Source organism: Primulina eburnea, chromosome 17 (assembly GCF_022965805.1).
Source record: "Primulina eburnea isolate SZY01 chromosome 17, ASM2296580v1, whole genome shotgun sequence".
NCBI classification, from domain to species: Eukaryota; Viridiplantae; Streptophyta; class Magnoliopsida; order Lamiales; family Gesneriaceae; genus Primulina; species Primulina eburnea.
Window position 1 is genome coordinate 22,712,026 of NC_133117.1, and position 72,089 is coordinate 22,784,114.

General features: G+C 37.4%; 1 pseudogene; it reads left to right on the forward strand.

Annotated features, from left to right (window-relative positions):
- Positions 1–6,256: 6,256 nt before the first annotated feature.
- Positions 6,257–48,647, forward strand: LOC140817952 (uncharacterized; annotated as a pseudogene).
- Positions 48,648–72,089: the final 23,442 nt, after the last annotated feature.

Genomic DNA, 72,089 nt, shown 5'->3' on the forward strand with positions numbered 1-72,089 from the left:
GTATACAAGCCTATATGAAATGCACATGCTATGATATGATACCAGGGTAGTCAAGAAACAGGAGTAACAAAGGATCTAAAAATGCTCAGTCTAGAGGCGCCAAGTGGATAGTGCCGCGCGGTACTCCTCTGGGTCACTGCATCCACTACAAGAACAGACGTGGACCTAAAATGTCCCGGATCACCGAAGCCCTCCGGACCCGTCGGCCACTGTGTACTCTCGGTGTCCATGCGTCCACAAGACAAGACAGGGCTGAGCGGCCCCACAAGATATAGCTTATCTCGAAAGAGATACAGCTCAACAGTAAAGGCTATCTCGAAGGAGATACGGCTCAACATGAAATGCAACATGCATCATAAAACGTGACATAATAGCATGCATCATATGACATATATCAATGCACCACATAATCATGCAACACATATAAGAATGTATACTCGACCAGGATATCTCGGATAGTACTTTCGTACCTCTATCACAGCAAGCCTAGCCTTATGCAACACCGCTAATCAGGTCTAGAACAAGCCTACGCATCAAAAGCATACTCAATGAACAATACTACCATGCTCGACTAGCAAAACCAGTACTACCAAAGGTTTAGGGTTTACCTTCGTCCGTCGACAGCCCTTGATGTCGATTGCCTCGTAACTCAGGCGTCGCTACACTACCAATCCTGGCAGCTCTTGGCTATCGCTCGACCGACAACTAACCCTAGAAACCTTCCAAACCTCTCAAATATGAGACACAACTCAAGAATTTGCAATGCAAAATGAGGAAATCCGAGCACTATTTATAGGCTATGTTCGGATCCACCGAACCCACTTCGGAACGTCCGAACTCCTACGTGTCCATCGGCTCTTGACACCTCATGATCGGATCCACCGAACCTACACTTCGGATCATCCGAACGTGCATGTAAACTGACGTGTCGATCAACTCTTGACACCTCATGATCGGATCCACCGAACCCACTTCGGATCGTCCGAACTCTTCGGTGCTACCGAACCATCTTCGGTCCGTCCGATCATGACCACGGTCAAAATTACACATTAAACCTTCTTAATCACCATTAATCCGTTAATTATCCAATTTGGAATTCGGGCTACTACATTCTCCCCCCCTTAAAAGATTTCGTCCTCGAAATCAGGCTTAGAGGATGAACAAAACGAAATAACAACATCGTTATTACATCTCAATTGTTGTTGAACACAACTGATCTAGAAAATCCCGAAAGACTCGATTCATCAGATCCATGAACACTGCTGGCGCATTCGTCAATCCAAATGGCATAACTAGAAACTCGTAATGCCCATATCGTGTACGAAATGCAGTCTTGGAAATATCATCATCTCTAACTCTCATCTGATGATAACCCGATCGCAAGTCAATCTTGGAGTAAACAGAGGTACCCTGAAGCTGATCGAACAAATCATCGATACGAGGTAATGGATACTTGTTTTTGATCGTCACACGATTCAGCTGGCGATAATCAATGCACAATCGCATAGAGCCATCTTTCTTCTTGACAAACAAGACTGGAGCTCCCCAAGGTGAAACACTCGGGCGAATATAACCTTTATCAAGAAGATCCTGCAATTGCTGCTTCAATTCTCTCATCTCTGACGGAGCAAGACGATAGGGGGCACGAGAAATCGGTGCAGTCCCTGGCATTAACTCAATGCCAAATTCCACCTCTCTAACCGGAGGAAAACCAGGAATCTCATCTGGAAAAACATCAGGAAATTCACAAACCACTGAAAAATCATCTAGACCAACACTATCTGTGGATGAATCAATCGCATAGATGAGGTAGCCTTCCCCGCCCGCCTCTAAAGCACGACAGGCTTTCAGAGCAGATACCACTGGCATCGGAGGTCGCGCTCCCTCACCATAGAAAAACCAACTAGAGCTCTCAGTCGTACGAAACTGAACAAGCTTCTGGTAACAATCCACAGTAGCTCGGTAGGTAGTCAATAGGTCTATACCTAGAATACAATCAAAATCTTCCATCTCCAGGATCATAAGATTCGCAATCAATTCGTTACCCTCAAAATCTAAGGGACAACCCATCACTAGACGCTTCGCTAACACCGAATGACCCATCGGGGTAGAAACAGAAAGAATGACGTCTAGAGAAACATACGGTAACTTATGACGCTTACGATCGTCCTGGTCACCCCAACGACCTACACTTCCCTGACTACTCTCATCACCAACGTGGTCAGCCATCGCTACAAGATAGAATGGGGAAAATGGTAAAATGGTCAACGAAAATCCCAAAACAGAATCTATATCCCAAAATCGTAAGCATGCTCTGATACCATAAATGTAGTGACCCGTTCCAGAATCACCTACTAATCAAGAACTAAGCATGCAGTTAACTTAATTAATAATAATCAGAGATAACAGCGGAAATATGGCCAACGACAATAGTTATACAACCCAATCGAAAACAGAACAACTCAAAATATATTCGGTACAACCATATCGAAATAGAATAGCACTGAAAACCAACCAGCTACTCACTGTCCTCCTCCTGCTCTTCCTGAGCCATCCAACCTGAGGCCTGCCCCGTGGGAATGGGGTGTCCAAGATAAACAAAAACCGAGGACGTGAGCGATAAGAACGCCCAGTACAAAAGCATGAGTATACAAGCCTATATGAAATGCACATGCTATGATATGATACCAGGGTAGTCAAGAAACAGGAGTAACAAAGGATCTCAAAATGCTCAGTCTAGAGGCGCCAAGTGGATAGTGCCGCGCGGTACTCCTCTGGGTCACTGCATCCACTACAAGAACAGACGTGGACCTAAAATGTCCCGGATCACCGAAGCCCTCCGGACCCGTCGGCCACTGTGTACTCTCGGTGTCCATGCGTCCACAAGACAAGACAGGGCTGAGCGGCCCCACAAGATATAGCTTATCTCGAAAGAGATACAGCTCAACAGTAAAGGCTATCTCGAAGGAGATACGGCTCAACATGAAATGCAACATGCATCATAAAACGTGACATAATAGCATGCATCATATGACATATATCAATGCACCACATAATCATGCAACACATATAAGAATGTATACTCGACCAGGATATCTCGGATAGTACTTTCGTACCTCTATCACAGCAAGCCTAGCCTTACGCAACACCGCTAATCAGGTCTAGAACAAGCCTACGCATCAAAAGCATACTCAATGAACAATACTACCATGCTCGACTAGCAAAACCAGTACTACCAAAGGTTTAGGGTTTACCTTCGTCCGTCGACAGCCCTTTGATGTCGATTGCCTCGTAACTCAGGCGTCGCTACACTATCAATCCTGGCAGCTCTTGGCTATCGCTCGACCGACAACTAACCCTAGAAACCTTCCAAACCTCTCAAATATGAGACACAACTCAAGAATTTGCAATGCAAAATGAGGAAATCCGAGCACTATTTATAGGCTATGTTCGGATCCACCGAACCCACTTCGGAACGTCCGAACTCCTACGTGTCCATCGGCTCTTGACACCTCATGATCGGATCCACCGAACCTACACTTCGGATCATCCGAACGTGCATGTAAACTGACGTGTCGATCAACTCTTGACACCTCATGATCGGATCCACCGAACCCACTTCGGATCGTCCGAACTCTTCGGTGCTACCGAACCATCTTCGGTCCGTCCGATCATGACCACGGTCAAAATTACACATTAAACCTTCTTAATCACCATTAATCCGTTAATTACCCAATTTGGAATTCGGGCTACTACAGTAGGTGACAGACAGTGACGTCTTATTCACACCGGGATCCCTAGAGTTATAGATCGAGTCAAGTCTAGACATGATTTGATTAGAACTGCATACTTATATGGATGTGGCTCCTAGATCATGGGACCCATCATTACTGCTTTCAGTTGGGTTAGCATGTTTTATGATTAAGATTGTTTATATGCATGTTTATCTGAATTGAGTTGCATGCTTATTTGATTAATTTCATAGACTATGAAATAGATTGTTTCTATACATGATAGCATGTTTTATGATTTAGTTGGTTTATATAAATGCTTACCATGTTTTATACTGGGATTTATTCTCACCGGAGTTATCCGGCTGTTGTCTTGTTTTGTATGTGTGCATGACAACAGGTGGGGCTGGATCAGGGTCGAGATGACGATGAGAGAAGAAGAGTTAGCGTGGTGATTCCGGACTGGTAGCAGACTTAGTTTATTACTTGAATTTAGTAATTGAACCTTAGATTTGGGTTGTACAGTATTGTACTTTTCTACTGAACTGTAGTTTTTATACAGAGATGTATATTGTTTAGATTCCATTACCTTCCGCAGTTACATTTTAAAAAGAAAAATTTTTAGACCCTGTTTTATCTTAACTGATAATTAAATCCCAAAGATGATTAATAAGACAGATCAGCGTCCGGGTCCCCACAGAATCAGAGGCGCTTTGGTCCTAACTAATTCCTTTTTGGCACCAACTGAAGCTTCTGGTGGAATGACTTTCAAAGGAACTGCTTCTATTGGTTGCTGAGCATCTGAAGAAATAATTGAATCAGAAGGAATGGATATCTTGGCAGTTGTTGATTTAACCCTTTGGGTTCTCGGTTTCTTGGCAATCTGTGGAGATGGAGTTTTCTCTGAGTCAGAAGTGCTCAAGATTAATTTCCTTTTAGCCATCTGCAGTTGAGCCAAAGTTTTGGCTTTTTTCACTGATTTCGGGGCTGCTTTCTCAGTCCCAATCTCCTGTTTGATTTTGACAAACTGAGCAGGAGAAATGTCCAGTTTGGTTCTCAGTGGCTGAGTGTTCTTCGCATTAAAGACTTTGAACTTTGATGATCTTTCTGAGTCATCAGCCACTAACCCTTTCAATTTCAGCAGATAACTAAGTTGCACAGCAAATCCCTTGGATTGTTTAGAAGACAAAAACATATTCTTCAGAACAGTAAATATAAGGTGCTTCCAGTTGAATTGACGATCAGCCATAATAACAGAAATGACTTGAAATTTTTCCAAAGTGAGGGCAGCAAACGATCCAGCTTTTGCCAAAAGCCCTTTGGCTACAACATCAGCAAGTAACTGAACTTCACACTTCAGTTCTTTCTTTGAATCGAAGACTTTGATCTTCCGTCCATCAACAGAGAGTGTGGTTTGCATCTCTTCAATATCAGATACCTTAACATCCGAGAGTTGTTCTAAACCAGCAGAAGGTAGAGAGTAAATTTCTCCAAAGGAGTCTTCAGAAATGGTCAGAGACTGATTATTGACCGTAGAAATTATGTTGCCATCAGAGTCGACCTTACCGGTAGAATAGAAATCTTGAAGTTCTTTTGGGTAGATTTCTTGAGATGATGTACCCAAAAATGTCCGTAAACCAGCAGCTTCCAGTTATTGAAAGACCTTCTTGACATCCGCATCACCGAAGGATAAGATGGACCCAAAATTGATAGCCATAGCATTGAGCATATAAGCGAGAATTTTAGTTGCCATTATGAACTGATTGAATGCCTGAAGGAAAAATTGAAGGATGAAACTAGGTTTTGCTCTCAAGAATCTGTGGATAATAAGCAAAGTAAAACTGAAATGAAGCGGGGAATGGTACATATGTACGTGACTATTCAAATTCTGGACACGTGTCAGTCCATAGAAATTCTGAATTACAACGTGTGTACGTGTGCCAAATGCGTGTGTATTTGAACGGTTTTAAAGGCACCACGTTGACACTAATCATTTTACTGAAAAACAACATTTAATGCTTGAAAGACAGTCACGTCGCTTGATTTTGAATATAATAGGTTTAATTAGTTAACGTATACGAGAAGATTAGTGAGACGCTCAACTGAACGATCAGTTGTCAGACTGGGTCATTTCAGTTGAGAGCTGACTAATCATTTGTCTTCTCAGTTAACCTTTTAAAAACCAATTTTCCCCCTTAATAAATGCATTAAAGAAATTGATGATAATATAAGCAAGATTAATTAAGGAAATCCTGATGCTTGGTAGAGTAATCGTCATTAAATATGTCCTTTCATCTTCCTCGACCTGGTCTATAAATAAGAGTTAAATAGTTAAAGAGTTAGTCACAAGTATATCAGCAAAAAAAATGGAGGGTGCAAGTAGCTCAAACGTTTCTCTATTCTCTCTGCAGGCCAGAAAGTCTGCTATTGAAGACGAGGTCTTCTATGATAGTCTTCCCTACTGGGAAGAGTTACAGGAGCTTGAGCTCCTGTACAACTCTGGAAGGGCTACCACCTACAAACAGATGGCACAACTGAGAGAAGTGCGGGAGCACTTAGACATTTCTGCGGGGGTGGACGTCTTCAAAGATGGTCATCTCTACCAGCTGATGCTTCGAAAGGAGCTGGAGACTCTCAATCGCATAGCTTCTTCGCACAGCTTCTGCAAGACATCTTCCTCAGCTCTAGTTGTTTGGTTGAGGATGTGGATAGCTGATGTAGAAGAAAAATATGAAAATGTAGTCCTGGCCAATATATATGGTTAAATGAAATGTTTATTTTGTTTTATCATCGTTTTTCTTGTTCCTGCACGTAATGAGCTTTGTGAGATACTATGCAAACAAATGAGCTGATAAAACGTTAATTAATAGAAGACTAACTGACATCAGTTGAGAATTATAGAATTAAACAATTAACTGAGGAGTCAGTAAGTGACAACAAAACTGAAAAATGGATTAAGAACCAAGACAAAAATAACGACTGATTAAGATAAATCAGTTAATCCAAGTATATTGCGAAAATAAGAAAACTTATTCTCAGCCAATGGTTTGGTGAAGATATCAGCTGCTTGCTGCTCAGTTGATACGTATTCCAGTCTGATGTTCTTTTTCAAGGCATGATCTCTGATGAAGTGATGTCTGACATCTATGTGCTTAGTCTTGGAGTGAAGAACTAGATTATAAGTAATAGCAATTGTGCTTGTGTTGTCACAGAATATAGGAGATTCCTTTGCATCAACACCATAATCTTTCAGTTGCTGCTGAATCCAGAGCAGTTGAGCACAGCAGCTTCCAGCAGCGAGATATTCTGCTTCAGTTGTGGAAGTTGCTATAAATGTTTGCTTCTTACTGAACCAAGAGATCAGTCTGTCTCCAAGAAACTGACATGATCCACTTGTACTTTTTCGATCAAGCTTGCATCCTGCATAATTTGCATCTGAATATCCAACTAAATTGAAAGATGAATCTTTAGAATACCATAATCCCACATTTTGTGTGCCCTTAAGATATTTCAAAATACGCTTGGCAGCAGTAAAATGTGATTGCATAGAATTTGCTTGAAATCTAGCACACATGCATACAGCAAATATAATATCAGGACGACTAGCAGTTAGGTACAATAATGAACCTATTAAGCCTCTATAAAGTGTCGTCTCAACTGATATTCCCCCTTGATCAGTGTCTAATTTAACTGATGAGCTCATGGGAGTGCTTGCAGCTGAACATGATTCCATACCAAATTTTTTCAGTAATTCCTTAGTGTATTTGGTTTGACTGATAAAGGTTCCTGAATCCAGTTGCTTCACTTGTAAACCAAGGAATAATGTCAGTTCACCCATCATGCTCATTTCGAATTTATCCTGCATTAACTTAGCAAACTTCTCGCATAATTTGGGGTTAGTTGACCCAAAAATAATGTCATCAACATAAATTTGAACGAGTAGAATATGGTCATTCTTGGAAAATTTGAACAAGGTCTTATCAACTGATCCAACAGAAAAATCGTGATCAGTTAGAAATTTGGAAAGAGTTTCGTACCAAGCTCTTGGAGCTTGTTTAAGACCATATAAGGCTTTGTTCAAATGATATACATGATCAGGAAAGTGACGATTGATAAAACATGGAGGTTGTTCAACGTAGAATTCTTCCTGCAACTGGCCATTCAGAAATGCACTCTTCACATCCATTTGATAGACTTTGAAGTTTTTGAATGAAGCATAGGCGAGGAATATCCTTATTGCCTCCAGTCTTGCAACTGGTGCATATGTCTCATCATAATCAATTCCTTCTTCCTGCCTATAGCCTTGTGCCACTAGCCTTGCTTTGTTACGCACAACTGAATCATCTTCGTTCAGTTTGTTCTTGTACACCCACTTTGTACCTATAACAGTTTTCGAAATTGGTCTTGGAACTAAGTACCAGACATTGTTATGGACAAACTGATTTAGCTCTTCTTGCATTGCATTTATCCAGTTTGGATCAGCAAGAGCTTCATCAGTCTTCTTGGGTTCTAGTTGTGATACGAAATCTGAATGAATAAATAGATTGAGCATCTGATTTCTTGTTCTTACTGGATCAAATGGTTTACCTATTACCAACTCTGGAGGATGTGATTTCTTCCATCTGAGTTCAGCATTTATTGCTTCTGAATCAGCAACTGCTTCTGTGGGTAACTGAACATTTCCAGTTTCAGTTGGGGCAGTTTCAGTTGGTAACTGAATGTCATTCGGTGGCTCTAATAACTGATCATTTGGAACAGCTTCTGGTTCTTCTGGTTGATCCAATACTTCCGGTTCCGGTGTTTGAAGATTGCTTTGAGTGATATGGATATCTTCTTCATCATCATTATCCAAGCTTATATCTGTAAATCTATCAGCTAGCTCAACTTGATCAGTTGGCTTATCAGTTAGTATAGTTTCATCAAAAACAACATGAATAGATTCCTCAACATTTAAAGTATTTTTGTTGAAGACTCTATATGCTTTACTCACTGAAGAATAACCAAGAAATATTCCCTCTACAGATTTAGCATCAAAGGCTTTTACATGAGTTTTACCATTGACAAGTATAAAACATCTGCACCCGAATATTTTGAAGGAGGAAACCACACTTTTTCTTCCATGCCAGATCTCATAGGGTGTTTTCATATGATTCTTATTAATCATTGATCTGTTTTGAGTGTAACACGCAGTGTTCACTGCTTCTGCCCAAAACCTTTGAGAGATACCAGAATCAGCAAGCATTGTTCTAGCAGCCTCTTTAAGGGTCCGATTTCTCCTTTCAGCTACACCATTTTGCTGAGGAGTTCTAGCTGCTGAGAGCTCATGCTTAATTCCGGCATTCTCTAAATAATTTGAAAAAATTTGATTGATAAACTCAGTTCCTCGATCAGATCTGATTCTATCAATTTCAACTGATTTTTCATTTAATAGTCTTTTGAAAAGCTTAATCAGTTGAGCAGCAGTTTGGTCTTTGGACTTGAGAAATATAACCCAAGTGAATCTTGAAAAATCATCTACAACCACCAAGGTGTATTTCATTCCCCCTAAGCTCATGACTGGTATTGGACCAAATAGATCCATATGTAACAGCTCTAAGCATCGGGAAGAAGATTTACGACCCTTGTTCTTAAAAGAAGATTTGATTTGTTTACCAAACTGACATGCTGAGCAAATTTTGTCTTTGATAAAATCCATTTTGGGCAGCCCAGTAACAAGATCGTGGTTACTCAAATATGCAATTGACTTGAAATTCAGGTGGTTTAATCTCTTATACCACAACCAGTTTTTAGAAGATTTTGAGGCAATAAAACATACTGGTGCATAAGGTTGATCATTCCAACTGATTTTGTAAGTGTTTCCACACCTTTTGCCAGTTAGGATGATCTCTTCAGTTGAGTTTTTGACTGAACAAGAATGTTTGTCAAACTGAACTGAGAATCCATTATCGCATAATTGACTGATACTGATCAGATTATACTTAAGATTCTCAACTAATAATACATCATTAATGGTGAAGTTACCATGGATAAGCTTACCCTTACCCACAGTTTTACCTTTAGAATTATCTCCAAAACTGATGTTTGGTCCAGTATATTTGACCAGTTGAGATAATAAATTTGAATCTCCTGTCATGTGGCGTGAACATCCACTATCCAAGTACCATATAGATTCAAAGCTTGTACCTGTTACCTGCAATCACACACAAGATAAGATTCTGGTACCTTTTTTTTTATTTGGGTCCAAAGTTGATTAGTCCTTTAGGAATCCAGACTTGGATCAATCTAACTGACCGTCCAGTTGCTGTATTCCAGATGGTCTTTCCCTGTTTGTGTGTGCTTGATGTACGGTGTGCAGGAGATACAACATGTGATTTGCCATTTTTCAACTGATTGTTCAGCCAGTATCTTTTCTGAACTGGCTTGCTGTTGTAGTAATTTGATTAGCCATTAGAGTAATTTTTGCTGAAAATTTTCGGTTGCTGACTTCGAGAGTCAGTCACAACTTTTGGGCTATAACCAATTCAACATCTTTTGCCCTTGTTCATACTTTGAGTTGGCTGTTCAATCAGTTTACTCGGCTCAGCTTGTTCTTGTACCATAACTGATTTTACAAAGTGAATGTATTTCCCTTTGTTTATATTCAGTTTTGGCTGAGTATCTTTGGAAGACGAATCATCTTTACTACAGAATCCTAAACCAGTTTTATCAGTAACTGATTTCTAAGAATTTTGTATATCAGTCAAAGCATCAGACGATTTGTTCCAAGCCTGAATAAGCTCAGTGTGCTTTGAATTTTCAAGAAACAACTTTTGAATCATTAATTGATCCCTGCTTCTTTCATTTCTGAGCTCAACAATTTCCCTTTTTAGACTCAACATATCAACTGATTCATCAGTTTTTGTTTTATCGTCTTTGGGATCATTTTGCTTCGCTCTGGCTTTTTCAAACGATAAAGAAAGCTTTTGATACTCATTAACTATGTCATGCAATGTCGAAATAAGTTCTTCTCTGGTAAAATCAGTTGAACTAAAATCAAATACCTGTTGACTGCTGGACTCTATTTCTGTATCAACAGCCATCAGACATTTTACTTCTTCTTCATCGTCACTAGAACTGCATGAAGTTTCTGGTTCTGATTCCTCACTGTCAGTGTCTGCCCATTTGGCTTTGCTATCTTCAGCTAGGAGTACTTAATGTTTCTTTCTGTAAGGCTTCTTGTCGTCCTTAGATCTCCTCTTGTGTTCATATACTTTCTTCTTTCTTTCAGTTGAAACTTGACTGTCCTTATTGGGTTTGGGACAGTCAGCAATATAATGACCTGGTTTGCCACAGTTGTAGCATGCATTTGACTCTTCTCTGGAGTTGTTTCTTTGATAGTTCTTTTGAAAATTCCCTTGATTCTTCCTCATGAATCTTCCAAACTTCTTAATGAACAATGACATGGCATCATTGCTTAGTTGATCAGCAGCTTTCTCAACTGAACCAGTTGGCACTGTTCTTACAGCAGTTAAGGCGGTAGTAGCTGCTGGGGTAGATGGTTCTCCCTCTCGAGTTTGCATTTCAAACTCATATGCTTTCAAGTCAGCGAATAGGTCATGGAGCTCAACTTTGTTTAGATCTTTAGACTCCCTCATTGCCATGGTTTTCACATCCCATTCCTTGGGAAGACCTCTGATTATTTTCAATGCAACTTCTTTGTTTGAATACACCTTTCCAATTGCATTAAGTTCGTTGATTATGCAGCTGGTTCTTTCATCATATTCATGCATTGTTTCTCCAACTTTCATTCTGATGTTGTCGAACTTCTGCACGGCAACAGAAAGTTTGTTTTCTTTGGTTTGTTCGTTGCCTTCGCAAAGCTGAATTAACTTCTCCCAAATTTCTTTGGCTGTCTTGCACATCTTGATTTTACTGAACGTTACTTTGTCCAGTGTTTTGTACAATATGTCCTTTGCTACATTATCTAGATTTGCTTTCCTCTTGTCCTCATTAGTCCACTCATCTCTAGGCTTTTCAATTCTGTGCGGTGCCCTTCTGTGATTGCAACTGCTGTATTGGCTTTCAAAATCTTCATGGGTCCGTCAGTTATAACGTACCACATGTCATCATCCTGTGCAGCTAGATGAGCCTGCATCCTGATCTTCCAATCGTCAAAGTCTTCTCTGAGAACATAGGAATCTTGTTGAATGAAGACATAGTGGACAATTTAAGTAAGATAATCTTTGATAGGATATAACTATGCTCTGATACCACTTGATAGGATCGGTTAATCGAATAAATATTGTTTAGAAGGGAAGGTTGAATAAACACTGCTCGAATTTAAAATATTCTTCGACAATATGAGTTCAGTTCTGTTACAAACTGAAACTAAATATCCCGTCGGTCAACAACAATCAGTTAAACTGAATAAAACAGTTGCAGAAAACTAACTGACTGAAACATAGAGTATCTAACTGAAAATGATAACTGAAGTAATGACACAATAAGTTTCTGGATGTTCGGAGAATTGAATCTCCTACGTCACCCCTTCTATCACGAAGATAGGATATCCACTAAAAGATTTTGATCAAATACACGACACTGTACTGACCCACTTCAGTTTGGACTTATCACTTTGCCAAAACTGAAACCCTTAGCATACAACACTTTTATAGATCGTAACTGATCTTAGCACAACTTAGAAAATCTATTAAAGATTACAAAGTGCTATATAAGCTCGAGAATGTAGTCTTGAATACTACTGATATGACTAATAAGCGTGAGCTTTGATTTTTGATTGCGAATAGATATTTTTGCAGCGTAACAGCAAGTAGAATAGGATAACTGAAAGTCGTGGGGTTCTTCAGTTGTTGTTCTTCGACTATTTATAGGCTCTTCTCTCAACGGTTACATTAAAGAATGTTTGAATATTCTAACCGTTGATTGCCACGTCGATATATTCTGACAATCGTACACTGTTCATTCTGCAATGCGGCGTTCCACTACTAGTTGCAGGTATATGTAATATTTTGTCTGTTGTCGCTTTCAACTGATGACGTGTACAACTGAGAGGTCAGCTGGTAATGAATCAGTTGTCGAGAATTAACTTCAGTTGTATAGAACAGTTGACTGAGTTCGGCAGATGACGTGTTCAGTTGATGAGCAGTTCAGTTGGTAAGTCTTTTTGTCAAAGCACCGGAATTAAGTTTCCAACAGGCCAATAAACAAATATATACACAAAGAAGTATTATCAATGTACTATATAAATCTACACACATAAAAATATAGGAGCATATAGGCAATTAATTAAGTTTCGTGTAACTCTCTTGAGACCATAATCTTATGGAAGAATTTCTAGCTATACTTCAATACTTTGAGCAATTTCCCAGTTTCTTGCTCTGATACCACTAAGTGTGGGTCCCTCGATTCTCAACAGTAATTATCATGCATTATTTTGTTTAATTACCGTTTTAGCTCTGCAGCGGAGAATGAAATTTTAAAATTTAATGTCAATGCTGGCCCAGACAGTTCGTTTCAAAAGATATTCAGTATTATATAGTATAAAATTATAATACGTATAATTATTAGTTGAGACACTGCAATTAACATGTTTACTGAATTCACATAATATTTATATTGTTAATATTTGTCTTTAACCAAAACACATATCATCCCGGATTAGTTCAACATCATACCAATTTACATATTAGTGCTCGAATAAATATTACATAACAAAATATACCGAGCCTAATTATATATATATTTATGCATCTTTATTTTAGCTCCTCCCTCACAGGATCTGAATCAGTATGTATAGTGACCAAGTTGCCCTTACTAAGAAGTATGATAAACTGGGGTTTGTCCCCATCACCAACATTCCCAGGGCAATCATAAAAGATCTCCTCTACTAGTGTTAATGTTCCATCTATGAACATGATAGTATAAGTGCTTTCCTCATACTGCTCCTCACTCAGAAGTACGATGGATGCTATGTTGCCCTGATTATCAACCACACATGCAAGTTAATCGCCCCCGAGGGGTAAGCAATAGCCCAGTATGAAAATACAAAACTAAAAACAACATGAATTGTAACGAATGATACATGGATGCAATGCATGATCAGGGTATGTACACATGCACGGGAAATCAGTATATCGGAAGCTGCACAATCAGTAAATGCAGTGCATAACAGCTCGAGCTACAGGCAAGGCTCGGCTACACTGCCGTAGCGACCACTCCTCCCCCAGTCTACTACCGTGTGTGTTAGAGTAGGTGCCCGTCGAGCCAAGTGTTGGCCGAGTGTTCACAATGAAACTCTATGTATAAGCAGTCTTTATTTTAATAATATTTGAAATTATTATTTTGGCAAATCTTTATCTGTATACCCATGCTAGCTGCATAGATAAAGCCCTTGAATATACAAATAGTAGAAAGAATATGAGATGCTCATATGATGAGTATCATGAAACTCATATTTGTAATACTGTATATTCTAAACGGTTCCTAGTCGATTCAGCCGCCACTAAGAAGGATATAGGCCGCTCGAGTTAGAGACTAGTATCTGCGATGTGAGTACCATGTTTCATTGGTAGGGGACATTGTGATGTCCGAACATGCAGATAGGTGCTCCTTGTAGAGTGCACTGAACAACCCTCCATAAAAGGACTTTCCAAGTGGTTCTCACTTATCGAGTGGAAAAGTCCTGGTTTATGGTTGTACAGAATTAGTCCTTATGACCCGGGACAACATTGAGACTCTATGTGCTAGAATTACACTTTGACTTGTTTACCGACTCTCATGGGGTCATTAGGTGGCAAGGTTGGGTGTTCTGTCGAAACACATAGGAGTCGATGCATTGTAGTCGGGGATTCACCGCTTACCTTCGGGTATGGATATCCTATGTGTTATCATGTGTATGTAGGTTGAAATTTCTGGCCAGAGTATGGTGGTAATTATGAAAGGGTTTCATAGATTACACCATCGATGCAACTACGACATGACACATAGTATCGATTCATTGACAACTCTCGATAAACCAATGGTTGTCGAATCGATCGGGATATATGAGTTGAAGGGACCGTACTGTACGCTAACCATAATTGAATGGTTCTTGCAGGCACTATCATTTGATACCTAGGGAATCATGTAAGCGATGCTGCTAGGCGTTTAACATGATTGGTTGGGTACTATCAGACTTGAGTTCTGACGTTCTTGTTGTCAAGGTGTTGATAAGTAAGAATGGAGCAATTGGGGTATGCTCGAATAAGGATATGTTTAGTCCGAATCACATGGAGATGTGAACCCACGGCTAGTCGTATCAATGAACCATTGAGGGCCACACAAGTACTAGCTTTCTAGATCCCGTTGAGAAGTAAAAATAGTTCAATGTGTTGAACGGCTTATAAAGGAGTTTATAAGCGTAAGGAAAATTAGAAGTGTGACTTCTATAAAGGAGAAAATAGTTCAATGTGTTGAACGACTTATAAATGAGTTTATAAGTGTAAAGAAAAATAGAAGTATGACTTCTATGAGAGAAATGTAAATTTTAATTTATGGAAGTGTTCCTAAATTAAAATTTGGCCAAGTGAATAATGTATTTGAAAAATTGTGATTTTCATAAACATTATTATGGACTAAATTAAATTAATTCAAGTGTTGAATTAATTAAACACTAGTGGGCCTAGTAGAGTCCAAATAATTAAATTAATTCAAGTGTTGAATTAATTAAATTATATTGAGTCTTGTAGAGCTCAATTAAAATAATTATTTATCTGGTGGGACTTGAGTAAATTCAAATAATATTTAATTAGTCTCAAATATGTTTGAGATAATTAAAATTTAGTCCAAAGTTTTTAATTTGATTAAAAACCATATAATATGCATGCATGGGAGGTGAAAGGTTGGGAGACTACTTTTTGAGTTTTCAAGGCATGGCATGCACCTTTTTGACTCAACTTTTTCACAAACCAAGACAAGTCTCCCTTCCCCTCTTTCATTCCACTATGGCCGAAATATTGCATGTATTTCTCTCAAGTTTTCTCTCCTTTTAGTGTTCTTCAATTGTTGAAGAATATACACACTTCTCTTTGAAAAATCCTCATATTTTTCTAGTGCAAAATATGAGGGGATCTACCTAGTTGGTGGTGGGCCTAATTTGAAGGAAAGATTCAAGAAAAATGGAGGAGAGCTTGTAGATTTATCTTCCATTCAAGAGCCAAGTTGTTTACAACTTGGTTGGTGCCATCATCAACCTCAAGAGGTTGATAGGTAACGATTTTCTTACACCCTATGTATGTCATTATGTGTGTTTTTGTATTCGTTGCACAAAGAAATGGGGTGGCCGAAATTTTCACTTAAAAATTCGATTTTTGAACTTCCGTTGCGCTTCCGGTCACCGTAACCGATCCCCTTTAGTGTGCCGGTCAGCTCGCCAAGGACTACGGACGTACTGCGCCTTATCGGCCTACAACATCTCTCGGGCTAGTCGCAGCTCCGTACCATCCCGATAATCCCCTCGAATCCAAACACAATACCGAAAGAAATAAACACTTAAATCGAGGCATAATATGCAATGCAATGTTATGCATCGATGCTACATATATAGAAAATACATGTGTGTAAAATACGTTTTTTTTAATGCATCGATGTTAAGTAATGTCACAAATAATCCATGTAACAATTTAATGTCATGTAATTCACATTCAACAAATATCAAACTTTACAAATACCTGTTCTATGTTACCCGATAATAACATACGTTTTATTTTCAGAACGACAACAAGATGAAAAATACAGGAGGTCAAGCTGGGATATAACATAACATTTATCAATTATTTGTTTATTCAGCAAACCATGTGTATTTTTATTTTTGTACTATAAAATTTGAAGTTCTATATTATCTCACTTTCTCCTTAATTTAATATTTTCAGCAAATAACATGGGTTATGTAGAAGCTTTATTTCATCATTTCATTCATTTTTAGGGTCCTCTAAAAATATGAAACATCTTATACAGATTATTAAATTGTAATATTGCATCATAAAATCCTTACTAATTTAAGGTCTGGAAAAGTTAACTCAAGAACTCTAATAACCATAATTAATTTAACATACCTACTCAAAACATATATACTAAAATTATGAAAATGTTAATTTATACAATACAACTTCTTGATTTTGTCCAGAATTTCACAATTTAAAACTTAAAATGATTTTAAATTATAACTTTCTTTAAACAATGAACTATTAAGTAGAGGTGTTGACGTCCATGAAAATTGAGTCCAAAATAGGTTCTTAAATTTTATTGTCTATTCATTTAATATGGTGTACAATTTACTAAAATTAACAAATTTTAAGTTCATTCTCGTAAACTACTTGTACCTATGTCATCTTCTTACCAAAACATTTTAAGGTTGGGTCATAAATTTATAGCATTCAAGAGTAGCCAATAATTTCATTCATATTATTTTTCTAGATGCTCCATCAAGGTGTATATATATTTGACCGTAGTGCACTAATATAGTATATATTATAGGAAACATCTTAACTTCAAGAATTCCAAACTAAAACATTTTCATTGTACTATTAGTTGACTTATTTATAACAGTACTGTACAACAAAAAAATCTATTTAAAATTTAGACATTTAGAAAAATTTGCAGGAGTTGGTTTTCAAGATACACCCACTGAAGCTAAAAATTATATGTTCATATATTTCACATAAAATATTATCAACCAAAGAAGAATATTAACGAGAGACAAGAATATTTACCTTACAAGAAGGCACCTGAAGAGATGGATAGGAAAAGTTGATTTATTAAGTTTAAATTTTATTATTATTTAAGATGGTTTTGGTTTGCTTCTTTATTTTTTTCCTTCCCCTCCCTTTTATACTCAACCGATGACAACTTGTTGAAGGATGCAATCATGAATTGGTATGGGTAAAATTCTTAATAATTCTAGTAAAAAATTTGAGATAATATTTCCATCAGATTTATCTTCTAGATCTATTGTATTATATTTATATATTTTGCCTCTTCCTTATTTGTAGGATTATTATATGTGTGTGTGTGTGTGTCTATATATATATATATACATACACACACAACTAAATTTTTTTTTATTTTTTTATTTTTTTAGAATAATTCATTTGATTATTTTTGGGATCTTACAAAAACTTTACCTTAAAATTTAATGGTTTCTTCCCTTTTTGAGTGTATATCAGTGATCGACTTAGACTGATTATTTGGATCCTATTTTTAAGGTAAGAAGAATTAATCCAATATCACACAAGATGGAACATATGATTTTTCATGTGAGATGAATACTGAGATTGCACCTATGTATCGAATAAATAGATTTAGACCAGTTTTTTGTCACTTTTATTACTCCATTATAAATATCTATTATCTATTATGATATATTATTTATCTGTTATCTAATATTATTATTCTATTATAAATATATGGCTTTCATTTGTGAACTTATTATTTTACTATTTTGTTTGTTATACGATTTGTCATGTTTATGAGGTTTTTAAGTCATTTTTAATGTTAGTTTAATAGGATAATTAATAGTGTATTTAACTCAATCAATTTAATTATTGTTTTAATTTTAATTACTGTCAAATTTATGAAAAATCCCTACCATTATATTATACATTAAAAAATTGTTAATATTAATAACAATAAGGTAATAACGAGAAGACGAAAAGAGATAAATCGGATTGAATAAAAATAAATTATTAATAAATATTAAGGTCATATAAAACATATTTCTCCCATTTAGAATATAGATATTTTCAGACTCTTTATGTTTTAATAGTGATACGTGATTGATGAAAAATGTTTGTATGTAAGTGATTTTAATACAAACATTGTTTTTTAGCTATTTATTCAAATTTTTATATGTATGCTATATAAATATTTTCTATTATCTATTTCTATTACTATTATAAATATATGACTTTCATTTGTGAGAATATTATTTTATCATTTTGTTTATTTTATTATATGTCATGTAAGTGAGGTCCTTTAAGCATTTTTCTAAGTTAGTTTAATTTGATAAATAATATTGTATTCAACTTAATAAAGCTAATTATTATTTAATTTTATTTTTAAACTTTATTTTAATTACTTAAATTTATAAATTGCCGTCAAATTCATGAAAAATCCCTACCATAATGTTATACATAAAAAATATTAACATTAAGGTAATGATAGGAAGACGAATGGACATGAATCAGATTGAATAAAATAAATTATTAATAAATATTAAAGTCATATAAAACATATTTCTCTCATTTTATTATAGAGACATTTTCAGATTTTTTATGTTTTAATAGAGATACGTGATTGATTGAAAATGCATGTATGCAAGTGATTTCAAAACAAACATTGTTTTCAAGCTATTTATTCAAATTTTGATATGGCTGCCCGATAAATATTAGATCTCATGCCTACGTAGATCTAAATAAATTAGTCAATGTATCGATTTTTATAACAAAAAAAATCTGTTGTAGGGAATATTTTATCAGAAAAGTTGATAGTAGATCTAAATAAATTACTCACTGTATCGATCTTTTCTGAGGTATAAAAATAAAAACATGAAGATTTGGTGGAACATGACCAGGTCTAAATAAATCTTATGCCCCATAAACAGATCTATAGATTATTTTCGAAAAAAATAAATAATGCTTTAAAACATGTTTTATAATACTCCTATTTCTGATTTAAAGCTTTCTTTAACAGATCCGAAAATTCTTATTCCGAAATTAATAGAATCCGAAGCAAAGATGTCAAAATAATTTAGAAAAAAACCCAAAAATGACATTAAATCTTTACTCAGAAAAATCGGCGGTAAATCTAACTATTAGACCCATAAATATTTTTCTGAGGTCAAAAATTCGAGTGCATCTGTACACGCCATGAGTTTCGGCGTGAAGATAAAACACTCGAAAAAGATGAAAAAAATTAGATGTAAAATTACATGACCACAAATAGATCTATTAACTCGAAATCAAGAAAAGAAAATTAAATCAAGGAAAAAAAATCAAAATATAAATATTCTTCAAAAAAATCCGAAAAACAACAAAACGAAACCATGATCTAACTATATTAGACCCCATAAAGATTTTTTCTGAGGTAAAAAATTCGAGTATGCATCTGTATACGCCATGAGTTTCGACGTGAAGATAAAACACTCGAAAAGATGAAAAAATTAGATCTAAAATTACATGACCATCAACATATCTACTAAGGTAAAAAAATTCGAGTATGCATCTGTATACGCCATGAGTTTCGGCGTGAAGATAAAACACTCAAAAAGATGAAATAAAATTAGATCTAAAATTACATGACCATCAACAGATCTATTGACTAGAAATCCTGAAAATAAAATTAAATCGAAGACAAAAAATCAAAATATGAATATTCTTCTTGAATCAAAAAATCCGAAAAACAACAAAACAAAGCCATGATTTTCAATGCACAATAAAACTAAGAAGAACGAAGAAATCATGACATATTTTGGTTTGAGAGAAAATGTAAAAAGAAATAATGGGATACCAAAATTCACTCTTTGCTGTTTATTTTTTGTGTTTTGTCGGTGGATTAAATGTGTATAAGTCTAGAAACATACACATATATATTCACTCACTTTAGGGTTTAGATTTTTGGGTTGGGATACTTCAATGTTTATTTACTTGGGTTGGGCTACTTCAGTATTTATTTTGTTGGGTTGTTTATTTTTTGTCTTCAAAATTGTGAGAAAAAAAATTGGACAATTTGAATACAACGACACTTATATATAGATGTAAGAATATTATAATTAAAAAATTTCATCCATATTTCGATTAACTAATTTTTAATTTGATTTTATTTTTGAGATCTAATATATTTATTTCAATGATTGTATAAAATCATTTTTATATTCAATATGTCAACTTTAATCTTAGACCTAAAATTCACGAATTAATATAGATGATAACAAAATAATCTTATGTTAATTTAATATAAACTACCATTTTTATTATTTTTTTTCATGAAAAATTATATAAACAAAGAAAAATTGTTAATCAACATATTTAGAAATAAAATATACATATGGAATTTGACATATTCAAAAGGAAAATTTTGTTAGTTAAATTACATCAAGACCAAAATTAATTATGGAGCTGTATTGTAGCCTATTGTTAATAATCCATATTAAATAAATTCATATTAAATAGCAATCACTATTTTTGTTATACTTGAATACATTTATCTTGTGAATTATAATTATAAATGTTTCTTTTATAATTAGTTCCATTTATTTTAATTATTTTTGTTGTAAATATTTAAACAGAAAATATGGATTTTAGAGCCAGAGTATCTCAGCAATTTAGCTTTCATGGTTCAATCAAGATGCTGATTCCAATATCAATATCTCCGTTGAGTGATATTACAAATGATATTGTGGGGACCTGGACGCTAATCAAGTTCTTAATCATCATTGGGACTAATTAATCAATTATAAAACAGGGTCTAAAAATTTTTCTTTTTAAATTGCGGAACGTAGTGAAATAAAACATATATATCTACATCTCGGTATACAAAATACAAATCCTGTATTACAAAACATTTATTCAAACTAGAGTTTAACAACTAATGTCAAGTGTTCAAACCCTATCTCAGATCAAAGTCCGAAGTCTCCACTCTAACTCGATCTCTCCTCATCTCCTCGACCCTGAACCTGTCCCACCTGTTGTCAAGTACACATACAGACAAGACAACAGCCGGATAAACCGGTGAGAATAACTCCCAGTATAAATCAATGAAACATGCAATCATATAACAAATATAAAGCATGTAATCAGGTAACAATCATATGTAACAAATCTGAACATAATCAATAGCATACTCCCAACAACACTCGTAGCTACATAATTCAGACTAGACTCAATCCTAGTCTAGGGATCCCGGTTCCAGACGTCGGTCTGCATATATCGACTAACAGTAATAGAAAAGACTCCAGTTCTATGCACGCCGATATAGTATCGATTAACAGTAATAGAAAAGACTCCAGTTCTATCCACACTGATACAGTATCGATTAACAGTAATAGACGAAACCCTTATTCTATTCACATTGATATATTATCGATTACCAGTAATAGAGCAAGCCCTGATTCTTTTCACATTGATATGATATCGATTACCAGTAATAGAACCAAGTCCTATTCTATCCACATCGATATAACATCGATTAACAGTAATAGAAGGAACGATGAATCTATCCACATCGATATAATATCAATCAACAGTAATAGAATAAGCTATACATCTATCCACATCGATATAATATCAACTAACAGTAATAGAAGAAGTTATCAGTCTACCCACATCGATAATCCATCGTCTAATGACAGACTTTGGCACTACCACCAATACACCATCTTATGACATCGTGCAATGTGCCCGTGGTGATCCCACCACTAACGGCACTTCTGTCATAAGATTACTCTTCTAATACCTGTAATCTATAACTCAAGAACACAAGTATATCAATCAATCAATGCAAATATCAATGCAATAAAGTAAAGTATGTGATTTAGAGAAACTCAAGTCTCAGCTGACTCAAGTCCATCTCCCAATACCACATTGACTTATACCTTTGTCTTCATAATCTGACGAAGACGAAGACTCCATTTCATGTTTGTCCATGTCAATCTGAATTCACAATATCAAATAGACTGTGTCAATATACAGCTCAGTTCAAAGCTTGTTCTGATTAATATCGAATCAAGACACAATCCAATTCATATCGACAATATCACGATATAATCACAATCAATACTGAGTCTGATCAATATCAATTCGCTGATGTTTCGACGGTATAATAATACAATCTCAGTAACCCCGTCAATCCCAACAGCACAGATATAATATAGAAACTCATAATCAATATCAATACCAAATTCTATATCAATTCTGTACAATCCCGCAATCCCGGTAATACAATATCAGTATAACAATTCAACAACTCATCTGATCCCAATCTGACTAATATCAACATATCCAGTGATACAGTACAAATCAGATATCAATCTCAGTATCACAAAATCAATAATACCATGATTCTGATATCAATTCAGTATATTACAATCGAATAAACTCTGAAAATTCATAACAATTCCATACACAGTCCGTTCTTCAATCTGACTTCAGATATATGATGTCTACTGTGTCAAGAACATCATATCTAACTCCTATTCAATTTAGACAACATCATAAATTCAAAACATGTCTAAACGTAGCAAAACTTACGTCCAGTTGTAGTCTACGTTGATAGGAACTCGGTACTGAAGTCAGATTTAAAATCTGACGGACGGATTTCTCGTAAATCGATTTCAGAATTTAAGAACAAAACTTTCCCCAACCTTTTCGATTTCCTGTTGCCAAAATCTGAAGATTTGCATGTGTATATATATATATACATTCGCAACATGCAAGAAGGCAAATGGCATACCCTTAGTGCAACACGTCTCGCGCATATGCGCGACAATCATCGGCGCATATGCGCGAGACACCATTCCTGGCGCGTGTGTCTCGGCACTCCACTCTACCGCGCATGTGCGCCGAGGGCTCTGGAGTTTCCGCGCATATGCGCGCTACTCGTCCGCGCATGTGCGCCGAGGGCTCTGGACGCTCCGCGCATGTGCGCGCTGTGAAGTCGCGCATGTGCGCGCAGGCTTCTGCCCTGCTCGCGCATGTGCGCTCCATTCCATCGCGCATGTGCGCCAACTCATTTCTTTGCACACACGATCTACACCTTTCTCATGTGTTTTGGTCCGATCCGTTCCGTCTATATTTACCGTAATTAATTAATAAATCATTTCCAGATTAATTCCAAATTACGGTAATCATACCCAAATCATTTCAGATTACGGTAATTAAATTCTTAGGCATTACATTTCTCCCCCTCTTAGATCTGAGTTCGTCCTCGAACTCTCACTAAATTACTTACGATCTATCAGAAGAAATGTATAACAGAGTTTAACATCCAAACTCATTTCCTTAACATCATTCTGAGGTATTTTCCTTTCCCGGATCTTGACTCCAAACGGAAAACACTCATTCAAGAAGTCTAATGTCATAATACTACTTGAAATGATTCGTGACGGAATTAATCGTAAAATATTGGCTATACAGCATCTGTATATGCCAATCAATAGTTCTCTAACGAACAGTATCATCATTTATCAATCCTAGTCAAGGATATATTCAATTCCTAGCTCCAATTACCAATCGTCATCATCCGACATTGGCCTATGTCAACGTAAATTCCGAGCTGTTTTCATTTTTTCTTCTGACTCATACTCCTAATTCTATCAAATCACATTTCAGAGATCCCTCATACAACGGAAATTAACAGTTCTCACTGTACCAAAATCTCTAAGAATGCTATCTCAATACGCATTTGATAGCTATTGTCGTATGCAAATTCATAAATGACACTCAGTCATTTCAACTAGTGCTAAAATCACACACTACAACTACTGGATATCCTCCAGTATCAGGATAGTTCGCTCCGACTATCCTTCAATTATGCACAATAAAGGAAAGAGTTAACTATATATACTGCCAAAAATATAAAAGCAACCAAACTTCTGGTATGATATATTCTACTTTGGCATTCAATATAATCTGACCTCTTTTCTAGCATAATTTCAGTCATCTGATCACATCTGTACGCCGTCCTGTACACCATAATAGAGGCAGATTCGAACAATCTGTCATTCGTAATCACATCACAGCACAATTTAAATAAGAATGCAGTAATGTTATCACACAGTTTATAGAAATGTACTCCCATTTCTATTCAAGAATCGACAATCAAGATAACTAATTTCCTTGTTTCTATCTTTCTGTCTTCAACTGTTGGCAATTCAGATATTTCAATACATATTCTGCCACAACTGATCGCATTTGTTTATATCAAAACCATACTTTCAAATTTCATACTTGTTCTGTTACCGAAAAGAATACTGAATCGATCACTGTGTACTTCTGACCCTGTCTGTCATTCCAGATTCGGAATATTCGGCACAAACAAGATATATATATAACAGTAATACCTACCTGATGCTCTGATCGACGCTCAGATTTGGTGGCACTGTATATAATCACAATAATATATCACAATCGGTATCATATACGGATTCCTAATAATATCAATATCGGCTCCGATTCGAGTATAAATCAATATCTGATAATGCTGACTAACTGATCACATCTTCAAATCGTTTAGATCAACTGCTATATCTTCTTCGAATGTAATGTCCCCCAAACAATATAATCTGTCTCAATACTGTTTTAGAACCATAACAATTCGCAAGCAATTTCAAAACAACAATCGGATATAAGAATCTACCAAACTCCAGCAAATATAACTATCTGATATTGCTGTTGTTTCAGTCAGTAATCACTGTCTTCAACTATCTTTATATCCAAACCATTTTGTATACAATAATCTGAACTCCCAGATTATTCCATACAAGATATTCAATTCAATCAATCTTATATCACGAGTATATCAACGCATCATAGTTACCCGGTATAAAATCATCAGAATACCTCTGAATACAGGATTCATCAGCCCATAACAGAACTGAGATATCTCATAGAGAAATACATATTCAGATATAACTCTAACTCTCAAGCCATAAATCATCAAACTGCTATCTCAATTCTTTTAATTCATTCAGTATTATTCTATACATAATTCTAAAATAACACCAGTACCTGGGATAGAATCAAGGCTGTAATCCATTTCCCTGATACAAAGCAAATCTAAAATCTAAATCTGCGAGACTATAGCAAATCTCCTGCTATCGACAAATCAGCTCCTGATGTGCTCAATTTCAGTAATCAACTGAATATCTAAGGAATTACTCCATTCCTTTCGATAATCATCAAGTCATATAGTACGGATATCAAGGAATTCAAAATCGAGAATTCTTACCGTACATTATTTATTCTTTGGCCATTTCAGGTCAAAATCTTACCATCTCCTGGCAAGAATCTATACTCACTCTGTACTTGTTATTATATATCAATAATATAGTTAAAATCAAACAACACAAGTACAACATCATCTAATTCCATCTCATTCTCATTTTACTGCAGTATATGATATTTACAGAATTCACTGATAACAATCTTTTCCTCCAAAAGATTAAAACAAAACTCAATACTACAGTATACACAGACCCAACAGATACAACATATATCAATGTTGTTCATACAAAATCATGTATATAATGTATGAATACTTCACAATACATTTTCAACATAATCATAAAAGAACAGTTACCTGTTACAATCTCATCAAGTCTGTCCTGGGTCTGTCTCCTGGTCTTTACAACCAGATGATTCTGCTCCATAAGATCTCCGGAAGCTTTTCTGTGGACACACTCTAGCAAAATGTCCTTGCTGTTTACAAATGCGGCAGTTGCCAAACACTCCTCGGCACTGTTATGTGGAATGTCTTCCCCCGCAATTTCTGCAATAGATGCCAGTATAACTCGGACTAGAACCGCTAGAGCTAGATGAACCGCTCCCAAACTTCTTGAATTGCTTCTTTTGAACTTTCAACATCTCTTTCTTTCCCCCATTACTGCTGCCAATCTCGATTCTGGAAGGCAGTTGTTGTGGTATCGGTGTTGGAAGAACATATGAAGCTTCTTTTTGTCTTATTAGAACGGTTTCTGCTCTTCTGGCTCGATTCAGAGTATCAGCAAAATTACTCGGTTGTTTTACAGTCACCAAGGTGCGTATTTCCGGATTCAAGCCCTTGATAAACTGATCAGCTACAGCTGTATCATTTCTAGCCACTTGCGGACCAAACTTTAACAAGGTGAAGAAATGGGCCAAATATTCATCAATCTTCAATGGACCCTGCCTCAAATTTGCAAATTCTGCACTTTTGTCCTCTCGATATGATAAAGGTACAAACCTTTGATAAAATTCAACCTTGAAAAGTTTCCACGTAATCGTGAAACCACGCTGTAGTATGGCTTCCCGGTTTACCAGCCACCAACTCCTAGCGACTTCCCATAGTTGATTCCCAACTAGTTTAATTCTGCACTCGTCTGTGAATCCCAGAAATTCAAACAGCATTTCGATCTCCTCCAGCCAAGTCTCACAATCAGCTGGTGTCTCAACACCTCTCAAAATCGGTGGTTGAAACGACTGAAACCTTATCATCTGGGTTTCCATCAGAGTTTCAGACACATCCATCTGATCATACGATGTACTACCCCGTTCTGGAATTCGTCTAGGAGGAATATATGATAATCACAGGTATTAGTAATAACAGGAGACAAATCTGTCTCAATCCCAATCCTGATCAGCTTACCTCTGATCAAGAATTGGTTCTGATCCCGTTTCATATAATACATATTACCAAATCATCTCCGATATCCAGGTAACATGTAGTTTAATACACAGTAACAACATACTGAAATCTTAGCAGATACAATGTTACTTCAACATTATATGCATTTCTATGCCATATAAATCCAGGCAATAAAACATAATATCATGCTAGCATACATATAAATCATCAGTATATAAAATCACATGCTAGCAATCACATGCAGGGAAAGAAAACTCAATCTACCCCGCTCACTAACTTCTATCTCAGTGCTAAGGAACCTACAATTCAAGGACCTACAGCTCTGATACCACCTGTTGTGGGGACCCGGACGCTAATCAAGTTCTTAATCATCATTGGGACTAATTAATCAATTATAAAACAGGGTCTAAAAATTTTTCTTTTTAAATTGCGGAACGTAGTGAAATAAAACATATATATCTACATCTCGGTATACAAAATACAAATCCTGTATTACAAAACATTTATTCAAACTAGAGTTTAACAACTAATGTCAAGTGTTCAAACCCTATCTCAGATCAAAGTCCGAAGTCTCCACTCTAACTCGATATCTCCTCATCTCCTCGACCCTGAACCTGTCCCACCTGTTGTCAAGTACACATACAGACAAGACAACAGCCGGATAAACCGGTGAGAATAACTCCCAGTATAAATCAATGAAACATGCAATCATATAACAAATATAAAGCATGTAATCAGGTAACAATCATATGTAACAAATCTGAAACATAATCAATAGCATACTCCCAACAACACTCGTAGCTACATAATTCAGACTAGACTCAATCCTAGTCTACGGATCCCGGTTCCAGACGTCGGTCTGCATATATCGACTAACAGTAATAGAAAAGACTCCAGTTCTATCCATGCCGATATAGTATCGATTAACAGTAATAGAAATGACTCCAGTTCTATCCACACCGATACAGTATCGATTAACAGTAATAGACGAAACCCTTATTCTATTCACATTGATATATTATCGATTACCAGTAATAGAGCAAGCCCTGATTCTATTCACATTGATATGATATCGATTACCAGTAATAGAACAAAGTCCTATTCTATCCACATCGATATAACATCGATTAACAGTAATAGAAGGAACGATGAATCTATCCACATCGATATAATATCAATCAACAGTAATAGAATAAGCTATACATCTATCCACATCGATATAATATCAACTAACAGTAATAGAAGAAGTTATCAGTCTACCCACATCGATAATCCATCGTCTAATGACAGACTTTGGCACTACCGCCAATACACCATCTTATGACATCGTGCAATGTGCCCGTGGTGATCCCACCACTAACGGCACTTCTGTCATAAGATTACTCTTCTAATACCTGTAATCTATAACTCAAGAACACAAGTATATCAATCAATCAATGCAAATATCAATGCAATAAAGTAAAGTATGTGATTTAGGGAAACTCAAGTCTCAGCTGACTCAAGTCCATCTCCCAATACCACATTGACTTATACCTTTGTCTTCATAATCTGACGAAGACGAAGACTCCATTTCATGTCTGTCCATGTCAATCTGAATTCACAATATCAAATAGAATGTGTCAATATACAGCTCAGTTCAAAGCTTGTTCTGATTAATATCGAATCAAGACACAATCCAATTCATATCGACAATATCACGATATAATCATAATCAATACTGAGTCTGATCAATATCAATTCGCTGATGTTTCGACGGTATAATAAAACAATCTCAGTAACCCCGTCAATCCCAACATCACAGATATAATACAGAAACTCATAATCAATATCAATACCAAATTCTATATCAATTCTGTACAATCCCGCAATCCCGGTAATACAATATCAGTATAACAATTCAACAACTCATCTGGTCCCAATCTGACTAATATCAACATATCCAGTGATACAGTACAAATCAGATATCAATCCCAGTATCACAAAATCAATAATACCATGATTCTGATATCAATTCAGTATATTACAATCGAATAAACTCTGAAAATTCATAACAATTCCATACACAGTCTGTTCTTCAATCTGACTTCAGATATATGATGTCTACTGTGTCAAGAACATCATATCTAACTCCTATTCAATTTAGACAATATCATAAATTCAAAACATGTCTAAACATAGCAAAACTTACGTCCAGTTGTAGTCTACGTTGATAGGAACTCGGTACTGAAGTCAGATTTAAAATCTGACGGACGGATTTCTCGTAAATCGATTTCAGAATTTAAGAACAAAACTTTACCCAACCTTTTCGATTTCCTGTTGCCAAAATCTGAAGACTTGCATGTGTATATATATATACATTCGCAACATGCAAGAAGGCAAATGGCATACCCTTAGTGCAACACGTCTCGCGCATATGCGCGACAATCATCGGCGCATATGCGTGAGACACCATTCCTGGCGCGTGTGTCTCGGCACTCCCTCGCGCATATGCGCGACACTCTACCGCGCATGTGCGCCCAGGGCTCTGGAGTTTCCGCGCAGATGCGCGCTACTCGTCCGCGCATGTGCGCCGAGGGCTCTGGACGCTCCGCGCATGTGCGTGCTGTGAAGTCGCGCATGTGCGCGCAGGTTTCTGCCCTGCTCGCGCATGTGCGCTCCATTCCATCGTGCATGTGCGCCAACTCATTTCTTTGCACACACAATCTACACCTTTCTCATGTGTTTTGGTCCAATCCGTTCCGTCTATATTTACCGTAATTAATTAATAAATCATTTCCAGATTAATTCCAAATTACGGTAATCATACCCAAATCATTTCAGATTACGGTAATTAAATTCTTGGGCATTACAGATATGATTTTTTTAAATTAAATAAAGTACTTTTTAAAAATTTTCTAATTTATAAATTATTGTGTTTAGTATTTATCATTTTTTTGTGCAGTTAATTCATCAAACCGAATGGTCAAAAATGTATCTTTTGAAATACCTAGCCGCTCAACTACAAATCTCTCAGAGATCATTGATCTAACAAATGGTGATATTTTTCATATCTCTTGTATTAAGATTCTTCATAATTGAAGTATGTTTGTCAATGTAAATATTTAACTTGTAATGCCCAAGAATTAATCACTGTAATTAACGATGATTGATTTATCATTTCATGTGATTAGGAAGAGATTAATCGGGACACCGAGAAATGTATTCAGAAATAAAATTATGAAAAATATGAGCATGCAAGACCGCACCCGCGGTGGTGCTACGAGAATTTGAAAGAATTGATACAGTAGGGTGACCGCACCCGCGGTGTTAACGCGACCGCACCCGCGGTGCAGGACCGCACCCGCGGTGCAGCAACGACCGCACCCGCTGTGTGGCGTGTTGCACGCAAATGCTGCCACTTCGCCTTATGCATGCACGGATATATATATAAGCATGCAAGTCGGTTTTCAAAGGAAGAAAATCGAGAAAGGGTCTGAAGAAGAAAGGAGAAAATCCTTACGCCTTTTGCGAGAAATCCGTCCGTCTGATTTTGAATCCGACTTCGGTATTGAGTTCCTGGCAACGTAGGCTACAACTGGACGTAAGTTTTACTACGTTTTGACATGTTTTAGAATTATGATATTGTCAGAAATGAATGGAATTCATATATGATGTTCTTGACATATTAGACATCGTAGAATCGAAGTCAGATTAAGAAACGGACTGATTATGGAATTGTTATGAATTTCTGATTATAATCGGTTGATATCGGACAGATTTAGATTATGGATTGATTATAGATTGTACTGGATATGAGTTATGGATTGTAACTGTTATCTGGTGTATTGGTATTGACGGGGATTTTGAAATTGTACCGTTATACCGTTGATTTAAATTAAATCCAGATTGATCAGATTGTTATGGAATTGACTGGTATATTGATATGAGATTATTGATATTGTCATTGCCAGACAGGCTGTGAGTTCAGGACAGCGACTGAGCCAGAAACCGACGAAAGAAAGGTATAAGTCAATGTGGTATTGGGAGATCGACTTGAGTCGGATTAGACTTGAGTTTCCCTAAAGCACATACTTTACTTTATTGCATTGATATTTGCATTGATTTGACTGATGTACTTGTTCTCTTGACTATAGATAGCAGGTATCAGATGAGTTATCTTGTGACAGAAGTTCCTGATAGTGGTGGAATCGCCACGGGAACATTGCACGATGTCTCAAGATAAGGATATTAGCGATAGAGCTACAGTCCATGACGGATAGGTCAGGACTCCAGATGTTTGGTTATATCGAGTAATAAGAATTGGAATTCTTCTATTACGGAATTCGATATAGGAACACCGGATATGGTTATATCGAGTAATAGGAACAAAGTTCCTTCTATTACAGAATTCGATATAGGAACACCACATTTGGAAACCAGGGATCCCTAGACTAGGATTGAGTCTAGTCTGAATTGTAGAATTGTAATTATGTTTCATATTTGGATACATATTACTGTTACCTGATTACATGCTTTATATTTGTTATATGATTGCATGTTTCGTTGATTTATACTGGGATTTATTCTCACCGGAGTTATCCGGCTGTTGTCTTGTCTGTATGTGTACATGACAACAGGTGGGACAGGATCAGGGTCCAGGAGATGAAGAGAGAGATCGTGATTAGAGTGGTGGCACCGGACTTGGACTAGAGATATGGTTGCACACTTGATAGTAGTTGTCAAACCCTAGTTTGAATAAATGTTTGTGATACAGGACTTGTATTTTATATATACTGATATGTATGTATGGTTTGATTTCACTACGTTCCGCATTTTAAAAAGAAAAAAAATTAGACCCTGTTTTAATTGATTAATTAGTCCCAATTGTGATTAATAACTTGATTAGCGTCCGGGTCCCCACAACAGGTGGTATCAGAGCGATAGATCCTTGAGATTGAGATAGGAGCTAGTGAGCGGGGTAGAATGTGTTTTCTTTCCTGCTTTTGATTGCTAGCATGATTTACTGCTTTATAGTACATGTTTATCTGTTTATCTGACTTGATTTGAAAACATGTATTATTGAGAACGAATCAGAGCCGATTCTGGATCAACAGTAAGATGATCGGAGGAGGACTGAAATAGAACTTTGGTTTGGGGTGGCTAATCCTTTTGATTTCTGATATGCCTCCGAGAAAATGCTAGAACAGGGGAGTACCTCGAATCCTCCCATGGATGTGACACCTACAGCAATGGAGAAATTGCTGAAAAGGTTTCAGTCCTTCCACCCACCGACTTTGAAAGGTACGGAGAACTCCGTGGAACGTGAAAGTTGGTTGGACGACATTGAATCATTGTTTGAATCTTTGGAGTATACGGAGGAAAAGAGGGTGAAACTGATAATACACCAGTTGCATGACGTTGCTAAACACTGGTGGATCACGACTAGAAGGGCATTGGAACAACGAGGTACGGCCATTACCTGGAATGTGTTTAAGTCTGAATTTATCTACGGTTCTTTCCAGTATCTTATAAGAAGGACAAGGGAGCCGAAGTTGCAAACCTGAAACAAGGCCAGTTAAACATTGAGGACTATGTGGCTAAGTTCTCTACACTGCTTCGATTTGCTCCCCACGTAGCTGAACATGATGAGGCCGTTGCGGATCAGTTCATAAATGGCCTGAACCCTGAAATCTTCACCCTAGTGAATACCGGGAGGCCAAACAATTTCACCGATGCTTTGAATAGAGCCAAGGGAGCCGAAGCAGGACTGATGAGGCAGAGAGAGGCTTCGTTTGTGCTTCCAGTATCGGGACAACAACAACCACCTCCTCGATTTGAAGGTGGCAGTAGCAGTAGCAGGAAGAAAGATTTCTTGAAGGCTAGAGGGAAGCAATTCAAGAAATCAAGAACTAGTTCGTCCAGTTCGAGTGGCTCTAGACAGACCGGTCAGGGCCAGAGCTACACAGGACCATACTGTGATACTTGTGGAGGAAGGCATTCCACAGATCAGTGCCGAGGAGTGATTGGCAGCTGTCGTATTTGTGGACAGCAAGGACACTTTGCTCGAGTGTGTCCCCAGAGGAGTGCCCCGGGATCACAGGCAGCTGAGTCATCGGGATCAGTAGCTCAGGTAGGTAGACGACCGTCTGACGTGCATACTTTTCAGCCAGTACCGTCTACTCTGTCACAGCAGAGGCCAGGGGGGGCCAGACCGCGAGCCAGCCACCTAGACAGCAGGCCCGATTGTTTGCTTTGACTGAGGAGCAGGCACAGGATGCACCTGACGATGTAGTTGCAGGTAACTGTTTTATTTCTGGTTATCCTGCATATGTATTGATTGATACTGGTGCATCGCATACTTTTATTTCTGAGAGGTTTGCATTGAGTCGTGCATTACCAATTGAGTCATTGTCTGCGGTAGTGTCTGTTTCTTCCCCGTTAGGAACAGGTTTGATATCAGTGAAATCTGTGAAACCTTGTATACTGCAGTACGATGGACATACGATTGAGCTAGACTTTATTGTGCTTGGTTTATCTGATTTTGATTGCATTATCGGGATCGATATGTTGGCCAAGTACCGAGCTACAGTCGATTGTTTCCACAAGATTGTTCGATTCAGACCTGAGATGGCTGAGGAGTGGAAATTTTATGGTAAGGGTTCTCGTGCTAGAATTCCTTTGATATCTGCAATGAATATGACTCGATTATTGCAGAAGGGAGCGGATGGATTCCTGGTATATTCAGTTGATTTACTGAAGTCGAGCCCATCATTGGCAGACTTGCCAGTGGTGTGTGAGTTTGCTGATGTCTTTCCAGATGAGATTCCTGGATTGCCTCCGATTCGAGAGATAGACTTCAGCATTGAGTTAATGCCAGGAACAGTTCCGATTTCGAGAGCTCCATACCGGATGGCACCGATCGAACTGAAAGAGTTGAAAGAACAGTTGGAGGATTTACAGGCCAAGGGGTATATTAGACCGAGTGTATCTCCTTGGGGTGCTCCAGTACTGCTCGTGAGGAAGAAGGACGGGTCGATGAGACTTTGTATCGACTACCGGCAACTGAATAAGGCAACGGTAAAGAATAAATATCCATTGCCACGCATTGATGATTTGTTTGATCAATTGCAAGGTTCATCTGTATATTCCAAGATCGATCTGAGATCTGGATACCATCAACTGAGAGTCAGGGACTCTGATATCTCTAAGACAGCATTCAGAACCAGGTATGGACACTATGAATTTATTGTCATGCCATTTGGTTTGACGAATGCACCAGCGGTATTTATGGGATTGATGAACCGCGTCTTTCAGAAATACTTGGATGATTTTGTTATCATATTCATTGATGATATATTGATTTATTCGAAGAATATGATTGAACATGCTGATCATCTGAGGACTGTGTTGAGAATTCTGAGGACTGAAAAGTTGTATGCGAAACTGTCGAAATGCGAATTTTGGTTGAAACAGGTAGTGTTTTTGGGTCACATTATATCAGGAGATGGTATATCTGTTGATCCCAGTAAGGTTGAAGCCGTGATTAGTTGGCCGAGACCTACATCTGTACCAGAAATTCGCAGTTTTATGGGTTTGGCAGGATATTATCGCCGATTCATTAAAGATTTTTCGAGTATTGCCAAACCGATTACGCAGTTAACCCAGAAGAATGCTCCGTTTGTTTGGTCAGAAGACTGTGAATTCAGTTTTCTGGAACTAAAGAAGAGATTGACCAGTGCACCTGTGTTGACGATTCCTTCAGGTACTGGTGATTTTGGGTTTTATTGTGATGCATCTCATAGAGGGTTGGGATGTGTTCTGATGCAGCGAGGGCATGTTATTGCCTATGCCTCAAGACAGCTTAAACCACATGAAACCCGTTATCCAATTCATGACCTTGAATTGGCAGCCATTGTCTTTGCTTTAAAGATATGGCGACATTATCTGTACGGTGAGAAATTTGAGATATATTCTGATCACAAAAGCTTGAAATATCTGTTTTCGCAATCAGAGCTGAATATGAGACAGCGGAGATGGCTGGATTTACTGAAAGACTTTGATTGTGAAATTAAATATTATCCAGGGAAGTCCAATGCAGCAGCAGATGCGCTGAGTCGAAAGGTATGTGCACTATCCTTATCGACAATAGGTGTATCGAATTTGATTGAAGACTGCTGTTTGTCTGGATTAATATTTGAGACAGATCGTCAGCCTCTGAGATTGTGTGCTGTTCGAGCTGAACCAGAATTGATAGTAAGAATCAAAGAGGCACAGAAAGTTGATCAGAATGTACAGAATTCGATTGCTATGGTTAGAGCTGGGCATCGATCGGAATATCAGGTTCGAAATGGTATTTTGTATGTGAATAATCGTATTGTTGTGCCGAATGTTTCAGAATTGAAACAGCGGATATTGACAGAAGCGCACAACAGTCGTTTTAGCATTCATCCTGGTGGCAGGAAGATGTATAATGATTTAAAGACACAGTATTGGTGGAAACAAATGAAATCTGATGTGACTGAATTTGTAGCCAAGTGTCTGAATTGCCAACAGGTGAAAGCTGAGAGGAAGAAACCAGGAGGATTATTGCAGAGTTTGTCCATTCCTGAATGGAAATGGGATCACATTTCCATGGATTTTGTGACGCAGTTACCGAGATCCTCCCGAGGTTGTGATGCGATTTGGGTCGTGATTGATCGATTGACCAAATCTGCATGTTTTATTCCATACAAGATGACATATAGATATGATCAGATGGCTGATATCTATGTCCGAGAAGTGATTAGATTGCATGGAGTGCCGAAGTCGATCGTTTCTGTGGGGACCCGGGCTCTAATTCTTTTTCTTGGGATTAAATGGATCATTATTCTAAATCGTGGGTCAATTTTTTTGCTTTTACATTTAATCAAATGTAATTAAACAAGCATCAATCTTTATTTAATTTCAACATACAATCATAATATACATGTCTTATTCTGTATGTCCTCAACTAACCAGTATTAAAAGACAGTACATAATAAAAGACAACTACTGGTCCATCTGCTACGCCCGTGATCTCCACGCTAACACGATCATCTCTGTCTCGACCCAGATCCTGCCCCACCTGTTGTTATGCACACATACAGACATAACAACAGCCGGAAAACCGGTGAGAACAAATCCCAGTATGAACATGTATACATGCATTTAAACAATCTAAAACATGAAACATGCTAATATGAATGTCATTCATATATAATCATGCAATGCGAGTCTAATCATGTCTAGACGCGACTCGACTAGAACTCTAGGGATCCCGTTGTGAATAAGACGTCACTGGCTGTCACCTACCCTACCAATCGTGGTGCTGTACGTCTTATTCCTAGATTTCGGCCTGATCTGTATCCACGTCTACAAAGGGGCGGTGATCTTCCCCTAAGCTGAGATATCGCCGAACATCTAGAAGTCTGCCTGATCTCCAGACTGTCCTATCTTAATGCATGAATACACAATCTGTAAACAAGCATAATCATTCTAATGCAATGCCACATGATCTGTAAACAAAGCATAGCAAGATTTGTATACAAGTTCTATAAACAAATCTATAAACAATCATAATCATATCTAGATATAAACAATAAAACAAGTATGTGATTTTGGTTGGGAAACTCAAATGTAATCTCATTTGAGTCGTGATTCCCCAAACAAAACATGTACTATACCTTTCGTCGCACAATCGCTGTCACAGTCGTCAAGACGAATCTGAAATGGAAATGTTGATACACAATCTATCAATCTTTAATCTAATCAACACCTATCCAAGTCAATACTTGATTTCGGTACAATTTGACGGCATAACGACGTAATTCTCGATACCGGTCAATCAAATTCTCAACACATATCAACACATTATCAATCTAAACTCATCAACTCATAATCATCATCCTAAACATGTCATAGTATTCAAAATCTGCATATTTAGCTCTAAACATGCTATAACAATCGTAACAATTGCATACAGCATCCGTTCTTCGATCCGTTTACGGTTCTACAATATCTACCATCTCAAGAACATAATATAGAGTTCAATTCTTCATTTTCCAACACATAATTATCAAAACATGCTGGAATTGAATGAAACTTACATTACTTTGTAGCTAACAATGAGAGGAGTTCAAAACCGCAATCGGATTTAAATTTGGATGTGTAAATCTTACACAAGCTCTATTCTAAGGTAGAAAGTAGCTTACCTTTTCCTAAGACTATCCTTGGTGGTCTGCTGATAAAATGGCCAAAAAAGAAGACCATTTATATATATATTGCATGATTCGATACACATGGCTCATCCTTTGCAATACACGTCTCGCGCATATGCGCGGTCACTACTCGCGCATATGCGCGAGACCTACTGTCTCGGTACTTGGCAGAAAATAACACTCGCGCATATGCGCCACTTATCTCGCGCATATGCGCCACAGCTACTGGAGGTATCGCGCATATGCGCCGCTTCTTTCCGCGCATATGCGCCACTGCTACTGTAAATGTCGTGCATATGCGCCACTCTTTCCGCGCATATGCGCCAATGCTACTGGAATTATCGCGCATATGCGCCACTCTTCTTCGCGCATATGCGCCAACTGTTCTGTCCAAATTTTAATATTTTCTCCTCTTGTCCAAGTATTTCTTATTCTCATCTCACTTAACACTCCTCATTATATATATGCATACTCATATATTCCGAGTATTATGTCAATGAGAACTATTAATCTCGAGCCTTACAGTTTCAGACCGTGATCCTCGGTTCACTTCGCACTTCTAGCAGAGTTTGCAGCAAGCTCTTGGTACGAAATTACATTTGAGTACCGCATATCATCCACAGACTGACGGACAGTCAGAGCGTACGATCCAGACATTGGAAGATATGCTGAGAGCTATAGTGCTGGATTTTAGCACTAATTGGCAAGAAGCATTGCCACTTTGTGAATTTTCGTACAACAATAGCTATGAAACGAGTATTGAGATGACACCATTTGAAGCGTTGTACGGAAAGAAATGCAGATCCCCATTATATTGGGATGATATCTCTGAAGTTCCTGAGACTGGACCGGATATGATCAGAGATATGAGCGAGAAAGTTAAATTGATTCAGAAGAAAATGAAGGCAGCCCAGGACAGACAAGCCAAATATGCCAACATCAGACGACGACCGTTGGTATTTGAGGCTGGAGACCGAGTATTCCTGAAAATTTCGCCTTTCAAAGGAGTTGTCAGATTTGGCAAGAAAGGGAAACTGTCTCCACGATATGTCGGTCCATATGAGATTCTTGAAAGATAGGGGATCGTGCCTATCGACTCGCCTTGCCGCCTTCATTATCTGGAATACATGATGTCTTTCATGTATCAATGCTGCGGAAATATCTCCCCGATGATTCTCACGTGATTCAACTAGACGAGACTGAGCTGGATGAGACATTGAGTTATGTCGAGAAACCGATCCGGATTATAGATCGTAAAGAATAACAGCTCAGAACAAAGAGGATTCCTCTTGTGAAAGTTCAATGGACTCGTCATGGCGTTGAAGAGGCCACTTGGGAGACTGAATCAGATATGAGACAGGAATTCCCAGCATTGTTTCACTGATGTAAATTTTTTATAGAACTTTGTATATACTCCTTACTGATACGAATGAAATGCCTGTGATTTCGAGGACGAAATCGTATCTTAGGGGGGGAGAAATGTAATGCCCAAGAATTAATCACTGTAATTATCGATGATTGATTTATCATTTCATGTGATTAGGAAGGGATTAATCGGGACACCGAGAAATGTATTCAGAAATAAAATTATGAAAAATATGAGCATGCAAGACCGCACCCGCGGTAAGGGGAGGACCGCACCCGCGGTGGTGCTACGGGAATTTGAAAGAATTGATACAGTAGGGTGACCGCACCCGCGGTGTTAACGCGACCGCACCCGCGGTGCAGCAACGACCGCACCCGCTGTGTGGCGTGTTGCACGTAAATGCTGCCACTTCGCCTTATGCATGCACGGATATATATATATATAAGCATGCAAGTCGGTTTTCAAAGGAAGAAAATCGAGAAAGGGTCTGAAGAAGAAAGGAGAAAATCCTTACGCCTTTTGCGAGAAATCCGTCCGTCTGATTTTGAATCCGACTTCGGTATTGAGTTCCTGGCAATGTAGGCTACAACTGGACGTAAGTTTTACTACGTTTTGACATGTTTTAGAATTATGATATTGTCAGAAATGAATGGAATTCATATATGATGTTCTTGACATATTAGACATCGTAGAATCGAAGTCAGATTAAGAAACGGACTGATTATGGAATTGTTATGAATTTCTGATTATAATCGGTTGATATCGGACAGATTTAGATTATGGATTGATTATAGATTGTACTGGATATGAGTTATGGATTGTAACTGTTATCTGGTGTATTGGTATTGACGGGGATATTGGAATTGTACCGTTATACCGTTGATTTAAATTAAATCCAGATTGATCAGATTGTTATGGAATTGACTGGTATATTGATATGAGATTATTGATATTGTCATTGCCAGACAGGCTGTGAGTTCAGGACAGCGACTGAGCCAGAAACCGACGAAAGAAAGGTATAAGTCAATGTAGTATTGGGAGATCGACTTGAGTCGGATTAGACTTGAGTTTCCCTAAATCACATACTTTACTTTATTGCATTGATATTTGCATTGATTTGACTGATGTACTTGTTCTCTTGACTATAGATAGCAGGTATCAGATGAGTTATCTTGTGACAGAAGTTCCTGATAGTGGTGGAATCGCCACGGGAATATTGCACGATGTCTCAAGATAAGGATATTAGCGATAGAGCTACAGTCCATGACGGATAGGTCAGGACTCCAGATGTTTGGTTATATCGAGTAATAGGAATTGAAATTCTTCTATTACGGAATTCGATATAGGAACACCGGATACGGTTATATCGAGTAATAGGAACAGAGTTCCTTCTATTACGGAATTCGATATAGGAACACCACATTTGGAAACCGGGATCCCTAGACTAGGATTGAGTCTAGTCTGAATTGTAGAATTGTAATTATGTTTCAGATTTGGATACATATTACTGTTACCTGATTGCATGCTTTATATTTGTTATATGATTGCATGTTTCGTTGATTTATACTGGGATTTATTCTCACCGGAGTTATCCGGCTGTTGTCTTGTCTGTATGTGTACATGACAACAGGTGGGACAGGATCAGGGTCCAGGAGATGAAGAGAGAGATCGTGATTAGAGTGGTGGCACCGGACTTGGACTAGAGATAGGGTTGCACACTTGATAGTAGTTGTCAAACCCTAGTTTGAATAAATGTTTGTGATACAGGACTTGTATTTTATATATACTGATATGTATGTATGGTTTGATTTCACTACGTTCCGCATTTTAAAAAGAAAAAAAATTAGACCCTGTTTTAATTGATTAATTAGTCCCAATTGTGATTAAGAACTTGATTAGCGTCCGGGTCCCCACATAACTAATGTTTATATTTAATTTAAAAATTGTGAAAATATTGGGTGCAATAATTGTCCTACTTGGTTGAGCGATCGAATCGTGATGCTTGAGCTGATGCGCGGTTTAAAAGATTTGAGTTGCACCATTACCACTAGCTATAACTTTTGGTAAAACGACAAGCGCTCGGTCCTACAATTGGTATCAGAGCCAATGTCATGGGTTCGAGTCTCATTGATTGCATGAAGTTCAATTATTGGGAGGGAGATTGGTGGGTGCAATAATTGTCCCTACTTGGTATAGCGATCGAACCGTGATGCTTGAGCTGATATGCGATTTAAAAGATTTGAGTTACACCATTACCACTAGCTATAGCTTTTCGTAAAGCGGCAAGCGCTCGGTCCTGCAGAAAATATACGCTAAGATATTATAATAATTAATTAAAAAATTTATTTTTAAAATTCACATTTTCGTTATAGATATAATAATATTATAATATTTAATATATTTTTTAACATATTTATTGCATTATATCAATAATATTTATTATTATTTTTTGTTTTTTGTAGTTGAAGAATCTGGTCCAATTCATATTAATTCAATTTCCATATCGGACAGTCAACACGATTGCAATAATCATGACAAAAGAATATCAATAACATCAATCGGTACAGTTAAATTTTATGTTATTATTATTTTTCATTTAGAATAATTTAATTTTTTGTTATGTTATTATATAAATTTTCTTTTATTTTTTCATACAATTTATATTTAACAATGTTGTTAGATCTATTTTATTGTGGTGATGAGAATCAAAACAAGTAGGAATAACATCAACCAGATGCAAAGCAGTAGCTCTTAACTTGCTTTACCAGAAGCAGTACTTTAGTTACTGTTTAACGGCTTAATACAACAGTAGCAAAACTTAGCTCTACTGGATCAGTACTTGACGGCATCTCACTCAGTCGTTCCTATCTTAAATGTTACCGTTACTTTACCTAGTACCAAGTATTTATCGCACCATTAAATGTTGTACGAAGTCATTTAATTCGCTTTACCCATTTTTTTAAGTAACAAGACTGATTGTGTTGAAAGCTTTTTGCAGGATCCATTTAAGGAATAAAGCTGTTTCTTTCAGAAACCAAAAAAATCGTTTTTGATCATAGATGTTGGATTCAAGTTATCTATATATATGGATCAAAACCACTTAGAGAACATCGCTAATCTTTTTATCTATCCAACACTACAATGAGCAACCGCTAACCAATCTTCATCTTCTAAGCTCATACATGCAGAAAAGCAGTACACGCTTCATATTTTACATCTGATCAATGGAGATCATTTTGTACTGCTGTTTCTTCATCTCTTCAAGCAAATCAATTTTACTATATTTCGAGAGAAGATTTTGTAAAACTGGAAAAGAGTCTTTTCCAGGACCCTGTTGTATTTAACTTTTGTGATTGAGTTACTAAGAGTTTCAGTAGGCAAAAGATAAGCCCCGCTGAAGTGGGTGTGTACAAGTGTGTACTGTAAAAATCAATGTCTTTTATTGATACCTTCTGGAAACAGAAGAAGGGGAGACGTAGAAGATTTTATCTTCGAACTTCCAGAAACAACTACTGTTTTATTGCCTGCTGTTATTAATATTTTCACCATACTCCATCGGATCGTTTCCGTACTTACATTTGTGATCTGCTGGACTTACACTCGAACAAGAACAACTACAATCTCTAACAGGATTCTAGCACCCTTTGCAAAAACTATCATCAAAGGAAAAGAGTTTATTCATCCCTCTCCCCCCCCCCCCCCCCCCTAAACTCTACATCGATCCCCAACAATTGTCCTTTTATTTATAGATTATTGGGATATAGGGGATCCAACGTACAAATGTGAATTTTGTGGTACGATGTTCTGGTATGAAGAGAGGTTATATCAAAGTTATAAATCTAGAAATCCTATGTACTCTCTATGTTGTATGCAATGAAAAATACAACTTCCTTCTTTAAAAAAATCTTCTCAAGTATTGCATGCTTTATTGAACGGAGTGAGTGATAAGAGCAAACATTTTCTGGGGAGCATCCGATCATACAATAATATGTTTTGCTTCACGTCGATGGGAGGGAAGATTGATTCAAGTTTAAATCGAGGTGGCTCCCCTCCAATTTTTAAACTTCATGGTCAGAATTATCATTTAATCGGAAGCCTACTTCCATGTGAAGATGCATCCCCGAAGTTTGCTCAGCTGTATATTTACAACACAGAAAACGAAATTTCCAATCGGATTTCTGCTGTGAGTTATATCTCAAATCTATATATTACATTGAATAGAACATATTTTCTATTTTTGTTCAAGAAATTAATTTTTTAAAATCGAAATATTTTTCAGACAAAATAACGACACAAATAATCTGCATTTAGAGATAGTTTCTGATTTGAAGGTAATGTTGGATGAAAACAATGTTTTGGTCAAGTGTTTTAGGATGACCAGAGAAAGAATGATGGTAGAAGGACGATTAGATGTGAAATTAAAGTTGATTGGTAGAAGAAGTGGGGACGGAAGGAGATATAATCTTACATCTTCTTCTGAGGTTGCTGCATTAATCGTGGAAGATTTCGATGAGTCTTTGGGAAACCGAGATATTTTAGTAGAAACGCAAACGGGGCAACTCAAACGTATCAATGAGTTGAATCATGCTTATCTTGCTCTCCAATATCCTATAATTTTTCCATATGGTGAGGATGGTTATAGATAAGATATTCCATTTTCAGAATCTTAGTCAAGTATTGGAGGAAGAAAAAAGGTGAATCTAAGAGAATTTTTTGCTTATCGACTGCATGATAGAGATTTTGAATCTTCGAGTATTTTGTTTTCAAGAAGACTATTTCAACAGTTCATTGTTGATGCATACACAATGGTGGAATCTGCAAGGTTGGCATATATTCAGATGCATCAAAAACAATTGAGATGTGAAATGTACAAAGGTCTTCATGATGCGCTTTTGCACGGTGAAACAAATGCAGCTACACAAGGAAGACGTATTATCTTGCCTTCTTCTTTTACCGGAGGGGCAAGATATATGATTCAGAACTATCAAGATGCGATGGCTATATGTAAATGGGCCGGTTATCCAGATTTGTTTATCACATTTACATGTAACCCAAAATGGCCAGAAATTTTGAGATTTATCGAGCACTATAGGTTGAGGACTGAAGATCGTCCAGATATTGTTTGCAGAATCTTTAAAATGAAGTTAGATGCCTTGATTAAAGATCTCCGAAAGAATAAAATATGTGGAAATGTTAAAGTAGGTAAAAAAATATTATGTTTTTTTTAATTATATATAAGGTTCTACTATTTTGGATTTTAGAAAATTAATATATTTTAGTAAATATAATTAATTCTTATTCTCATATTGTTAGTAATATACACCGTGGAATTCCAAAAGCGAAGATTACCGCATGCCCACATTTTTTTCCTCTGTAAAGAAGACAAATATCCAGGAACAGAGGCGATGCCGATATATCATATCATTTCTACTGAAATTCCTGATGAAAAAAATTATCCTGTTTATTTTGGTGCTGTACGAGATCTAATGATGCACGGTCCATGCGGCGAACAAGAAAGAACTCTCCATGCATGTCTAACGGTCGTTGTACAAATCATTTTCCTAAAAATTTTGTTGAAGTGACATCAATTGATGAGGATGGATACCCAAGTTATAGACACAAAGATAATGGGCGAACAATTATCAAGAATGGTGTTAATCTGGATAACAGATTTGTTGTTCCCCGTAAACATTATTTGTTAATTTGGTACGGAGCCCATATGAATGTTGAATGGTGCAATCAATCTCGAGCTATCAAATATTTGTTCAAGAACATAAATAAAGGACATGATAGTATGACTGCCTCATTCTATAAGAGCTCATATGATGATAGTTGAGGGAAAAATGTTGATGAAGTTAATATGTACTACGACTGCAGATATATTTCCCCGTGTGAGGCTGCATGGAGAATTTTAGGATTTGATATTCAATACAGAGATCCACCCGTCGAGCGTCTGAGCTTTCATCTTCCGAATGAACAAAATATTATTTTTTCAGATTCAGATGAAATCAGTACTGTTCTCTCGATAGAACTACAATTAACCAGAGATTGTTCTTGCTTGGATGGAAGCTAATAAGAAATATCCAGAGACAAGAGAGTTAACATATGCTGAATTACCAATGAAATTTGTTTGGAAGCAAGAAACACGAGAATTTGTTCCCAAAAAACAGAGATTTTCAATTGGACGCATTTTTTACGTTCCTCCTGGTTGTTAGGAAATCTACTATTTAAGATTTCTTCTCAATGTAAACAGTGGCTCCACGTGCTACGATGATATAACCTTTGTTAACGGTGTTCAATACCGTTCATTTCGTGATGATTCCTATGCATTAGGGTTGTTGAATGATGATAAGGAGTGTTAGAGTAGGTGCACGTCGAGCCAAGTGTTGGTCGAATGCTCACAATGAAACTCTATGTATAAGCAATCTTTATTTTAATAATATTTGATATTATTGTTTTGGCACATCTTTATCTGTATACCCATGCTAGTTGCATAGATAAAGCCCTTGAATATACAAATAGTAGAAAGAATATGAGATGCTCATATGATGAGTATCATGAAACTCATATTTGGAATACTGTATATTCTAAACAGTTCCTAGTCGATTTCAGGCGCCGCTAAGAAGGATATAGGCCGCTCGAGTTCGAGACTAGTATCTGCGATGTGAGTACCATGTTTCCTTGGTAGGGGACATTGTGATGTCCGAGCATGCAGATAGGTGCTCCTGGTAGAGTGCACTGAACAACCCTCCATAAAGGACTTTCCAAGTGGTTCTCACTTATCGAGTGGAAACGTCCTAGTTTATGGTTGTACACCATTAGTCCTTATGACCCGGGACAACATTGAGACTCTATGTGCTAGCATTACACTTTGATTTGTTTACGGACTCTCAAGGGGTCAACAGGTGGCAAGGTTGGGTGTTTTGTTGAAACATATAGGAGTCGATGCATTGTAGTCGGGGATTCACCGCTTACCTTCGGGTATGGATATCTTATGTGTATGTAGTATGAAATCTCTGATCAGAGTATGGTGGTAATTATGAAAGGGATTTCATAGATTACACCATCGATGCAACTACGACATGACCCATAGTATCGATTCATTGACAACTCTCGATAAACCAATGGTTGTCGAATCGGTCGGGATATATGAGTTGAAGGGACCGTACTGTACGCTAACCATAATTGAATTGTTCTTGCAGGCACTATCATTTGATACATAGGGAATCATGTAAGCGATGCTGCTAGGCGTTTAACATGATTGGTTGGGTACTATCAGACTTGAGTTCTGACGTTCTTGTTATCAAGGAGTTGATAAGTAAGAATGGAGCAATTGGGGTATGCTCGTATAAGGACATGTTTAGTCCGAATCACATAGAGATGTGAACCCACGGCTAGTTGTATCAATGAACCATTGAGGGCCACACAAGTGCTAGCTTTCTAGATCCCGTTGAGAAGTTAAAATAGTTCAAAGTGTTGAACGGCTTATAAATGAGTTTATAAGCGTAGGGAAAAATAGAAGTGTGACTTCTATGAGAGAAATGTGACTTTTAATTTATAAATGTGTTCCTAAATTAAAAGTTGGCCAAATAAATAATGTATTTGAAAATTGTGATTTTCATAAACATTATTATGGACTAAATTAAATTAATTCAAGTATTGAATTAATTAAACACTAGTGGGCCTAGTAGAGTCCAAATAATTAAATTAATTCAAGTGTTGAATTAATTAAATCATATTGGGTCTTGTAGAGCCCAATAGTAAAATAATTATTCAACTAGTGACTTGAGTAAATTCAAGTAATGTTTAATTAGTCTCAAATTTGTTTGAGATAATTAAATTAAGTCCATGGATTTTTAATTGTTAAAAATCAAATAAAAATTCATGCATGGGAGGTGAAGAGTTGGGAGACAACTTTTGCAACAACCAAGGCTTGGCATGCAACTTTTTGCCACAGCTTTTCCCACTACCAAGAAAAGTCTCCCTCCCCTTCATTCTATCTTGCCATGGCCGAATTTTTTGGGATTATTCTCTCCCAATTTTTGTTCTTCAATTGTTGAGGAAACAATACACTTCTCAAATAAAAATGCTCTAATTTTTCTAGTGCAAAATTAGAGTGGTTCTAGCTAGTTGGTGGTGGGCTTAATATTTGAGCAAGGTGGGCTCAAAGGAAGCTTGAAGATTGTCTTGCCATTCAAGAGCTAAGGTGTTTACACCTTAGTTGGAGCCATCATCAATCTTTTAAGATTGATAGATACATTTCTAAACACATTATGAATGTCATTTTTGTGTTTTTGTATATGCTACACACTAGTATAGTGGTGCTCGAATTTTTCATGATAAAATCGAAAATTTTGTAGCTTCCGTTGCATTCGGGCACCTAAAATCGATCCCTTTCAAAGAGTTTACTTGAATTCCAATCAATGTCTTTTCCCAGTGATCAATATTTCCAGTCTTCACAAAATAGACTAATACATGATGAGTTGCAGTTTGATAGAAGATCTTTGTCGCAAGAACATGATAAACTAATTAATAATTTGAACTCAGAGCATCATCGTGTATATGATACAATAGTGAAACCAGCTGTTTCAAATAAGGGAGGAGTATTCTTTGTATATGGATATGGAGGTACTGGAAAAACATTTGTCTGGAAAACTCTGTCTTCATACTTGAGATCGAATGGAGAAATTGTCTTGAATGTGGCATCAAGTGGTATAGCATCTCTTCTACTGCCTAGTGGAAGAACTGCTCATTCCTGTTTTTCAATTCCATTTAATCCCAATGAGGAATCAACATGCAATATCAAACAACGGAGTCATATTGCAGAGCTTATTGTAAAATCTAAACTTATCATTTGGGATGAGGCTCTAATGACGCATAAGTTTTGTTTTGAAGCTTCGGATAAAAGCATGAAAGAAATAATGAGATTTGTCAATCCTTCAAACCTTCATTTACCTTTTGGAGGCAAAATGGTTGTTTTTGGTGGCGATTTTCGACAAATATTGCCCGTTATTCCAAAAGGAAGTAGGCAAGATATTGTTCACGCCAGTATCAATTCTTCATATCTTTGGAGACATTGTATAGTTTTGAGATTGACGAAAAACATGCGATTACAAAATTTAGATTCTGATGAAGAATGTGCTAAAATAAAAAAAATCGGATTGGACTGCTAATTTAGGAGATGGAAAAATTGGAGAACTTGGAGGACAAAATGATGGTTATGCGACAATAGATATTCATGATGAACTTTTGATCAAAGATTGGAATGATTCTATTGTAGCAATAGTTGAGAGTACGTATCCATCTTTTGACAACAATATCAATAATATTGCATATTTTCAGCAAAGAGCTATTTTGGCACCAACACTGTCGTTCAGTCCATAAATGAATACATGATATCTCTAAACCATTCAAAAGGAAGGTTGTATTTAAGTTCTGATACGACATGTCACTCAAATAGAAATGTTGATCTACTGAAGATGTTCTGGAGTACCGAATCACGAGTTAAATTTGAAGGTTGGAACTCCGGTTATGTTGCTGCGGAACATAGATCATTCTCTTGGATTATGCAATGACACTAGATTGATCGTGATAAGGCTCGGAAACCATGTTTTGGAAGGAAAAATTCTTACTGGAAGTAATGCAGGTCATAAAGTGGTTATTCCAAGAATGTCATTGACACCTTCTGATCTAAGGCTTCATTTTAAATTTCAACGAAGACGGTATCATTTGATTGTATCTATGCAATTACAATCAACAAAAGTAAGAGGCAATCATGGTCTCATGTAGGACTTTTTTTGAAAAATCCTGTTTTTAGTCATGGTCAGTTGTACGTTGCTGTATCCAGAGTTACGAATCATAAGGATCTAAAAATTTTGAGATGTGATAGTGATAACAACCTGAAAAATTCAACGACATATGTTGTATTTAAGGAAGTTTTTCAAAATTTGTAATTTGTTTTTGTTTTCTAATTGTATAGTCTATAATCCATTTAGTTAACTTGTATTTTAATTTAAAATATTTATTGAAATTAAAACCACATTAAAAGTTTGTATCGTATTTATCATTTTATTTTGTTACAGTTATTGTTTTGTACATATTACATAAATTTATATGTGAATACAATATCATTGATAAACACATTATGTCATTCATTGTCTAATACAAGCGTGATATTAATTTTCAGACGAAATACAAAAATGGCTCTTTTATTCAGTGTTTCATTGTTAATATATATAACATTTCGGAAATTAAAGAATTATATATGTATTTAGGTTGGTGGTCGACATCAATATACTAAACATGATAAGCATCATGTCATTGCATTAGGTTAACATAATCTAAAAATTTTATATATGATAGTGATTATCATTTCAAAACGTTAATCGACATACATTTTATTTAATAAAGTTATTCAAAATTAGCGAAAAAATAGTTTTTTATAATTTTTTTTATAATTATATTATTTTTTGTAATTTAAATATTTATTTTTTTATAATGATTTATTTTTAATAATATCATCTCGTGCATCGCACGGGTGGAATAATAGTTATTATAAATATATGATTTTCATTTATGAGCATACTAATTTACCATTTTGTTTATTATATACTTTGTCGTGTTAATGAGGTTATTTAATTAATTTTCTATGTTGGTTTAATATAATCATTAATATTGCATTTAACTCAATCAAGTTTATTATTATTTTAATTTTACTTTTAGATTTAATTTTAATTCCTTAAATTTATATATTACGGTCAAATTCATGAAAATCCCTACCATTATGTGATACGTTAGAAAAATGTTAATATTACTAATAGTAAGGTAATAATGATAAGACGAAGAGATATAAGCCAGATTGAATAAAAATAAATTTTTAATAAATATTAAAATCATATAAAACATCTTTATCTCATTTAGAATATATATTTTAAAGCTTTTTATGTATCAATAGAGATACGTGATTGAGAGAAAACATTTGTATGCAAGTAATTTCAATACAAACACTGTTTTAAGCTATTTAGTCAAATTTTGTTATATGATGCTAAATAAATATGATCTATTATCTATTACTATTGTAAATATATGACTTTCATTTGTAAGCTTATTATTTTACTATTTTGCTTGTTTTACAATTTGTCTTATTAATGAAGTTCTTTAACTAATTTTTTTGTTTGTTTAATAGGATCATTAATAGTGTAATTATCTCAATCAAGTTAATTATTATTTTAATTTACTTTTAAATTTAATTTTAACTATATACATTATCATCAAATTCATGAAAAATCCCTACCATAATATTATACATTAAAAAAATTTGTTAATATTACTAACACTAAGGTAATAATGGGAAGACGAAAGGAGATGAGTCAGATTTAATAAAAATAAATTATTAATAAATATTAAGGTTATATAAAAAATCTTTATTTCATTTAGAATAAAGATATTTTCAGCATCTTTATGTGTCAATTGTGGGGACCCGGGTTCTAACTCAATTCTTTTGGGATTTAATTGGATCTTTGCTCGAAAATGTGGGTCAAAATTTTGCTTTTAACATTAATTCAAATAAATAATTAAAACATAACATGTCTTTATACTAATTAAACACCATCATATACATAGAAGTCTGTTTAGTACAATCATACGCTAGTGTTCAAATCCCAACTACAAACATAAGTAGTACAAGTCTAATAGGAAAACACTAGAAATCTTCAACGCCCGAGATCTCCACGCTATCGTCAATCTCTCATCTAGCTCGAGACCCAGATACTGCCCCACCTGTTGCCATCCACACATACAGACACGACAACAGCCGGATAACTCCGGTGAGAACAAATCCCAGTATAAAACATGGATGCATGCAATGTAACTAAATCACGTACAAAAGCATAGCATATGTCAATTAACATGAATTATAATCTAAAACATGTAAAGGAATACAAATCTGTATTCAACCTCTAATTCTTGACTCGATTCATTTCTACTTTAGGGATCCCGGTGTGAATAAGACGGTCTGTCACCAACCCAACCACTCGGGGTGACGGTACGTCTTATTCCTAGACTTCGGTCAACTCTGTATCGAAGGTCTACACATAGAGTAAATCTGCTCCTATGCGTCGATACACCGAAACATCTAGTTTTGGCCAATCTGCCAATATCTCCTATCTCAAGACTCGAATATAAATCAATAAACAAGACATTACATTATCAAATGTAATAACAATCTAGTATGTGATTTAGGGAAACTCGTATCAAATCTGAATCGAGTTGTGCAATCTCGTGACCACATGAATTATACCTTTCTTGCCGAACAATCGGTCGTAGACGAATTCTCGAATTCAATGTAGCCAATACCAATCTGAAATGGCAATGTGTAGACACATTCTATCAATATACATCTCAATCAACTCAATGTACAAATCTGTAATTGATTTCAATACAATTCAACGGCGTAACGGCGTGATTTCTCGATACCGATAACTCAATCTCCACATAACAATATCAAAATCAATCCCAATAACTTATAATCTCATCTAAACATCAACATATATTCTGAAATCTGCATAATTTCCACATAACATAAGCTGGAAAATCGAACAATAGCATACGGTCTCCAAATTTCGATCCGGTAACGAATATATCATGCTCAATATATCAAGAACTCATATTCTAACTCAAATCTGAATTTCTCCAACATAATTATTTCGAAACATGCTGAAAATGGATAATACTTACATCCTTAGCTAGCTCTTGTTGCAAGGATCACCAATCCGGACTCAGAATTAAAATCAAATGGCTAGTTGTTGCATAATCTTTGTTGCTAGTCTAAAATCTTGAAGGGATTTCCATGGAGCATCTCTCGGTTCAGTCTGCTGAAGTAGAAGAATGAAGACTCAGCACAAAACATATATATATACCCGCCATGTGTCAAGCCAAGAAACAAAGGTGGCATTCTCGCATGCAGCACCGCGGGTGCGATGAGTTTCTTAGCGTGGGTGCGCTCATGTTTCGGCAGCATTTCCATTTTCCATAACTGGTCGACCGCAGGTGCGGTCTCTGCAGGACCGCGGGTGCGGTGATGCTACGGCCAAACTTTATAATTCTGAATAATACACCGCGGGTTCGGTCTTGTCTGAGGCGCAGGTGCGGTATGGCTTCGGCCATTCTTTCAAAAATTCTCATTTTTATGTCATGTATTCTCACCTCTTCAAATCTAACATCAATGACAACTGATAATTCTCGAGCCTTACATTTCTCCCCCTCTTAGACAGGAGTTCGTCCTCGAACTCGTAAACAATTAATCATGCATGTATATACAAAACAGTGTAAGTAAAACTGAAATAGGGACTCACATCATATGAATAGCTCGGGATGTTTCTGTCTCATATCAGACTCTGTCTCCCAAGTCGCTTCTTCAATGCCATGACGACTCCACTGAACCTTCACGAGCGGAATGGTCTTGGTTCTAAGTTGTTTCTCCTTCCGATCAAGAATCTGTATCGGTCTTTCAACATAGCTCAGAGTCCGATCTACCTCGGCTTTGTCAGGCGGAATAACATGAGAATCATCTGGCATATATCTGCGCAACATCGATACATGAAAAACGTCATGTATACCGGACAATGAAGGAGGAAGAGCAAGTCTGTAAGCTCGATCGCCAATCTTCTCAAGGATTTCATACGGACTGATGTATCTAGGAGACAACTTTCCCCGCTTGCCAAATCTGACAACGCCTCGGAAAGGCGAAATCTTTAAAAATACTATGTCTCCCTGCTCAAATACTAACGGTCTACGTCTGACATTGGCGTATTTTGCTTGTCTATCTTGTGCCGTCTTCATTCTCTTCTGAATGATCTTCACTTTCTCAGTCATCTCACGAATCATATCAGGCCCCAACTCTGGTACCTCAGAAATATCATCCCAGTACAACGGAGATCTGCATTTCTTTCCGTATAAAGCTTCGAACGGTGACATCTCAATGCTAGTCTGATAGCTGTTATTGTATGAAAACTCACACAACGGCAATGAATCTTGCCAGCCAGTACCAAAATCTAGTACTACAGCTCTCAGCATATCTTCTAAAGTCTGGATAGTCTGCTCTGACTGTCCATCCGTCTGAGAATGATAAGCAGTGCTCAGGTGTAAAGTCGTACCCAAAGCCTGCTGCAGGCTGTGCCAAAAGTGAGAAGTAAATCGTGGATCACGATCTGATACGATCGACTTCGGCACACCGTGCAATCTGACGACCTCTCTGACATATAACTCTACCATCTGATCGTGTCGATAGGTCATTCTGTACGGAATAAAGCACGCTGATTTGGTCAGTCTGTCTATCACAACCCAAATCGCGTCACAACCCCGCGAAGATCGAGATAACTTCGTCACGAAATCCATGGAAATGTGATCCCATTTCCATTCAGGAATAGACAAACTCTGAAGTAAACCTCCGGGATTCTTTCTTTCTGCTTTCACCTGCTGGCAATTCAGGCACTTAGACACAAATTCTGCAATGTCTGTCTTCATCTGCTTCCACCAGAATTGCGTCTTCAAATCATTGTACATCTTCCTGCCACCAGGATGAATGCTGAACCGACTACAGTGTGCCTATGACATGATCTGTCGTCTCAAATCTGAAACCTCTGGCACTAATAGAGGGTTATTCACATACAGAATAGAATCTCTAACCTGATACTCTGATATATGACCAGCTCTGATCATATCAATCGATCTCTGAATGCTCGGATCAGTTCTCTGTGCTTCTTTAACCCTCAAAATAAAATCTGGCTCAATCTGAATCGTAGCAAGTCGCAACGGTCTACTCTCTGTATCAAATGTCAACCCAGACAAGCAACAATTCTCTACTAAATTCGATATACCTACTGTCGACAAGGAAAGAGCACATACCTTTCGACTCAAGGCGTCTGCCGCTGCATTCGATTTCCCTGGATAGTACTTGATCTCGCAATCAAAATCTTTCAGCAGATCAAGCCATCGTCGCTGCCTCATGTTCAACTCTGACTGAGAAAAGAGGTACTTTAGGCTCTTATGATCGGAATAGATCTCAAATTTCTCGCCATATAGATAATGACGCCAGATCTTAAGTGCAAAAGCAATCGCCGCCAATTCAAGATCATGAATCGGGTAACGAGTCTCGTGCGGCTTTAGCTGTCTAGAGGCGTACGCTATCACGTGCCCTTGCTGCATAAGAACACACCCTAGTCCTCTGTGAGATGCGTCACAATATACAACAAACTCACCTGTACCTGAAGGAATCATCAAGACAGACGCACTAGTCAGCCTCTTCTTCAACTCTACAAAACTGGCTTCACAATCTTCGGACCACACAAATGGCATGTTCTTCTGTGTCAACTGGGTGAAAGGCTTCGCTATACTGGAGAAATCTCGTATAAAACGACGATAATACCCGGCTAGACCCATGAAACTGCGTATCTCAGGCACAGAAGTCGGTCTCGGCCAACTGATCACAGCCTCAACTTTACTCGGATCTACCGCAATACCATCACCAGATATAATGTGGCCCAAAAAGACAACCTGTTTCAGCCAGAATTCGCACTTGGATAATTTGGCGTATAACTGCTCTTTTCTCAAAGTCTGCAATACAATCCTCAGATGATCTGCATGTTCAGTCAGACTTTTTGAATACACCAAAATATCATCAATAAACACAATCACAAAATCGTCTAAATATCTCTGAAAGATACGGTTCATCAAACTCATAAATACCGCGGGGGTGCATTCGTTAAACCAAAAGGCATAACGATAAACTCGTAGTGCCCATACCTGGTCCGGAATGCAGTCTTCAGAATATCAACGTCTCTAACTCTGAGTTGATGATACCCTGATCTCAAATCAATCTTCGAGTATACATAAGATCCCTGTAACTGATCAAACAGATCGTCGATGCGAGGCAAAGGATACTTGTTCTTCACTGTTGCCTTGTTCAACTGTCTGTAATCAATACATAACCGCATCGAACCATCTTTCTTCCGAACAAATAGCACCGGAGCACCCCCAAGGAGATACACTGGGTCTGATATATCCCTTGGACAGAAGATCTTCCAACTGTGCTTTCAACTCTTTCAGCTCTATCGGTGCCATCCTATACGGAGCTCTCGAAATAGGAATACTTCCTGGCACAAGATCTATGCTGAAATCAACCTCTCGAACTGGAGGCAACCCCGGTATCTCATCAGGAAAAACATCTGCAAACTCGCAAACTACTGGCAGATCTTCCAATGCTGGGCTCGACTTCAGTAGATCTACTGAGTATACGAGAAAGCCCTCTGCTCCTCTCTGAAGCAATCTACTCATAGTCAGAGCAGATACTAAGGGAATCCGAGATCTGGAAACCCTTCCGTAGAATTTCCACTCATCTGTCATTTCGGGTCTGAATCTGACAAGCTTGTGGAAACAATCTACAGTGGCCCTGTACTTGGTTAACATATCTATACCAACTATACAATCAAAATCAACTAAACCAAGTACTACACAATCTAAATCAATCTCATGCCCCTCAAACTGAAGCATACAGTGTCTAACAGTAGTCACAGATATCAAACCACTTCCCAACGGAGAAGCTATAGACACTATCGTCGACAAAGACTCAACAGGCAATGAATGTCTCAATGCAAAATGTTCGGATATAAATGTATGTGATGCACCTGTGTCTATCAACACATATGCAGGATAACCGCAAAGAAAACAGTTACCTGCAATGACGTCATCTGGTGCCTCCTGCGCCTACTCCTCTGTCAGCGCAAATACCCTAGCCTGCTGTCTTGGAGGTTGACTCACTGTCTGACTACCTCCTGGTCTCTGTTGAGTCTGTGTAGAGGGTGGCTGGAAGGAGTGTACAGAGGATGCCTGTCTCTCAATCTGTGGCACTGGTGCTGATGACCCTGTACTCTGGAATCGTTGTGCACCTCTCTGGGGACAAACTCTGGCAAAGTGTCCCTGTTGTCTACAGATGTTGCAGCGTCCCATAACTCCTTGACATTGCTCTGTGGCATGTCGCCCTCCGCACGAACTGCAATACACGCCACTATAATCTGAACCCTGACCTCTCTGTCGAGATCCACTTGAGCTCGATGAACTACTCCCGGATTTCTTAAACTGCTTGCCCTTAGCCTTCAAAAATTTCTTCTTGCCACTACTACTAGATCCACTATCGAAGCGAGGAGGAGGTGGTGGAAACTGAGTGGTAGGCTTTGGCGGTCTCTGCCCCTGAACACCGTAAGAAGCGCCTCGCTGCCTGATCAAGCCAGCCTCTGCTCCCTTAGCTCTGTTCAATGCCTCTGAAAAAGTATTAGGCCGTCTCGTGTTCACCAAAGTAAAGACATCCGGATTCAACCCGTTGATGAACTGATCGGCCACTGCCTCGTCGTTCCCTGCCACATGCGGTGCAAATCGTAGCAATGCAGAAAATTTAGCAACATACTCCTCGATGTTCCACTGTCCCTGCCTCAGATTCGCAAATTCAGCTCCTTTATCTTTTCGGTAGGAGACGGGGAAGAAGCGCTGATAAAACTCATCCTTGAAGACTTTCCACGTAATTTCAATGTCTCGGTGTTCCAAGGCTCTCTTCGTAGTCAACCACCAGCTCTTTGCAACCTCTTGCAGCTGATGCCCTATCAATTTCACACGTCGCTCATCAGTATATGCCAAAGACTCAAACAACATCTCGATATCATCAAGCCAGCTCTCGCACTCTACTGCACTCTCTGTGCCCTTCAGCGTAGGAGAATGAAAAAGACTGAAATCTCTTCAATAAGGTCTCCATCGGCGTAGCTGTAACATCCATCTGTGCACCTGATGTGCTACCCTGCTCTGGCTGTGGTATACGTCTAGGCGGCATAAATCTGATTATCAAACTGATTAGTACACAAATTATACAATCTGTCTCAGCCCTCCTCTGATCATATACCTCTGATCGAGAATCGGTTCTGATTCAGGCTTGAAATGCTGTAAATCAATTCAGATAATACAACACAACATATAATAGGGAAAGCAATAAATCATGATAGCACCTCAAAAGCAAGGAACATGACTCGATCTACCCCGCTCATTCTATTCTATCTCAGTCTACAGAACCTACAGCTCTGATACCACCTGTTGTGGGGACCCGGGTTCTAACTCAATTCTTTTGGGATTTAATTGGATCTTTGCTCGAAAATGTGGGTCAAAATTTTGCTTTTAACATTAATTCAAATAAATAATTAAAACATAACATGTCTTTATACTAATTAAACACCATCATATACATACAAGTCTGTTTAGTACAATCATACGCTAGTGTTCAAATCCCAACTACAAACATAAGTAGTACAAGTCTAATAGGAAAACACTAGAAATCTTCAACGCCCGAGATCTCCACGCTATCGTCAATCTCTCATCTAGCTCGAGACCTAGATCCTGCCCCACCTGTTGCCATGCACACATACAGACACGAAAACAGCCGGATAACTCCGGTGAGAACAAATCCCAGTATAAAACATGGATGCATGCAATGTAACTAAATCACGTACAAAAGCATAGCATATGTCAATTAACATGAATTATAATCTAAAACATGTAAAGGAATACAAATCTGTATTCAACCTCTAATTCTTGACTCGATTCATTTCTACTCTAGGGATCCCGGTGTGAATAAGACGGTCTGTCACCTACCCAACCACTCGGGGTGACGGTACGTCTTATTCCTAGACTTCGGTCAACTCTGTATCGAAGGTCTACACATAGAGTAAATATGCTCCTATGCGTCAATACACCGAAACGTCTAGTTTTGGCCAATCTGTCAATATCTCCTATCTCAGGACTCGAATATAAATCAATAAACAAGACATTACATAATCAAATGTAATAACAATCTAGTATGTGATTTAGGGAAACTCATATCAAATCTGAATCGAGTTGTGCAATCCCGTGACCACATGAATTATACCTTTCTTGTCGAACAATCGGTCGTAGACGAATTCTCGAATTCAATGTAGCCAATACCAATCTGAAATGGCAATGTGTAGACACATTCTATCAATATACATCTCAATCAACTCAATGTACAAATCTGTAATTGATTTCAGTACAATTCAATGGTGTAACGGCGTGATTTCTCGATACCGATAACTCAATCTCCACATAACAATATCAAAATCAATCCCAATAACTTATAATCTCATCTAAACATCAACATATATTCTGAAATCTGCATAATTTCCACATAACATAAGCTGGAAAATCGAACAATAGCATACGGTGTAATGCCCGAGATTTTATTACTGTAATCAGAAATTAATCCGAAATGATTTGATGAGGATTATTATAATTTATTGGTGATAATCGATATGATTATAGACGAAACAGATCGGACCGGAAAAGACTAGAAAATACAGCAAATAATGAGAAGGGCCGAAGCCATGGCGCACATGTGCGTAGAAATGCGCGCATATGCGCGACATATCCAGAAGGTTCGGCGCATATGCGCGAGAAAAATGGCGCATATGCGCGAGGCGATGATGTGCTGGTTCGAACAACCGGCGCCGCGCACGCGCAACGTGCAAAACATTCACGATGCCACTTGCCTTGCTGCACGCCGAGGGATGTATATATATATATAGAGACATGCGAATTTCTTCAGAATTTCTGGAAGAAAGAATTGAGAAACGTGGGAAAAGCTTCGTTCTTGAATTTAAGAATTGATTTCCGAGCAAACCGTCTATCTGTTTTGAAATCCGACTTCGGTACTGTGTTCCTATCGACACGAGCTACACAAGGACGTAAGTTTTGTTACGTTTTGAGATGTTTTGAAAATATGATGTTGCTAGAATTGAATATGATTCAGATATGGTGTTTCTGCTACCGTAGACATTATAGAATTGAAGTCAGATTAAAGAACAGACTGTTTCTGTAATTATTATGATTTTTGAAAGATATTGACTAAGATTCTATATCAAAATTGTGTTAATATTCAGAGTATGAATTATGTTGACACAGATTATGAGCTCCAGTATTATATTTGTGATGTTTAGTTTGACGGGGTTATTCAGATTGTATTGTTATGCCGTCGAAACATCAGTTGATTTAGATTAATCAGATTCAGATTGTATTGTGATATCGATGACATGAATTGAATTGTATCTTGTTCAGATATTGATCAGATTATGTGAGTTGAGTATTGATCAGAACAGATTGTGTATTGAGTTATTTACTGATACGTTGTATTCGATATTGTCATTTCAGATTTGATATGGACAGAATTGAATACAGATCATCGTCTTCGTCAGACAGGGACGACAAAGGTATAATTCATGTGATATCTGGGAAGACATAACTCAAATCAGATCTCATTTGAGTTTCCCAATAAAATCACATACTAGATTATTGTTATATTCTGATATGAATATTCTTGTTTATATGCTGATATGCTACTGCTTTGTTTATAGATTTATATGCATTGCATTTAAGATAGGGAGTCTTGGCAGATCCGTCAAACTTCTAGACGTTCGGTGATATCACAGCTTAGGGGAAGATTCACTCTCCTATTGTAGATGTGGATACAGATTAGGCCGAAGTCTGGGAATAAGACGTACCGTCACCCCGATTGGAGAGTAGGTGATAGATCGTCTTATTCACAACGGGATCCCTAGAGTTATAGTTGAGTCGAGTCTAGACATGATTTGACTAGAACTGCATGTGTTTATAGATATGATTTCATAGACTATGAAACCCATATTTATTGCTTTCAGTTATGATAGCATGTTTATATGATTTGATTTAAATTTCATGTTTATCTGAATGGAGTCGCATGCTTATTTTGATTTGATTTTATAGATTATGAAATCTATTACTTTTGAATATGGTCATGATAGCATGCTTTATGATTTAGATTGTTTCTATACATGCTTACCATGTTTTATACTGGGATTTATTCTCATCGGAGTTATCCGGCTGTTGTCTTGTTTTGTATGTGTGCATGACAACAGGTGGGGCAATATCGGGGTCGAGAAGATGATGAGAGAAGACGAATTTAGCGTGGTGATTCCGGACTTGGATATAGATAGGTTTTATTACTTGAACTTTAGTAGTCGAACCTTAGATTAACTGAAAGACTATTGTACATTATTGTATTTTTGTACTGAAACGTAGTTTTATACAGATATGTATATTACGTAGATGCCATTACCTTCCGCACTTGTATTTTAAAAAAGAAAAATTTTTAGACCTTGTTTTATCTTAATTGATAATTAAATCCCAAAGATAATTAAGAAAAGATCAGCGTCCGGGTCCCCACATACGGTCTCCAAATTTCGATCCGGTAACGAATATATCATGCTCAATATATCAAGAACTCATATTCTAACTCAAATCTGAATTTCTCCAACATAATTATTTCGAAACATGCTGAAAATGGATAATACTTACATCCTTAGCTAGCTCTTGTTGCAAGGATCACCAATCCGGACTCAGAATTAAAATCGGATGGCTAGTTGTTGCATAATCTTTGTTGCTAGTCTAAAATCTTGAAGGGATTTCCATGGAGCATCTCTCGGTTCAGTCTGCTGAAGTAGAAGAATGAAGACTCAGCACAAAACATATATATATACCCGCCATGTGTCAAGCCAAGAAACAAAGGTGGCATTCTCGCATGCAGCACCGCGGGTGCAGTGAGTTTCTTAGCGCGAGTGCGCTCATGTTTCGGCAGCATTTCCATTTTCCATAACTGGTCGACCGCGGGTGCGGTGATGCTACGGCCAAACTTCATAATTCTGAATAATACACCGCGGGTGCGTTCTTGTCTGAGGCGCAGGTGCGGTATGGCTTCGGCCATTCTTTCAAAAATTCTCATTTTTATGTCATGTATTCTCACCTCTTCAAATCTAACATCAATGACAACTGATAATTCTCGAGCCTTACATCAATAGAGATATATAATTGAGAGAAAATGTTTATATGTAAGTAATTTCAATACAAATACTTTTTTAAGATATTTAATCAAATTTTGATATATGCTGCTAAAAAAATATTAATAAATAATATGCTCTCTTTGATCATTTTTTGTTCTTGAAATGAGAGGAGTTTTTTTACCCTGACGTTAACATGCTTTTTGTTTTATGTTATCTGTATTGATCATTATGTGTTTGGATTGCTTATGTGATTTATTTGTTTATCAAAATGATTTTTTTTTTAATTTCTTATTCTTGTGATATTTTATTAATTCTTAAACACATAATGCATGTTTTTCGCTTGTTTATGTTGGAAACGAAATTCCGGCGTTTGATAAAAGATTGACCAACTGACTCTAGCAACTGAATCGGACTAACTGATTGACGGAACTGAACACGTCATCAGTCAAACTGATCGCTTCAACTATAGTCTATTTCATCGTCAACTGATCCTTACCAGCTGATCTCTCAGCTGTACACGTCATCAGTTGAAAGCGACAACCGACATATAGTACAGCTATCTGCAACTAGTAGTGGCTCGCCGCATTTCAGAAATGAACAGTGTACTATTGTCAGAATATATCGACGTGGCAATCAACGGTTAGAATATTCAAATATTTTTAATGTTACCGTTGAAAGGGAAGCCTATAAATAGTCGAAGGCAGCAGTTGAAGAAAATCGCATTCTCAGTTATCTTACTTGCTGTTACGCTGCAAAAATATCCGCTCACATTCAGAAATCAAGCTCACGCTTATCAGTTTTATCAGTAGTATTCTAGACTACGCTCTTGAGCTTTCATAGCAATTTGTAATCGATTGATAGAATTTCTAAGTTGTGCTAAGATCAGTTACGATCTGTAAAAGTGTTGTATACTAATGGTTTCAATATTGGCAAAGTGATAAGTCCAAAATGAAGTGGGTCAGTACATTGATTTGTATTTGATCAAAGTCTTTTAGTGAAAATCGTATCTGCGTGATAGAAGGGGTGACGTAGGAGTTATTCAAGTCTCCGAACATCCAGAAACAATTGTGTTGTTATTACTCTCAGTTATCATTTTCAGTTAGATACTCTATCTTTCAGTCAGTTAGTTTTTCGCAACTGTTTATTCAGTTTAACTGATTGTTGTTGACCGAAAGAATATTTTAGATTCAGTTTGTAATACAACTGAAATCAGTTTGTCGAAGAATTATTTTAATCGAGCAGTGTTTATTCAACCCCCCCTTCTAAACACTCTTCACCCGATTCACCGATCATTTCAAGTGGTATCAGAGCGAGTCATATCCTTTCAAAAGAATATCTATACTCAAATTGCTCACTATGTCTTCATTCAACAAGATCCCCATGTTCTCCAGAGAAGATTTCGACGATTGGAAGATCAGGATGCAGGCTCATCTAGCTGCACAGGATGATGACATGTGGTACGTTATAACTGACGGACCCATGAAGATTTTGAAAGCCAACACAGCAGTTGCAATCACAGATGGGGCACCTCACCATATTGAAAAGCCCAGAGATGAATGGACTGCTGAAGACAAGAGAAAAGCTAATTTGGATAATGTATCAAAAGACATATTGTACAAAACACTGGACAAAGTGACATTCAGTAAAATCAAGATGTGCAAAACAACCAAAGATATTTAGGAGAAATTAATCCAGCTTTGCGAAGGCAATGAACAAACCAAAGAAAACAAGCTATCTGTTGTTGTACAAAAGTTCGATAACATCAGAATGAAAATTGGAGAAACGATGCATGAATATGATGAAAGAACCAGCTGCATCATCAACAAACTGAATGCACTTGGAAAAGTGTATACCAATAAAGAAGTAGCATTGAAGGTTATCAGAGGTCTTCCCAAAGAATGGGATGTGAAAACCATGGCTATGAGGGAGTCTAAAGATCTGAACAAAGTTGAACTCCATGATCTGTTCGCTGACTTAAAACCATATGAGTTTGAACTGCCAACCCGAGAAGGAGAACCATCTACCCCAGCAGCAACTAATGCCTTAGCTGCTGTAAGATCAGAACCAACTGGTTCAGTTGAGAAAGCTGCAGATCAATTAAGCAATGACGCCATGTCATTGTTCATCAGGAAATTCGGGAGATTCATGAGGAAGAATCAAGGGAATTTTCAGAAGCAGTACCAAAGAAACAATCCCAGAGAAGAGTCCAATGCATGCTACAACTGTGGCAAACCTGGTCATTTTATTGCTGACTGTCCCAAGCCTAAAAAGGATAGTCAAGCTTCGACTGAAAGAAAGAAGAAAGTGTATGAGCATAAGAGGAGATCTAAGGACGATAAGAAGCCTTACAGAAAGAAGCATGAAGTACTCCTAGCTGAGGATAGCAAAGCCAAATGGGCAGAGACTGACAGCGAAGAGTCAGAACCAGAAATCTCTTGTAGCTCTAGTGAAGATGAGGAAGAAATGAAGTGCTTGATGGCTGATGACACAGAAGTTCAATCAAGCAGCCAACAGGTATTTGATTTCAGTTCAACTGATTTCACAAGAGAAGAACTTATTTCGACTCTTCATGACATGGTTAGCGAATATCAAAAGCTTGCCTTATCATTTGAAAAGGCCAAAGCAGAGCAAACTGATCTCTCTGACAATAAGACAACAACTGATGTATCAGTTGAAATGTTGAGTCTAAAAAGGGAGATTGCCGAACTCAATACTGAAAGGAGCAAGAATCAATTAATGATTCAAAAGTTAATGCTTGAAAATACAAAGCAAACTGAGCTCATTCAGGCTTGGAATAAATCATCCGTTGCATTGACTGATATACAGAACTCTCAGAATTCATTTACTGATAAAACTGGCTTAGGGTTCAGTAACCAGGATGAAATACCTTCCAAAGATATTCAACCAAAACTGAATATGGACAAAGGGAAATATATTCACTTTGTCAAATCAGTTATGGTACAAGAACAAGTTGAGCCGAGTAAACTGATTGAACAGCCGACTAATAATATGAGCAAGGGCAAAAGATGTGGTATTGGTTATAGCCCAAGAGTTGTGACTGACTCACAAAGTCAGCCACGAAAATTTTTCAGCAAAAACTATTCAAGTGGATATTCAAATTACTTTAACAGCAGGCCAGTTCAGAAAAGATACTGGCTGAACAATCAGTCGAAAAAGGTCAAATCACATGTTGTATCTTCTACATACCATACACCACACACACGCAGGCCGGGAAAGATAATTTGGAATACAGCAACTGGACGGTCAGTTAGACTGATCCAAGTTGGGATTCCTAAAGGACTAATCAACTTTGGACCCAAATAGAAAAGGGTACCACAATCTTATCTTGTGTTTGATTGCAGGTAATAGGTACAAGCATTGGATCTATATGGTATTTGGACAGTGGATGTTCACGCCACATGACTGGAGATTCAAATTTATTATCTCAACTGACTAAGTACACTGGACCAAACATCAGTTTTGGAGATAACTCTAAAGGTAAAATTGTGGGTAAGGGTAAGCTTATCCATGGTAATTTCACCATTAATGATGTTTTATTAGTTGAGAATCTCAAGTATAATCTGATCAGTATCAGTCAGTTATGCGATAATGGATTCTCAGTTTAGTTTGACAAACATTCTTGTTCAGTCAAAAACTCAACTGAAGAGATCATCCTAACTGGAAAAAGGTGTGGAAAGACTTACAAAGTCAGTTGGAATGATCAACCTTATGCACCAGTATGTTTTATTGCATCAAAATCTTCTAAAAACTGGTTGTGGCATAAGAGATTGAACCACCTAAATTTCAAATCTATTGCATATTTGAGTAACCACGATCTTGTTACTGGATTGCCCAAAATGGATTTTATCAAAGACAAAATTTGCTCAGCATGTCAGTTTGGTAAACAAATCAAATCCTCTTTTAAGAACAATGGTCGTAAATCTTCTTCCCGATGCTTAGAACTGTTACATATGGATCTATTTGGTCCTATACCAGTCATGAGCTTAGGGGGAATGAAATACACCTTGGTGGTTGTAGACGATTTTTCAAGATTCACTTGGGTTATATTTCTCAAGTCCAAAGACCAAACTGCTGCTCAACTGATTAAGCTTTTTAAAAGATTATTAAATGAAAAATCAGTTGGAATTGATAGAATCAGGTCCGATCGAGGAACTGAATTTATCAATCAAATTCTTTCAAATTATTTAGAGAATACCGGAATCAAGCATGAGCTCTCAGCAGCCAGAACTTCTCAGCAAAATAGTGTAGCTGAAAGGAGAAATCGGACCCTCAAAGAGGCTGCTAGAACAATGCTTGCTGATTCCTCTATCTCTCAAAGATTTTGGGCAGAGGCAGTAAACACTGCGTGTTATACTCAAAACAGATCAATGATTAATAAGAATCATATGAAAACACCTTATGAGATCTGGCATGGAAGAAAAAGTGTGGTTTCCTACTTCAAAATATTCGGCTGCAGATGTTTTATACTTGTCAATGGTAAAACCCATTTAACAGCTTTTGACGCTAAATCTGCAGAAGGAATATTTCTTGGTTATTCTTCAGTAAGTAAAGCATATAGAGTCTTCAACAAAAATACTTTGAATGTTGAAGAATCTATTCATGTTGTGTTTGATGAATCTACACTAACCTCTAAGCCAACTAATACAGTTGAGCTAGCTGATAGATTTACAGATATAAGCTTGGACGATGATGATGATGAAGAAGATATCCATCTTGATCAAAACAACCTCCAAACACCTGAACCTGACATATTGGATCAATCAGCTGAATTGGAAGAAAATCTTGACAATCAGTTAGTGGAGCATACAAATGAGAATCAGTTTCCAACTGAATTAGCTCCAACTGAAACTGAAAACATTCAGTTGCCTACTGAGGAAATTGCTAATACAGAAGAAACAAATGCTGAACTTATATGGAAGAAATCACATCCTCCAGAATTGGTGTTAGGTAATCCATCTGATCCGGTAAGAACAAGAAATCAAATGCTTAACTTATTTATACATTCAGCTTTTGTATCTCAACTGGAGCCAAAGCAAAATGATGAAGCTCTTGCTGATCCGAACTGGATAAATGCAATGCAAGAAGAGCTAAATCAGTTTATCCATAACAATGTCTGGAACTTAGTTCCAAGACCACTCTCAAAAACTGTGATAGGTACAAAGTGGGTGTACAGGAACAAGCTAAACGAAGATGGATCAGTTGTGCGCAATAAATCAAGGTTGGTAGCACAAGGATATAGGCAAGAAGAAGGAATTGATTACGATGAGACTTATGCACCAGTTGCAAGACTGGAGGCAATCAGAATATTCCTAGCCTATTCCTCATTCAAAAACTTCAAAGTCTATCAAATGGACGTAAAAAGTGCATTTCTGAACGGCCAGTTGCAAGAAGAAGTCTACGTTGAACAACCCCCAGGTTTTGTCAATCATCACCTTCCTGATCATGTCTATCATTTGAACAAAGCCTTATACGGTCTTAAACAAGCTCCAAGAGCTTGGTACGAAACCCTTTCAAAATTTCTAACTGATCATGACTTTTCTGTTGGATCAGTTGATAAGACATTGTTCAAATTCTCCAAGAATGATCATATCTTACTTGTTCAAATTTATGTTGATGATATTATTTTTGGGTCAACTAACCCCAAATTATGCGAGAAGTTTTCCAAGTTAATGCAGGAGAAATTCGAGATGAGCATGATGGGTGAACTAACATTCTTCCTTGGTCTACAAGTGAAACAACTAGATTCAGGAACTTTTATCAGTCAAACCAAATACACAAAGGAATTGCTGAAGAAATTTGGCATGGAATCATGTTCAGCTGCAAGCACCCCTATGAGCTCATCAGCTAAATTAGACACTGATCAAGGGAGAATATCAGTTGAGACGACTCTTTACAGAGGTTTAATAGGTTCATTATTGTACCTAACTGCTAGTCGTCCTGATATTGTGTTTGTTGTATGTATGTGTGCAAGATTTCAAGCTAATCCTAAACAATCACATTTTTCTGCTGCCAAACGTATCTTGAAATTTCTTAAAGGCACGCAAAATGTTGGTTTATTACTAAAGATTCATCTTTCAATTTAGTTGGCTATTCAGATGCAGACTATGCAGGATGTAAGCTTGATCGAAAAAGCACAAGTGAATCATGTCAGTTTCTAGGAGACAGACTGATTTCTTGGTTCAGTAAGAAGCAAACATCCATAGCAACTTCCACAACTGAAGCAGAATATCTTGCTGATGGAAGCTGCTGTGCCCAACTGCTCTGGATTCAGCAACAACTGAAAGATTATGATGTTGAAGCAAAGGAATAGCCAATATTATGTGACAACACGAGTACAATTGCTATTACGTATAATCCAGTTCTTCACTCCAGGACTAAGCACATAGATGTTAGACATCACTTCATCAGAGATCATGCTTTAAAGAAGAACATCAGATTGGAATACGTATCAACTGAACAGCAAGCGGCTGACATCTTCACCAAACCTCTGGCTGAGACTAAGTTTTCTCATTTTCGCAATATACTTGGATTAATTGATTTGTCCTAATTAATTATTATTGCTCGTAATTCATATGTCAGCTTTACTGCTTTCTTACTGATTACTTAAATGAGTTGCTTATGCATATGAGTTTGTAACTGATGTCAGTTAGCGTTTCAGTAGTTCTTGTGTTTGTATCTCATACAGATCATTGCAAGCATGAACAAAGGAAAACGACGATAAAACAAAATACACATTTTATTAATTGGAGCGAGTTACATTTTCATATTTTTCCTCCACATCAGCTATCCACATACTCAACCATGCAGCTAGTGCTGAAAGAAGAGGTTTTGCAGAAACTGTGGGAGGAAGCTATGCGGTGAAGGATCTCCAGCTCCTTCCGAAGAAAGAGCTGATAGAGATGACCATCCTTGAAGACGTCCACCCCTGCAGGAACATTTAAGTGCTCCTGCACTTCTCTTAGTTGGGCCATCCGTTTGAAGGTGGTGACCCGTCCAGAGTAGTACATGAACTCCAACTCCTGCAACTCCTCCCAGTAGGGAAGGCTTGAGTAAAAGACTTCGTCCTCTATGGCCTCCTTTCTGGCCTACAGCGAAAACGGAGAGACGCTTGAGCTTCCAGCACCGGCCATTCTTCTTCTCTATGAAAATTATTTGCTGAGATAGCTGTGACTAACATCTTACTCTCATTTATAGGCCAAGACGGGGGAAATGAAAGGACACTTCTTTAAGTGACGATTACTCTGCCAAGCACCAGGCTTTCCTTTAATCATTTCTGTCTATTGCCGTCATTTTTCTTAAATGCATTTATTAAGGGGGAATAATGGTCTAAGAGGTTAACTGAGAAGACAGTTGTTAGTGAATTATCAACTGAACAGACTCAGTTTTACTAACTGATCATTAAGTTGAATATTCCACTAATCTTCTCATATAAGTTGACTAATTAAATCTATTTTATTCCAAATCAATGACGTGACTGTCTGCTAAACTCATGATGTATTTCAGTCTATGACGTGGACTCATTTTTAACCGCTCAAATTGTACACACGCTTATAGCACACGTACACACACTACTTTTTCAAAATTTCTACGGACTGACACGTGTTCAAAATTTGAATGGTCACGTACATATGTACCATTACCCGCCTCACTTCAGTTTCACCTTACATTTATCCACAAACTTTTGAGAGCAAGAACTATTTCATCCTTCGAATTTTCTTTCAGGAACTCACTCAGTTATCAATGGCAACCCAAATTCCCGCTTTTATGCTGAACGCTATGGCCATCAATTTTGGATCCATCTTATCCTTCGGCGATGCTGAAGTCAAGAAGGTGTTTCAGAAACTTGAAGCTGCTGGACTCAAAACATTTTTAGGACAATCCTCACAGGACATATATCCCAAAGAACTTCAGGATTTCTACTCCACTGGGATGATTGATTCTGAGGGTAACATTATCTCTACTGTCAATGGTCAGTCGCTGACCATCTCTGAAGACTCTCTTGGGGAATTATTCTCTTTACCCTCTGATGGTTTGGCACAACTTTCGGATGTTAAGGCATCTGATATTGAAGAGATGCAAACTCTTCTCTCTGCTGATGGACGGAAGATTAAGGTTTCCGATCCTAAGAAGGAACTGAAGCATGAAATTCAGTTGCTTGCTGATTTAGTTGCTAAGGGGCTTTTGGCAAAAGCTGGATCATTTGCTGCCCTCACCTTGGAAAAATTTCAAGCCATTTATGCTATTATGGCTGACCGCAAGCTTAACTGGAAGCACCTTATCTTTACCGTTCTGAAGAATATGTTTCTGTCCTCAAAACAGTCCAAAGGATTTGCTGTTCAAATCAGTTATCGTTGAAAGTAAAGGGATTTGTGGCTGATGATTCTGAAAGGTCATCGAAATTTAAGGTGTTCAATGCAAAGAATATGATGCCATCCAAAACCAAAATGGATATAACTCCTGGTCAGTTTGTGCAAATCAAACAGGAGATTGGGACTCAGTTAGCAGCTCCTAAATCAGTTAAGAAGGCCAAAACCTTGGGTCAACTGAAGGTCGCCAACAGAAAATTAGTGTTGAGTACATCTGAGTCAGAGAAGACTCCATCCCCACAGATTACGAAGAAACCAAGAACCCAAAGGGTTAAAACAACTTCGGAGGTATCCATTCCTATTGATGCAATGATTTCTTCAACTGATCAGCAGCCTATAGAAGCAGTTCCTCTGCAGATCATTCCACAAGAAGCTTCAATTGGTACCAAAAAGGAATCAGTTAGGATCAAAGCTCCTCTGATTCAGATATCTCGTCCTACTGTTGTGGCACCTGCTAGACCTAAAGGCATAAAATTTGTAGAGCAGATGGAATCTACTCGAACAGGATTGGAAATTCCTCACCTTTTGAGTACTGATAAAGGGAAAGAGAAGTTGATTGAAGAGTCCAGACCCACCAACCCAATTCAGACTCATATTGACCTCGTATGAGCAAAGGTTAACAGTTTTGCTGCTTCAAAAATTAAGTCCTATGATGCTTGGACAGCCTACCGAACTGAAGTTTTCGCCAAGCAATTGAAGAAGAAGTCCGAACTGAGCAAATTCATCAAGCTGGAGGCCTTTGTGCTCAGGACAGTCAAAGATGCCTCGATTGCTCAAGCTCTGGAGAGGAAAAGTTATCTATTTGATCAGACAAGAGCGAAGAAGTTGGCTCAAATTGTTGCCAAGCTAAAGACCAACTACTTACCTACAAGTTCTACTCCCTACGCTGATCAAGCTGTAATCACTCAGCTCGACACTGATCTCATAGGACTGCTATCTCAAATCAAGTTCTGGGAAGTGAATCAAGAACTGGTTCTCTATCAAGGATATTCAGATGATGACGACGAGGAAATATTGGAGGAAGCACCCTCTGACAAAACAGAACCATCATCAGCTTTAGTTCTTGTTCCAACTGAAGAGCCAGCTCATGATAATCCTCTTTCACCTCCTGTTGAACAACAAATGTATTCTGAAGCTGAGCTTTCCTTCACACACATCGATGAAGTTATTCAGGCCGTTGTGGAAGAATCCCAGATTAGTGCACCCATTTCTGACAAAGTTGATCACTCTGCTGATCAAATCAATCCAGAAGCCATTCTCTCTACAGAAGAACTTGTTCAGCCAGAACCATCTACTGATCAGGTTATCTCAACTGATGTGCCAGCTGATTCTTCGATCCCTTCAACTGATGTGCAAGTTGATTCCATTGATCACCCTTTAGAGGCACCAGTTTCAGTTGTGTCACCATCTGCTGAACCAAATCCTCCTTCACCACCTCGGGATCAAGGAGAAATTACTACTGCTGATACTTCAGTTCGAGATGCTGCTGAAACAATCTCAACTGATCAAGCCTTGATAATTCTGAACACACTACAAGTGAACCAAGCACTTCTCGACAATCTAATCCATCTTCATCAGATTTTGATCTCATTTTTGAAGAAGTTCAACATATGCAAGACAGTATGAGTCAAATGATTACTGCCATCTCCAAGATTCAAAACACTCAATTATCGCATACTCTGAAGTTGGACGATAATCAGGAATCGTTAAAAAATCTGAAGGATATAAAATCTGCTGTTACCACTCTTTCATTCGCCGTCAATGATATTCAGAAAAATAGAGGAATTATTTCAAGCCTGACTGCCACTCAAAACTCTATTAACCGACGGGTCGACAGCATGGAGTCACTTATGTCAAGAAAAGTCGAACTGCTACAAATCACTATGACTACTGCTATCGATAACATTTTAACCTCTGTCAAGCTCCTTTCTACTGACGTTGGGAAGCTATCTCTCAAGATGGAGCAGTTTGACAAAAAGGGGGAAGAGATCAAGGAGATCTTAGAGCAGCAGAAGAAACAATAGGAGCAGTATCTATTGTATTTATTTTGAAGAAATGTGAATTCAGTTGATTCAGTTAACCGACATATTATTTTATCTACTTTGAATTCAGTCAAGTATCTTTCACTATAGTTTTGTCAAACACCATAAAGGGGGAAATTGTTGGAAACGAAATTCCGGCGTTTGACAAAAGATTGACCAAGTGACTCTAGCAACTAAATTGGACTAACTGATTGACGGAACTGAACACGTCATCAGTCAAACTGATCGCTTCAACTATAGTCTATTTCATCGTCAACTGATCCTTACCAGCTGATCTCTCAGCTGTACACGTCATCAGTTGAAAGCGACAACCGACATATAGTACAGCTATCTGCAACTGGTAGTGGCTCGCCGCATTTCAGAAATGAACAGTGTACTATTGTCAGGATATATCGACGTGGCAATCAACGGTTAGAATATTCAAATATCTTTAATGTTACCATTGAGAGGGAAGCATATAAATAGTCAAAGGCAGCAACTGAAGAAAAATCGCATTCTCAGTTATCTTACTTGCTGTTACGCTGCAAAAATATCCGCTCACATTCAGAAATCAAGCTCACGCTTATCAGTTTTATCAGTAGTATTCTAGACTACGCTCTTGAGATTTCATAGCACTTTGTAATCGATTGATAGAATTTCTAAGTTGTGCTAAGATCAGTTACGATCTGTAAAAGTGTTGTATACTAAGAGTTTCGGTATTGGCAAAGTGATAAGTCCAAACTGAAGTGGGTCAGTACACTGATTTGTATTTGATCAAAGTATTTTAGTGAAAATCGTATATGCGTGATAGAAGGGGTGACGTAGGAGTTATTCAAGTCTCCGAACATCCAGAAACAATTGTGTTATTATTACTCTCAGTTATCATTTTCAGTTAGATACTATATCTTTCAGTCATTTAGTTTTCCGCAACTGTTTATTCAGTTTAACTGATTGTTGTTGACCGAAAGAATATTTTAGATTCAGTTTGTAATACAACTGAAATCAGTTTGTCGAAGAATTATTTTAATCGAGCAGTGTTTATTCAACCCCCCCCCCCCCTTCTAAACACTCTTCACC